Raw genomic sequence first — 72,089 nt, 5'->3', positions numbered from 1 at the left:
AAAATGCTTCAACTGATTTTCAAATGGGAAGAATATGGTAGCTCAAACCACAGCAGGTATAAATTTATTTTGAATGAACCTTTATCTTTTGATCTTCAAACTATTTCAATATAGTTTTAATCAATCATTCATTGACGAAGATGATGAAGGAGACATGCGTGAATACAGTGATTCACACATTTTCGCGGTTTCTCTTGTTCCGTTACGTCTCGTAGATAAATCGAATGGGATACAAAACGTTATCTGGAGTAACGATTGCCCATCCTCAGAGAAACCAAAACTGGCTTTCACAGTCAAAAGGACATAAGTGAATAATAATTCCTTTCAAGAAAAATACAATTCAAGACTTTCTTGTTGGGTAGTTAGTAATTCATTGTTTTCGTTTATGGTTCTATACATTAATAATCAAGAATCCTCATTTTTTTTTTCATTTGTGCCCCTCTGGCTATGTTAGTCTTTCAAAATTTTTACAAAAGGTTATGAATAGGAAACTCTGCTTTTGTAGTGGTAAAAAATTTAGAATTATTGACTAAGGGTGCGAAAGCAAAGAAGAATTCCATGTCGCAGAGCAAAAGTGATATACACTGAGGTTTTTTTTACGCGGTTTTTTTTACACGGTTTTTTTTACGCGGTTTTTTTACGCGGATTTTCCAATTAACGCGGTTTTTTTTTTACGCGGATTTTCGAATTAACGCGGTTTTTTTTTACGCGGATTTTCGAATTAACGCGGTTTTTCAGAGAAAATATTCTAAGACTTTTTCAAAGGAAAACACTTAGAATCTTTTTGTAGTTGGGAAAATCTTAGCTCTGAGACTAAGAACGTGATACATGAGATCTGTGACCTGAGACCTGAGACTTGAGACCAGAGACCTGAGACATGAGACCTGAGATTTGAGACCTGAAATATGAGACTCAAGATCTGAGACACGAGACATGAGACATGAGACCTGAGACCTGAGACATGAGACATGAGACATGAGACATGAGACATGAGACATGAGACATAAGACCTAAGGCTTGAGACCTGAGACATGAGACCTGAGACATGAGACATGAGACCTGAGACATGAGACATGAGACATGAGCCATGAGACCTGAGACATGAGCCATGAGACATGAGACATGAGACCTGAGACATGAGACATGAGACCTGAGACATGAGACCTGAGACCTGAGACATGAGACCTGAGACATGGAGACATGAGACCTGAGACATGGAACATGAGACCTGAGACATGAGACATGAGACGATCTGAATTCCACACTGTCAAATAAGCCTCACTATATTCTACTATTCTATTAATCTAATTGATTTTGTTTTTTTTTCTTGAAAATAAACTATCATTGTACGTAAATTTTTAAATAATCATGATTCTTACGCGTTTTTTTAGTAACGTGCTTTTTTGCTCGAATTTTTTAATTAAAATGGATTTTTTACGTGGATTTTCGAATTTCGGGGTTTTTTACGTGGATTTTCGAATTAACGAGGTTTTTTTACGCGGATTTTCGAATTAACGCGGTTTTTTTTACGCGGATTTTCGAATTAACGCGGTTTTTTTTTACGCGGATTTTCGAATTAACGCGTTTTTTTTAGGCGGTTTTTTTTACGCGGGACGAAATACCGCGTAAAAAAAACCTCAGTGTATTTTGTTATATGAAAAATGGCAATTTTGATCAAGTTCAAATGTAAATAAAAAGCTTTAAACAAAAAACACCTCTCTAGTTTTTTGATATAATGTAGATTTTAACATGTTCTTTCAAACGAATTAAAGTTTGAATTTTTTGGTTTGCTCCATTTGAATAGTTATGGCTCATACAAAACGGCCATTTTTGAACACAAAAATTCATGATAACTGCGAATCAAAAGCAGATATTGGAAATCTGTTTGCTACAAAAGATGCGCATAATGATTTGCTAAATACTTGCCGAACACATAATTTTAATAAGTTGATACCCAACAAAGTTATAACAAAAAAACTTGTTTTTGTAGGACCACCCTAACTTGTACACGAAAAATCATCATAAAACCTAACGTTAATAGATAGACATTCAAAGTCTTCTACAAAGTTTCATCAATTATGTTGTTCTACATAATTGGCTGAACATAAATATAGCACTATCTCCTTACAAGTAAAAAAATAATTTTCGTATCTAAGGATTTTTATGAACCACACCTAAAAATTGTTTCATTCAAAAGTAGCGCCTTGTGATGTTGTAACAACTTTGTCTTGGACACCAAATGTCTTAAACCTAAGGCAAGAGCGCAAATAATTGTTTCCCGCTAAATTTCATTTCTGGACCACTGTGCAATGGAATCAATTAAAAAAATCAATATGAAACTTCGAAAACTCTTTGAATTTTCGCAATAATAAAAATGTGGACTATTGAAAACTCTAAGGAAAAGAAAATGAATTATTTAGATTAAAAAATTGGGATCATTGGTCACCTAAATCATAAAATATGAACTTTTGGAAATGTTGTTTCAGAGTTTTTAAAAATTTGGGTTTGTAGATATTGTTTAGAGCACGTATATTTTGTCTAATAAAATTACTATAACAATGTCAGGCAAAGGTCATTATAAACTCATGCAAAAATTTAGTATCTTTATCAAATGTAATTTCTAAAAAATCAATATTTTTTTATCTTTGTTAGTGAAAAATCAATTAAAACCAATTCTGAATCATATCAATAAATATACATCATCATCATTTCAAGTCATTTTAGGAATTCGAGGTTAAATAGGAATTAAATAAGCAAGCAAGCTTTTTAAAATAACTTAAACATCGTTAAATTCTAAAAAATAGGGATAGTATAATATCTTTTATGTAATAATGTCCATTATCCAATGTCTCCAAAATATAAGATCACACTAGTCAAAAATGTCTCCAGATCATATTCTTCCATCCATTTCCAAACCAAAATGAGTTTTGCTAGGATGCAGGGGTGACCTCGGTCCTAAAGCATGAGTATGAATCTTTCAAACCTTTTAATCCTATTTTCCTTCTATCCATTGACCACTAGGACGTGGCCGGCGCCGTTATTGTCGTTTAAAGAGAGAGCATCAGTTTTGTTCATTGTGAATGTGCTGTCAATCCCAGATACCATTCTTTTGACTTCTGGACAAAATTGATGGCCTCGGTCAATCACGGAGTAGCAACCATTGGCGATGTGGAACTTATTTCCCTGAGCCACGCCTGCGATCATGGAGTTCGAAATGCGTTTGTTTTAAGTAAGATTATAAGAAAGAATATTTAAGAATTACGAAACTTGTAAAGAATAATTGATTTAAAAAATGTTGAATAGTGCATTTCGAGTTCAATGATTAAAGGTGGATGTGAGTAGTCAATCAAGCTAAGCTGAGCTAAGCTAAATTTAAGTTGATTATTTTTCCGATGTTTGTCCGAGTGATCCTTTATAGTCCAACGAAGTCCAATGTTTTGTTGTTTTTTCTGTGTTTTCTATACAATACAGATCATAAAGTTTGACAACTCAGTTCGCTTGAGGCAGAAAATTAGCTTTTCCCAGTGATCCATTTTTCACATTTTTTCATTACACAATTTTCTTACTTATTTACTTATATATAGGTCTGAATGTCTAAAATGGACGCGGAAACTACTGAAAATTGTTCCTACGAAGTTTTAGACCAGTCTTGTATCTCTTTCGGCATTGAAAAACGGACAAATGACATCACTGCTTAGTGCCTAGGTATTGCATGACTACTTATCGTGCAATACTTCACGAGGCACTAGTAGCGATGTCAATTTAATTTATTGTTTTTAAATGCCAATAGACATCCCTCATTAAACTTAACATTACTTTTAACTTTTTTGCCTTACAAGATACGAAGTTAAGGTCTTGGACAAAGTTTACCAGTTCCTTTGGATAATTTATAAATAAGCACAAAGAACATTAAAAGGCTCGGTTTCGCAGAAAAAAAGGAAACAAATTTAATTTTTCCATTGGGGGATTTTTTTTTTATTATCTGACAATTTGCGCCGGGGTCTTCGGATTTTCTCCAAAATTTAAAATTTTGCTCGTTTCAGCACCATTAAAAACATGTATTTTTGCAGATTTCTAAAACTTTTATTTTTCGAGCTAGCTAACGTTTAAGTTTTTTTGAAAAAAAACTTTCTTTTCAAACGCCCATAACTTTGTCAGTTTTCAACGTAGAATATAAAATAGCACATCAAAACGCATAAGAATTTTACCAGCTATTCAAATAAAAAAACCACAAAAAAAATATATATTAATTTTCGGTATAAAATCAAGTAAATATGTTAAAAATAACGTCAAAAAGTACCGCCTGCACAACCCAAATTGTTGAAACATAAAATGAAATATGGTCCTATCAATTTCACAACTTTCATCTGAAGACATCAAAGTGGGCCAAAAACTCCTTGAAGAGTTATGAAAGAATCAGTGACAATAAATCTCTTTTTTAACGTCAAAAACTAACAATTTTCGAACAACTGCACTCACATATAGGGACTTCTTCTCTTATCGTGCGCATGTGCACTGGGGGTTAAAAATCTGCAAATATATAATTTTATATTCGATTCAGTTTTACAACTTTCACCTGAAGACACCAAAATGATCCAATCCCTCCTTCAAGAGTTATGGAAGAAATAAGGGCCATAATGTATTCGCGTTAGGGCTTAACGATTCTCGCACAGTCAGGCGCTTATACGCAGAACACCATGTACACGAACGTTCATTCTTAAGCATACCCTAGAAACTATTATATTCATGAATTGTTCTTTGATCTATTTTTTTCAAAATAGAAGATAAATAATTTGTCAATAAAATAATATCTACGTGGTTTGTTTACAACTTCGCTCCTACACTGGGTACCTCGATTTTAACCATGGTCGCATCGCTAATGTACGTTCAGTCGTACATTCGAGTACGTATTTTTAACAATACGATTGGAATTCCTAAAAAGATTGTTTAATTTTTAGCTGAATGAGATTATTCAAAATTATACATTTCTTATTTGAAGAAGTCATCTGACAGGTATTTATAACAAAAAAGATATTTACTACATTCGGATCCTTAAGCTCGAGCTTCGTCGTGCTATGTGGCTATGTCGATGTCGTGCAATGCAGAGTATTCTGCGGCGTTTATGTTCCATTCATATTTGGGAACGTATGCGTGGAATTTTTTAATTACATGTATAGCTGATAAATTCTTAAATCTGTTGGTAAGATCGATTATAGCCTTGTCATATTCAGCGTTGGTAGCATATATAAACTCCCAGTTGTTTATCAATAACAATTTTTTCTCCAATTCGAAAAAAGCTTTAGGGTCATTTATATTCCCTTTTTTCAATGCTAGCATCTCTCGCCGTTCTTTTTATGTTACTTCCTATGCCATCATAAGAACCTTTTCCATGTGCAGTAGGAAAAAACGACGATTAACGTTAATTAGCCATGCGACCACTGTTAAAATTGAGGTACCCAGTGTAGGAGCGGAGTTGTAAACGAACCACGTAGATATTATTTTATTGACAAGTTATTTATCTTCTCTTTAAAAAAAATTAGATCAAAGAACAATCAATGAATATAATAGTTCCTAGGGTATGCTTAAGAATGAACGTTCGTGTAAATGGTGTTCTGCGTATAAGCGCGTGACTGTGCGAGGATCGTTAAGCCCTAAGGGGAATACATTATGGTCCTTATTTCTTCCATAACTCTTGAAAGAGGGATTGGATCATTTTTGTGTCCTCAGGTGAAAGTTGTAAAACTGAATCGACTATAAAATGGTATTTTTTGCAGATTTTTAACCCCCGGTGCACATGCGTACGATAAGAGAAGAAGTCCCTAACTAACAATTTTCGGACAACTGCACTCACGTTCGAAAATTGTTAGTTTTTGACGTTAAAAAAGAGATTTATTGTCACTGATTCTTTCATAACTCTTCAAGGAGTTTTTGGCCCACTTTAATGTCTTTAGATGAAAGTTGTGAAATAAATAATGAAATATGTTTCAAAAATTTTGGTGGTGCAGACGGTACTTTTTGAGGTAATTTTTAATATATTTACTTGATTTTATACCTATAATTAATATATATTTTTTGGTTATTTTATTTGAATAGCTGGTAAAATTCTAACGCGTTTTGATGTGCTATTTTATATTCTACGTTAAAAACGGACAAAGTTATGGGCGTTTGAAAAGAAGGAAATTTTTTTTTTCAAAAAAACTTAAACGTTAGCCAACTCTAAAAAGTTTCAGAAATCTGCAAAAATACATGTTTTTTAATGGTGCTGAAACGAACAAAATTTTAAATTTTGGAGAAAATCCGAAGACCCCCGGCACAAACCCTTCAGATAATAAAAAAAATTCCCCATACAAACTTAAAAATTCTAAGTTACTCATGATAGGTTTTGAACCAAACAAAATTTTCATCTTGAAGTTGAATTCATTCCATATTTGTAACCTGATCATTACTCTTATCATAATCCTTATTCAGATCCTGAGAGTGATCTTATTCCAGATCCTGAAGATTATTCTGGTTTTGAGCAATATTCCTTACTCTGATCTTGGTTTGAGTTCGCATTTAAATCCGATACTTTTTCACATGATTTTTATCCTCATACTGATCAGACCGACCCTGATTCCAATCCTCATGCCTAATCTGATGCTGATCCTGATTCAAGTTTTGATCCTGATCCAAATCATGATCTTGGTCTAAATCTTTACCCATGTTGCTTGTCCACGATTCTTATTTATTTATATTCAGATCCAGTTCTAGATTTTTATTTCAAAGTTGAACTTATTCCTTATCCGTATCTTGGTTCGTATCTTCACAATAATCATGCCCATTTTTCTAATCCAGAACCTGATTCTAATCCTGATTCCGATTTAGATTTAGATTTTTTTAAATTTTTCATAATAGTCAACAACTGTCAAATAAAATTTTATGAAAGCATTTTCTTATCTGTAAATCGGTAATCTAGCAAAAGTGCAACTTTCAGCGAGGATAAAAGCCATCGGAGCCAAATTAATTCAATCCTAGGTGCTTCATTTCCTAATTGCCTCTCTTTTGCGTGATTCAATCAACGTTTTCCGGACCGGTGGTTCCGCAATAAAACTTTAAACGCTACTTTTACTGGTATCAATATTTGAACTGATTTGAAAACCCCCCTGCTTGAAACCCCTAGTCCAGGAAGAATCGTTCCCTTTTCATCATAGGCCGCTCTGTTCTGAACTGCAATTTCCCATCTTTCCCCGAAACTCTTCTTATGCTAATTAAATTTGATCCACCGGCAACTCATAAACAAACCCCTCGAGAGAACGGAGTAAATTTCACTCGGACCTCATCCCACTGCAGGGAATCTTCAAAACGTAGAGTCAGGAGGTATCTGAACTCAAACACAAGACACAAGCTCAGCCGAGTCGGCAAACTGTTTACTTAATCAGCTCCACCAACAGCATAACAATCCTCACCAGGCGCGTTTCCCCTTTTGGTGTTCCTGATTCAACCAATAGCAGAAAGCCAACACCAAGGATCATACATTATCAATTACGCCGCAGTTACTTTATGCGATTTGGGGGCGCTTTGTGCGTGGGTGTGTGTGTGTGTTTGTTCTGCACTAAACTTCACACAGGACGCAGGACTGTTTTAATAGGCAAGAGGCCAACCGGTCGAACTCTTCATGTAAATAAGTACTTGAACGCTTGTTGGCAAGTTAACTAGTCGGTGGAAGTGAAATTCTGGTGATGGTGGAGGCGAGGATTCAATTGGGCTTTCCAATGACTTCGACGACGACGACGACGACAACAACGAAGAATCTTCACTGTCAAACAATAAATATTGCTTTATGCAAATTAGGCAATCGATTGTTGGCCACAACTTACGATGAAGCTCCTTGTTTGGAAATCTTTATACTTAACATCTTTAGGGGAGGGGAGGTACTTTAATGTTCTGATACTGTACCAGAGTGAACCAAAATCTATTTACTTGAGAAAGAACAACTGAATGTTTCGAAAAATAAACTAAAGAACCAATTGCCAGTCCAAGTAACTTAAATCTAGCTATACTAAGTTTGCTATGGCATTTTTATGTTGCTAAAACTCATACTTTTATGTTTGCTATAAGTTTTTTCAGTATACTTTATTTGAAAAACCGAGTAGGTAAAACTAAGTGATAGTTCCCGATCATATTGTAGAAAAAAATTAAAAATATTACAATAGAAATAATCAACCTTGGAAAAGTATTATAGTAAACTTAAACCAAAGTAAACAGAATGCAGTCAATTTTTTTTTATTTTATTACTATTCTTAGTCGTTTTTAAATTTGTTCTATCTCGTTTTTTCATGTTTTCTTTAAATGAATTTTTCTCGTTTATTTTTTTTTTAATTTTTTTCTGATTGTTGCCTGCTTTGCACACACATATTTCAAATGTTAAAAGCGCCCTTGTTTACTGTTTACCAGCATCCTACTAATTTCAACCTATCGAACCTTTAAATCGTATCTGATGAATGTGCCGCAGTGCCAAATTCAATCGTGTTTTATTTATTTCTTTTAACAGCCTTTTTCAGCGACCGCATTAAAAATAACAATATATAGCAATAGAGGCAACCCCCATATTCGAGGACGGAAATACTGCTAGGAAGGAACGCGTGGCGCGAATTGCAGCAACCCGAGAAAAATTCACGCGTGACTGCACGAGAAGAAAGCGAATCCAATTTGCCACATTGATGATGATGATGGGATGAAGAGAGGCCTCCTCGTTTTTTTCCGCGCCATTCACTCGCTAGTCGATGGAGGAGGAAGCGAAAATTTTCACCGCACAATATAATTTCCCTCCGTGTGGCTGTGTTTTTTTATCATTTATTCGGTTGCCACCACTCACTCAAAGCGGCCTTTTTTCCTCCCCATCGTGACCAGCGAATTCAAATTTGTGGATTTGTGGAAATTTGCTGAATTTTGACGAGAGGGAGTAATTTTTTTCCCCGTTAGGCACGAGTGGTGATTATGACTATCTACTCTAGCGATGCGATGTGAGATGGTAGCGCGCGGCTATGATTTTGATGATTATTATTATTTTCTCACCCCTGCGTGAAGGATCCCCGAGGAAAACCCGGAGAGGATTCGTTTCGGGTTCGATTGTCTATATTTTGCTCCTTTGAAGCGTGCATTGCGGAAATCGGGCCCAGAAACGATAATCTATTTGGTTCCGTTTCGTTGGACGAGTTTGCTTGAATTTGGGCTTGGGGTTAAGCCATTCGGGTAGAAAGAATCTAGAAGCATCGTACTAATCTTCTGGTTCGAGATGTATTGTCCGTAGGAAAAATCTAATTATAAATGAAAGCTCACTTTCACTACTGGTCTTTTGCCAGTTTAGCGGAAATTCGCTGAGCTAAGCAGGCTGTGGTTAGAAGATTTCATGCCTCACTGGGAATGCTGTCCACTTTGATCTATGGATGGCGGATCACAGCAAGCGGCTACCGGATTTGCAATTTCATTGCGTTAAGTAGCAATAATTTTTCGGATGAGAAAATAACTAGAATGAATAGATGTATTATATAATCAGGTAAAAAAGAATTCTGCTCCACTTTTGTTAAAGTTGTTGTTTTTATAGATTTCAAATAGCTGCACTATTTCAATTCAGGAAATTCGGTTTTAAGTTTAATCGACAGTACTAATTTTAATAATGAATTGTTTAAAACTTGAAAAAGTTTATTATACCTACCTTTATTAATAAAACAAATCTGCGAGCTTAAATAATCTTGTTTTTCAATTTCTTCTTTAAAGTCTAAATAATTTCGAATGCTTTGTCCATATTCAAAATGTTGTTAGAGGCTAAAGAAAAATCTCAAACATCAGCAAAACCGGACAAGCCTAAGAAGTGCGAAAAAATTTGAAAAAAATGCTTGCGAATGCATATTTATAGGATTAAAAATTAACGAAAGGCCTTAATTGGATGGCTTTTATTGAAAAAGATTTGTCTCTAAAACAATTCTAAAAATAAAAAAAAAAAAACAAATGATAACAATGACTAAAACTAAAAAAAATCACAGAAGTGATAAAAATTATAAAAATGACAAAAATGACAAAAATGACCAAAATGACAAAAATGACAAAAATGACAAAAATGACAAAAATGACAAAAATGACAAAAATGACAAAAATGACAAAAATGACAAAAATGACAAAAATGACAAAAATGACAAAAATGACAAAAATGACAAAAATGACAAAAATGACAAAAATGACAAAAATGACAAAAATGACAAAAATGACAAAAATGACAAAAATGACAAAAATGACAAAAATGACAAAAATGACAAAAATGACAAAAATGACAAAAATGACAAAAATGACAAAAATGACAAAAATGACAAAAATGACAAAAATGACAAAAATGACAAAAATGACAAAAATGACAAAAATGACAAAAATGACAAAAATGACAAAAATGACAAAAATGACAAAAATGACAAAAATGACAAAAATGACAAAAATGACAAAAATGACAAAAATGACAAAAATGACAAAAATGACAAAAATGACAAAAATGACAAAAATGACAAAAATGACAAAAATGACAAAAATGACAAAAATGACAAAAATGACAAAAATGACAAAAATGACAAAAATGACAAAAATGACAAAAATGACAAAAATGACAAAAATGACAAAAATGACAAAAATGACAAAAATGACAAAAATGACAAAAATGACAAAAATGACAAAAATGACAAAAATGACAAAAATGACAAAAATGACAAAAATGACAAAAATGACAAAAATGACAAAAATGACAAAAATGACAAAAATGACAAAAATGACAAAAATGACAAAAATGACAAAAATGACAAAAATGACAAAAATGACAAAAATGACAAAAATGACAAAAATGACAAAAATGACAAAAATGACAAAAATGACAAAAATGACAAAAATGACAAAAATGACAAAAATGACAAAAATGACAAAAATGACAAAAATGACAAAAATGACAAAAATGACAAAAATGACAAAAATGACAAAAATGACAAAAATGACAAAAATGACAAAAATGACAAAAATGACAAAAATGACAAAAATGACAAAAATGACAAAAATGACAAAAATGACAAAAATGACAAAAATGACAAAAATGACAAAAATGACAAAAATGACAAAAATGACAAAAATGACAAAAATGACAAAAATGACAAAAATGACAAAAATGACAAAAATGACAAAAATGACAAAAATGACAAAAATGACAAAAATGACAAAAATGACAAAAATGACAAAAATGACAAAAATGACAAAAATGACAAAAATGACAAAAATGACAAAAATGACAAAAATGACAAAAATGACAAAAATGACAAAAATGACAAAAATGACAAAAATGACAAAAATGACAAAAATGACAAAAATGACAAAAATGACAAAAATGACAAAAATGACAAAAATGACAAAAATGACAAAAATGACAAAAATGACAAAAATGACAAAAATGACAAAAATGACAAAAATGACAAAAATGACAAAAATGACAAAAATGACAAAAATGACAAAAATGACAAAAATGACAAAAATGACAAAAATGACAAAAATGACAAAAATGACAAAAATGACAAAAATGACAAAAATGACAAAAATGACAAAAATGACAAAAATGACAAAAATGACAAAAATGACAAAAATGACAAAAATGACAAAAATGACAAAAATGACAAAAATGACAAAAATGACAAAAATGACAAAAATGACAAAAATGACAAAAATGACAAAAATGACAAAAATGACAAAAATGACAAAAATGACAAAAATGACAAAAATGACAAAAATGACAAAAATGACAAAAATGACAAAAATGACAAAAATGACAAAAATGACAAAAATGACAAAAATGACAAAAATGACAAAAATGACAAAAATGACAAAAATGACAAAAATGACAAAAATGACAAAAATGACAAAAATGACAAAAATGACAAAAATGACAAAAATGACAAAAATGACAAAAATGACAAAAATGACAAAAATGACAAAAATGACAAAAATGACAAAAATGACAAAAATGACAAAAATGACTGTTTTGTATTGTATAATTGTTGCCATAACGCCGAGCCACCCTAGCTAAATTCCGAAAGAGTGAGTTCTCTCTCTAGAACTCATCTCGACGATACGAAAGGTACACGATCGTGCTGACAGCATCAGCTGTTGATCAAGCAATAAAAATCACTTTAGTCCAACCACCAACCGAACAACATCGCCTCTTTAATTTTACCCCCGTCGGTCGAATAAAGTTTGGGAAAAGTTAAGTTCCCCCGGTAATTTGCTCGAGTTTTTTTTTGTTTCTAGTGGAAGAAATATTGTGTAGTGATTTTATCACTGAAGGTATTGGTCTGTCCCACCAAGTGAAACGGGACTTGTGTGTAGAGCCTTAATTGCTCAAAATTGGACTTTGTTCCTCTGTTCGGATCGTCTAACAAGTGTTACAGTCCACTTCGAACTTTGTGTGCGACGATCCAGAACATTTTGGTCCATTCGAACCGGATAAGGACAGTGCAGCTCTAGTGACCGACGGATGGTTGATGTATTTGGGTTGAGAACTTCCTGGACTCCAAGCGATCAAGCGCCATCGCTATTTTGTGGGTATCAAGCCGCTGCGCCATCGCTGCACGGCCATCGCGCATTCCTGCGCCATTTCGCAGCACCTCAGCGAGACCTACAAAAGGTTGGACGGCGAACAACAGAAACAGAAGTTGGTTTTTTGTTTGTCGGAACATCCTGGACATCATTCGGATAATTTGGAACAAGCAGGAAAGTACAATTGTGCATGTTTTGTGGTGTTGATTGTCGGACAAATAAATTGCGGATTTCGGAATCGATGGAATTATTTCTGGGTAGTATTCGGGGTGATTTGATAAGTGCAATCCTTGATTGAATTAAGGTCTTTTTTCTGCTGTTGTTCTGGTTTACCTTGGCAGTCAACTTTGTTGAATCCCCCAGTCAATCGGGCGCGCTTGGTTTGTGGAACATTGAGTTGAGTCGAGTTATTCAATCATTCGGATTGAATTAGTCAATTAATTAGAGAGCAGAGTGCATTTGATTCAGTTTTGTGTCTGAGGTTTTGTCTGTTTTGGTCAGTGATCGGAATGATCAACCGTTGGTAACAAATAAGCACCCAGAAGTGCAAAGCAAGTGCTAGTGCGTGTCGAAGTGGTGAATTAAGTATTTTGATTAATTTACCAGGTGTTATAGATTTTGGAAGGTGTTTGAGTTTGGTACTAAGAAGTGGCATCGCCAATAGAGAGGCCGTGTCGACGTGATTATTTGGAAAGCTTTACAGTTTTTGGTCAGACTTTTATAATTTGTGATTTGGTATTTGTCAGCGAGTGCAATATAAGGCATGGCCACAATGGAAGACGTTGATTTCAGCGAATTGAAGGAGCAGGACAGGCAATTGAGGAGGACGATTAAATCCATAGCTACTTTTGTCAGCGAGTTCCAACGAGGCCAACATGAAATCGAGGTTGAAGTGCGGTTGGAAACGTTGGAAAATGCCATGCGTAAGTTTTACGAGGTGCAGAGGAGGATGAAAGTGATTCTCGATGATGAAGAAATAGAAAGAAAACCAGATACCAAGGAAACCGAAACTGAACGCAAACGTCGTATCAAAACTCACGCTTCTCGTCGTGAAGCGGAATTCGACGAAACGGCTAACGAAGTCGAAAAATTTTACTATCCTACGAAGGCTGCGTTACTGAATCTTCGACCAAACGGCAAAAACACGATGGAACCAAAAGAGGGATCTGACACGACTATGTCTAGGGTCAAACTTCCTGATATTCAGCTACCGAGCTTCGGAGGAAAGTTACGAGAATGGGTAACGTTCCGCGACATGTTTGTAAGCCTCATTAACAACAACAGCCAACTTTCTCCGATCGACAAGTTCTCGTATTTGCGATCTTCGGTGACGGATGAGGCCCTTCAGGAAATCAGTTCGATCGAAATGACCGCAGCCAACTTCCAAGTCGCATGGAACGCACTCGAGAAAAGATACGAGAACAGAAAACTGATTGTGAAGGCCCACTTAGACGCACTCTTCGCAATTGAGCCGATGCGAAGAGAAAATTGCGAGTCGCTGAATCGTCTTATTAGCGATTTCGATAAAAATTTACAAATGTTGAGTAAAATTGGGGAGCAACCGGAGAATTGGTCAACCTTGCTGGCCCACATGGTTTGTATGCGTTTGGATGCAGTGACTCTCCGCCAATGGGAAACGCACCACAACTCTAAAGAGGTTCCCAAGTACGAGAAAGTTATGGACTTTTTGCGTGATCAGTGCCTGGTTCTACAATCTCTTCTTTCCAACAATGCACCTGAGTCCGAGTTCCGTCGATCCAAAATAACAACGACCCATCTGTCGTCACAACTTCGGGGAAGCTGTGTATTTTGTGGCGAGCCCTTTCACAAAGTGTATCAGTGTCGAAGATTCCAGCATTGGTCAGTAAATGAGCGTTTGTCAGAAGTGAGAAAGCATCGCCTGTGTATAAACTGTTTATCAACTGAACATTTTGTTGATTCTTGTTTAAAAGATTCGTGCCAACTCTGTCGGGATAAACACCACATTCTCTTGCACTTCGACAAGCCTAGCAATTTCGCACGACCTTACTCCTCCTCCGTTCCACAAAGGCGTCGTAGACCAAGTTATGCTAATCAACCACGGGTGAATCAGAGTAGACCGAACTCACAATACCAACCACAGCACCCACCAAATCAGGCACCTCCTCCAGCATCCACTTCCTACCCAGTTGTCCAATCATCCAATCCACAGCCTAACCCACAAGTCGCCACTGATACTCTTATTTCGCACACTTTTGGAACCACTCAAAGGAGTGAAAGCTTTCCTCTTCAAGTTCTGTTGTCGACAGCAGTTGTTCGTGTAGTTGATCGATTCGGAAACCACACTTTTGCCAGAACACTACTTGATTCGTGTTCAGAGTTCTGCTATATCACTAGCAGTTTTGCTAAGAAACTTAACCTCCACGAAGTCGCCGAAACTTTGAAGGTTCAGGGAATTGGTAATGCCTCGGTCACATCCACAAAAGCTGTAGAAGCTATCATTGAGCCACGTTTACCTACACTTTCAAATTATCGAGAAAATATGCGTTTCCACATTTTGCCCAATATCACTCGTACGTTGCCCGTAAAACCTGTGCCAATTCACCACGTAAATTTACTGCCTGATGTTGTTCTAGCTGATCCAGAGTTTTGGAAACCGGTCCCTATCGATATGATTATTGGGGCAGAGTATTTTTATGAGTTGTTGTGTGATGAAAGTCAGAAAATCGCCGATGCTGGTCCAGTTTTACAAAACTCAGTATTCGGTTGGATAGTGTCTGGAAAAGTGTCAGAAAAACAGTCAGATGTATTTGTCAGTCTAGAGGGGCCTGACCAGTGTGGATCAGGTGCGCCTCGAATGTGTCAGAGTAGTACAGCTACATTTGTTAGTTCCACGGCCCAACTTGAGGAATTAGTAGCCAGATTTTGGGAGCTCGAATCTTGCCATTCTAAAAGCACTTTTTCCGTAGAAGAGACAACTTGTGAAGAGTACTTCAAGCGCACGACAATCCGAGATTCAAATGGAAGATTCATTGTCAGTTTGCCCAAGAGACCTGCCATCATACGGCAGCTTGGAGAATCTCGAAAAACAGCTTTGAGAAGATTCATAAGTCTAGAAAAACGGTTGATTGCTAATCCAGAACTGAATTCGATGTACACCGAATTCATACACGAGTACCTCTTGATGGGTCACATGAGAGAAGTGCTTGGTAGTCAGAGTTCAGGTCAGATTTTAGGTCAGAGCCTAGTTCAGGGCACCCGTCAAAACTTAGAAGGTCAGAATCATGATAGCGTTGTATACTATATGCCGCACCACGCAGTTCTGAAACCGGACAGCACAACTACGAAACTACGGGTAGTTTTCGATGCATCGTGCCGCACCTCAACCGGCGTTTCGCTTAACGACGGTTTGATGGTAGGCCCAGTTGTTCAAAATGATCTGATGAGTATCATTCTACGCTTCCGTCTGCATCGGTACGCTATCAGTGCAGACGTTGAGAAGATGTACCGGATGGTACGCGTACAGAGTCCGGATCAGCACCTCCAACGCATTTTATGGAGAGATTCGCCAAATGATCCAGTTAAGGCCTATGAACTTACCACAGTCACCTACGGAACGGCAAGTGCTCCATATTTAGCCACAAGATGTCTCAAAAAGCTCGGTGAAGACAACATTACAACACATCCAATCGGTTCAAGGGTCATTATCGAAGATTTTTATGTCGACGACTGTCTTACAGGTGCTGACAGTATCCAAGAAGCGAGGGCTCTTATCCAAGAAACAACTTCTCTCACCGATTCGGCTGGTTTTAATCTACGAAAATTCAATACGAACTGCTCTAGAATTTTAAAGGGCCTTCCTCGGTTTATGATAGATAATCAATCGGTATTCGAACTCGATAGCTCAAGTTCGACAGTTAAAACCCTCGGAATGAAATGGGACACAAGAGCAGATGAATTCTGCTTCAGTTATCCTCAGCTGAGATTTGAAAAATGTGAGATTACTAAGCGAGTTGTGCATTCCGATGTGGCGTGTTTGTTCGACCCACTCGGGTTAGTTGGACCTGTTGTTGTTCAGGCCAAAATATTCATCCAACATTTGTGGCGCATTAAATTGGATTGGGATGATCCATTGGATGAATATTGTCAGCAGTTCTGGAAAGAATATAGAGAGAATTTGGTTGCATTGGCTCAGTTATCAATTCCTCGTTGGGTCGGATTTAGAAACGATCTTGTGTCAGTTCAATTACACGGATTTTGCGATGCGTCAGAACGTGCATATGGAGCATGTCTGTTCTTACGATGTGTAGATTCAAATGGGTCCATTTTAGTGCGATTGATCACGTCAAAATCACGAGTTGCACCACTCGAGAACCTGAAACGATCTAAACGAAAAACCTCCATTCCACGCTTGGAGCTATCATCTGCTTTAACGCTCAGCCATCTTTACGAAAAATTTACGCACGTAAATCCACACATCAACGAGGCATACTTTTGGACAGATTCGATGATCGTCAAGCATTGGCTTGCGTCTCCACCGTCAAGATGGCAAATGTTTGTCGCAAACAGAGTGTCAGAAATCCAACACATAACGAAGAATGGAAATTGGAATCATGTAGCGGGAATTGAAAACCCTGCAGATCTCATTTCGCGCGGTGCGTCACCGGACCAGTTAATACGTCAGAGTTTATGGTTTGAGGGTCCCAGCTGGTTATCTCAAGAGCAGCAATTATGGCCCAATGTAAACGACCAAAGCTCGTCAGAAATTGAACCGGCCTTATTAGAAGAGAAACCAAGCACTGCTCTTGTCATTCACGAAGCTCCACGAAATGAAATTTTTGATTTACATGATTCCTTTGTCAGCCTTACAAGACTTGTTGCACTGTTTAAACGATTTCGGCACAATGCGCAGAAGGTGAACAGGATAAACAAAATAGTCGGTAACCTCAGTCAGTCTGAATTATCAGAAGCGAAGCTCACGTTGGTTCGTTTATCGCAATCAGAAAGTTTCCTGTCAGAACTTCAAGAGCTTACAAAACACGGAGAAGTGAAATCGACATCACGAATTGCTGGTTTAGGTCCGTATTTAGATGAAGGTGCAATCCGAGCTCGAGGACGATTGAGAAACGCAAACATTTCAACCTCTCGCAAGCATCCGTGGATCCTCGATCACCGCCATTCGCTAACCATATCTATTGTACGAGATTACCACTTGCGACAATTCCACGCTGGTCAGCAACTCCTTATTTCAAGCGTAAGAGAACAGTTTTGGCCTACAAACATGGCGAGTCTGGCACGATCAGTGATCCATTCATGCATTCCGTGCTTCAGGTCGAAACCAAAGGTTGTTGAACAAGTGATGGGTGATCTCCCTGCCGAACGAGTAACCGAATCGTCAGCGTTTTTGAGAGTTGGAGTGGATTATTGTGGTCCCTTTTTAATCAGCTATCCAAATCGTCGAGCAAGTCCCGTCAAGTGCTACGTGGCAATTTTTATTTGTTTGGTCACCAAAGCTGTCCACCTTGAGCTCGTTATGGACCTAACAACACAAGCGTTTATTGGAGCTTTACGAAGATTTGTTGGTCGTCGATCAAAACCACAAATTATCATGTGTGACAATTCCACCACCTTTGTCGGGGCGAGCCGAGAATTAAAAGAACTAATGCTCCAATTTCACTCAAGTCAGTTTCAAGAAAAAGTTGTCAGAGATGCGTCAGATCAAGGGATAGAGTTTAAGTTTATTCCGCCACGTACGCCAAACTTTGGAGGACTCTGGGAGGCACAAGTAAAATCTTTTAAGAGCCATTTTAAAAAATCTGTAGGCTTGCGTACATTGAGCGTCGATGAGATGATAACAGCATTGGCACAGATAGAAGCTGTACTTAATTCGAGACCCCTTACACAGCTTACAAGTGATCCGTCAGATTTTGAAGCGCTAACACCAGGGCATTTCCTTGTTCAACGTCCGATGACATCGATTCCGGATAGAAATGTTACAACAGTACCGACAAATCGACTAACTATGTGGCAAAGAGCTCAGCAACTCACACAGCAATTTTGGAAAAGGTGGAGGACACAATATTTGTCAGAGTTGCAAAATCGTTCAAAGTGGAAAAAGCAAAGTCAGAATATTAAAGTCGGAATGTTAGTGATCATAAAAGATGATAATAGTCCTCCTCAGAAGTGGCAGCTGGGTCGAATTGAGAAAGTGTATCAAGGGCAAGATAATAACGTGCGCGTGGTAACGATCCGTACGCAAAACGGGTCCTTTGACCGTGGCATAAGCAAGATTTGTATTCTTCCCATTCGTGAAAATGAAGTCGGCAATGTAACCGAACCTAATTCAGAATAGAATGAGTCAGAACAAATGTCGTTTGAATAAAATCATAAATGTTTTACAATGGTAATTCGTTAAAAAAAAATATGATAAAGATTGAGTCAGAACCAAATGTCAGTTATCGTCAGAAGATATAATAATGGAAATTCGTCAATAAAAGTTCCAACAGGAACTTCTAAGAAATATTTTGGAAAATGTGTCAGTTGTTAAAGTCTTCATGTATGTCTATTTGTCTGTTTATGTCAGAATAAGTCCAGTCAGTATGTGCAATGGAGCATGTGTTCATTGCAAGTTATGTTTAAAACCACTAAAGTCCTGCGGGACATTTCTATTTTTGGGTATCGAACATCGGAGAGCCATCAATCCACCAACAACTACAGCAAGCACCACTAAGCAAGTCACCGAGGTCCCTTTCATTCTATGCATGACGTCCGGAATCCACACGTCAACAATCCACCACATCAAGCGGAAGTGGCTTGCAACGGACTCATCAGCAGCGCGTCCAGCATTAAATGGCTAATCGAAAGCTTCTGGTAGAAGAACTTCCCACGCAGCGTCAAGTTATGCTGAATGGTTGGTCACCACACCGATTTAGCAAAAGTTTTTTTTTTAATTGAATTAAAAAAAAAACTGTGAAAAAACCATTTGGGAATGAATCGACACGTACTAGTGATCAGCAGCATCAACGGGTGGATTTGTGTCCCAACAGCAGCTGATCCAAACTACGCAACAGCAGCATGAGAAAAAAAAACACCAGGAGGAATTTCCAGCCACCAGCAGCCGTATATCTCGTACGTACAAAGCTGGCAAAAGGGTTGCCTTTGTTGTACGGGATACGTTCGGTGACCACTCGGTGATATATCGGCCGTGGGCAAACGGCAATGGCATTGATCTGATCACCACACAGAGCAGCGAGCGAGAACAATCGAGAATCGAAAATTGTCGATCGGCGATACTATATAGTACGGTTTCACGGTCAAACTATTTGACAAACCGTTAAATGAAAGTTTTGCTTGTTAAATTTTAAAGAATCTGTTTTTTTTTGTACGAAATATTGTTAGTATGTGAGAATTGATTGAATTGTTAGTATTAAGAATAATTTTTGTGAATTGGTGTTGAAACGCGGCTGGTTTCAAGGGGGGCGGCATGTTTTGTATTGTATAATTGTTGCCATAACGCCGAGCCACCCTAGCTAAATTCCGAAAGAGTGAGTTCTCTCTCTAGAACTCATCTCGACGATACGAAAGGTACACGATCGTGCTGACAGCATCAGCTGTTGATCAAGCAATAAAAATCACTTTAGTCCAACCACCAACCGAACAACATCGCCTCTTTAATTTTACCCCCGTCGGTCGAATAAAGTTTGGGAAAAGTTAAGTTCCCCCGGTAATTTGCTCGAGTTTTTTTTTGTTTCTAGTGGAAGAAATATTGTGTAGTGATTTTATCACTGAAGGTATTGGTCTGTCCCACCAAGTGAAACGGGACTTGTGTGTAGAGCCTTAATTGCTCAAAATTGGACTTTGTTCCTCTGTTCGGATCGTCTAACAAGTGTTACAGTCCACTTCGAACTTTGTGTGCGACGATCCAGAACAATGACAAAAATGACAAAAATGACAAAAATGACAAAAATGACAAAAATGACAAAAATGACAAAAATGACAAAAATGACAAAAATGACAAAAATGACAAAAATGACAAAAATGACAAAAATGACAAAAATGACAAAAATGACAAAAATGACAAAAATGACAAAAATGACAAAAATGACAAAAATGACAAAAATGACAAAAATGACAAAAATGACAAAAATGACAAAAATGACAAAAATGACAAAAATGACAAAAATGACAAAAATGACAAAAATGACAAAAATGACAAAAATGACAAAAATGACAAAAATGACAAAAATGACAAAAATGACAAAAATGACAAAAATGACAAAAATGACAAAAATGACAAAAATGACAAAAATGACAAAAATGACAAAAATGACAAAAATGACAAAAATGACAAAAATGACAAAAATGACAAAAATGACAAAAATGACAAAAATGACAAAAATGACAAAAATGACAAAAATGACAAAAATGACAAAAATGACAAAAATGACAAAAATGACAAAAATGACAAAAATGACAAAAATGACAAAAATGACAAAAATGACAAAAATGACAAAAATGACAAAAATGACAAAAATGACAAAAATGACAAAAATGACAAAAATGACAAAAATGACAAAAATGACAAAAATGACAAAAATGACAAAAATGACAAAAATGACAAAAATGACAAAAATGACAAAAATGACAAAAATGACAAAAATGACAAAAATGACAAAAATGACAAAAATGACAAAAATGACAAAAATGACAAAAATGACAAAAATGACAAAAATGACAAAAATGACAAAAATGACAAAAATGACAAAAATGACAAAAATGACAAAAATGACAAAAATGACAAAAATGACAAAAATGACAAAAATGACAAAAATGACAAAAATGACAAAAATGACAAAAATGACAAAAATGACAAAAATGACAAAAATGACAAAAATGACAAAAATGACAAAAATGACAAAAATGACAAAAATGACAAAAATGACAAAAATGACAAAAATGACAAAAATGACAAAAATGACAAAAATGACAAAAATGACAAAAATGACAAAAATGACAAAAATGACAAAAATGACAAAAATGACAAAAATGACAAAAATGACAAAAATGACAAAAATGACAAAAATGACAAAAATGACAAAAATGACAAAAATGACAAAAATGACAAAAATGACAAAAATGACAAAAATGACAAAAATGACAAAAATGACAAAAATGACAAAAATGACAAAAATGACAAAAATGACAAAAATGACAAAAATGACAAAAATGACAAAAATGACAAAAATGACAAAAATGACAAAAATGACAAAAATGACAAAAATGACAAAAATGACAAAAATGACAAAAATGACAAAAATGACAAAAATGACAAAAATGACAAAAATGACAAAAATGACAAAAATGACAAAAATGACAAAAATGACAAAAATGACAAAAATGACAAAAATGACAAAAATGACAAAAATGACAAAAATGACAAAAATGACAAAAATGACAAAAATGACAAAAATGACAAAAATGACAAAAATGACAAAAATGACAAAAATGACAAAAATGACAAAAATGACAAAAATGACAAAAATGACAAAAATGACAAAAATGACAAAAATGACAAAAATGACAAAAATGACAAAAATGACAAAAATGACAAAAATGACAAAAATGACAAAAATGACAAAAATGACAAAAATGACAAAAATGACAAAAATGACAAAAATGACAAAAATGACAAAAATGACAAAAATGACAAAAATGACAAAAATGACAAAAATGACAAAAATGACAAAAATGACAAAAATGACAAAAATGACAAAAATGACAAAAATGACAAAAATGACAAAAATGACAAAAATGACAAAAATGACAAAAATGACAAAAATGACAAAAATGACAAAAATGACAAAAATGACAAAAATGACAAAAATGACAAAAATGACAAAAATGACAAAAATGACAAAAATGACAAAAATGACAAAAATGACAAAAATGACAAAAATGACAAAAATGACAAAAATGACAAAAATGACAAAAATGACAAAAATGACAAAAATGACAAAAATGACAAAAATGACAAAAATGACAAAAATGACAAAAATGACAAAAATGACAAAAATGACAAAAATGACAAAAATGACAAAAATGACAAAAATGACAAAAATGACAAAAATGACAAAAATGACAAAAATGACAAAAATGACAAAAATGACAAAAATGACAAAAATGACAAAAATGACAAAAATGACAAAAATGACAAAAATGACAAAAATGACAAAAATGACAAAAATGACAAAAATTACAAAAATTACAAAAATTACAAAAATTACAAAAATTACAAAAATTACAAAAATTACAAAAATTACAAAAATTACAAAAATTACAAAAATGACAAAAATTACAAAAATGACCAAAATTACAAAAATGACCAAAATTACAAAAAAAAAACAAAAAAATGGTATTTTGAACAGAAATTTTTAATGAACACTTTTTCCGATATTTCCAATTGGGTTTCGTTTGTTTTTTTCAAAAACCTAATTTTTACTTAATAAACAGGTGTCCACTTTTTTCTCGATTAGTCCTCATATTTATCAATTTACTGTTTATTTTAGGTGATATTTTTACGTTAACTTTATTTACAAATGATTTTCCCTAGAACATCTTGAACTGTGGGTTGTTTTAATAAACCCGATGACTAATAGACTTTAGCGTTTTTTTTTTAGTTTCATGGATTATTTTTCAGCGTTATAAAATATCATTAACAATTTATATTTCAATGATTATTATGAAAACGATTCTTCTTTATACATTTACCGATATAGAAAACCAATATAGAAATGTTTTAACGACTAACCTTAAACAAAACTTCAACAAATCAACTCAACATCCATAAAAATCCCTTGAACTCCCATATCTGTTGACCGGAAATCAAACCAATAAAAACTATCCCGTTTATGAGCTCTCTAACTATCTAGTTTACTTCCCAATTGCTTGGCATCCGACAGCATACTTATCTATAGAGAGCTTTGAGCACTTTCAACTCTTCAACTGCTGAACCCACTCTCCAAACTCGTTCGAAAGTCCATCCGTCTCAGCAGCGGAAAACTCCGTAGCACAGTAACATCGTACTTGGAGGGCCACTTAACCTTATGAACGTATGGAAGAGTACGTATGTGTATAATCTTACAACTGGAGTGGGGAAAAACTTTTAATAGCATAATTTTTATATTAAACTTTATGATTATTAGCTATTTTATGTACTTTGCAGTCATAAATAACATCGGCTGGGTTGGGAAAAGCGAACTCACTTAAGGCTGCCATCATCCGTGCAGTACAATGAAGCGGTACGTACATACATATGTAGGGTTCTCTGCTCCTTTGGACCGGTGAGGAGGGACCGGGTCTCTGGCCATCATCATCATCCGTGATGGTTCGGAAGGCCCCACATACGTCGAATGTACCCACAAGTGCGAACATTCCGCCGCAATGCCAAAACCGCAAGCCGAAGGAGCGTGTACGTGAAAGTCATAAGCGGAAAATGCAGTTCTGCGAGAAAAATGGAGTTCCGGCAGCGAACAGGAAAAAAATGTGAACAAATTTTCTAATATAAACACACTTCACGTCTTCGCACAAGTAGCAAGTTTATTACCCAGCTTTCCTCATTCGTTCCTTCGTTGGTCCGTCTATTTGGAGCGGGAATTTTTCCGGCTGTCGTCAGGACTTTCCGGATAGATGGAAGGGACTTTTGCTGTCATCGGTTTTATACTGTTTCGCAATTTTTGCTCGTGGTAAAGTCAATTGCACACGGCTGCTAGAATGTATCCGTATTGTCGTAAAAATTTTGACATTATGAAAAAAAAAATCCTGTCGAAACGGCAGAGACATCATAAAACTATCAGCAAACATTGTCAGAAATATTATCTGGCATCACGGGAGACTTTCGGTCTAAGTAAAAAGTGTGTCCCAAAAGAGTTGTTAGTTGCACGTCCCGAATCACGAATACAAGTGGCATTCAATGACCTGGCTGTTTCTTAATTTGAAGTAAATAACTTGAATGTACATCATGATTTGTTACTTTAAAAAACTCTATTTCCCTCCACCAGAAAAGTCCTCGAAATTTTCATATTTATGTGTTGTTATAAGTCATCACTCGAGGGTTGAGGCATCATAGTAGGCACCACTTTCGACTTCATTTTTTTTTTTCAAAAGAGACATGCATAAGCTGTAATCAGGACAATGATGATGCTTGTATGGAAAAGCTTCTGTTTTTTCCTTCACTCAACTTCTCATCGTTGGAAAAACGTGCAGACAGAAAGGAATGTTTTTGTTGGCACGTAGCCATCTTTTTTTTTCGGCTCGCTTGCTCTGTCAATCAAAAACAGCAACAAGAACAAAGCAACCGTTGGCTTTTCTAGTGACAAATTTGGTAGCCTAAACGATTACCTTCTTACCTACGAGATGCGTTCCCGCTATTAGGATTTGATGGATTTGATTCGTTCATCGGTCTGTGTGGATCATAGTAGGCCTCCATACACGTGTCTCCGGTTGAAATTGTGCGTGGAATGAATTTGTAATGGCGTTTTTTTCTCCTCAGAGGAAAGAAAGGGTGGCCTACTTATGTAGAAGATGTGCTCCACACGCATTCAGACACTAATAAAAATGATAAATTTGTCCAATTTTATTAGGAGCCATCATGAAATGGCCTATAATATTGCGTTTGGCAGTCTGATGTGAGATGTTCTTTTGAGATTAGATTTTCTTGATCTATGACATTTTTAGGCACTGTTGAATGGAAATCGACAACACGTGTTTGGATACGTCAACATTTCGTTGAAAATTGAACATAGAAGCGGGATCATATCAGATAATCCAGAATCTAGTAATTCACAGGAAACCCAACTATAAAAAATATTTTATGAACATAAGTCTGACCTTGATGTTAACTTCGGCTATTATTGAACCCCAGAATTATTGAACTACTAAAAAATACTCAGTTAACCTTTTTTTCTGTATATTTCAGTTGTTTCTGAGATAAACACACTTTTGTACAATCTGAAAAAGTTGTATAGAATATTCTATATGAGCCTGGACGTACCAAAGTGGAGGCAATATACGGACCAAATTTTGCTCAACTTGAAAATATAAAACTTTGTATTGCGTTTTCAACAATTTGATAGCAACTTTGCTTTGCACAAAATCTTAGGATTGTACAACTTACATCTTTCTATAGCCTGTCTTACAATTTGATTACAATTTCCTTTTGCTGGTAGCCTTAGGTTTGTACAACTTTCTTCAACATGTAATACAATTTATTGTTACTGTATCCCAAAGCAATTATATTTTTCCCTTATTACGATTATACTATGAATCGCTTTGAACATAAATACGATAGAATTTAATGTTTACTGCGAAAAAAAACCTAACCATATACAACTTCATCTATACCTTCCCTCAGTCTCGAACTCACAACGTTCCGATCCCTGTCCTTCGATACTTCCTCGGCGCCATTTCATGTTGATACAAACAAGCAAATTTATTCATGTACAGTTGGGAGTTCCGTTTTTAAAATCAGTTGATCGTATAAAATACCACTGACTGCATCATTTCGGACTCCAAATCTATTTATAGATGCCGTTTTTTGATATACAACTTTAACCTATCTCATAGACGATTCTATCACAACCGCGTATTCAGCGCTGTGGGATCTTAGCTAGCTATTTACTGTACTGTTAAATGATTCGACAATCTGCAGATTGTTTAAATTCTATTAAACGATGTACTCACAATTACTGTACGACCTTTCATGGAAATAATATGTCATCATAGATCGCAAGCATGAAATATTGCTTAATTGTACAGTGGGATCAAATATTGAGCTTTACACAACCCTACTGCGAAGCAAAACAACTTTATTGATCTTTCTATACGATTAACAAAATGTTATCGTCTATAATGCACTATACAAACCATAAACGATATAACTTGGTTTAGCTACAACATGATTTTCATACAATTCCAATCTAAACTGGAAAAATCTACAATAAACACTGTGTCACTTTTTTTCATTTTAATAATTCTTTCTTAATTAAAACTGCCTTCATTTTTGCTACAAAATTCGTCAAGGATTTCCAGTTTTTGCAATTGTTGACGTAAGATTATTACGATATTATTTAGCATAGGAATTGAATTATTAACAATTATTTACCGATTAAGTTTATCTAAATATGTGACTTTGAATGACAAGTACGAATAGATTGTTTAAATTCCATTATACGATGTTCTCACAATTATACAATTACCTTTCATGAAAGTAATATGTCATAAAAGATCGCAAGCATGAAAGATTACTTAATTGTACAGTGGGATTAAATATTGAGCTTTACACAATTCTACTGCGATTCATAACAACTTTTTTTATCTTTCTATACGATCAACAAAATATTATCGTATATAATGAGCTATACAAACCATAAACGATAAAATATAACATGGTTTAGTTACAACATGATGTTTATACAATTTCAAACTAAACTGGATGCTTATACAATCTACAATGTTTCGTAATCTGAGGGTTTTCCTTGTCCCAAAGGCCGTCTTCTCGAGGTCGCTTACTCCGCTTGATGTTAACTTCACAAAATTCGATTTAAGAATGATCCGATTATCACGAGTGCCGTTCTATTTATAGGTAAAAGTTACCGCGCAACAATGAACGCAATGAACATTTTTTCCAATCAAAGTAGCCAGATTTTCTCAGATTCCGCTTGTTGTTCACTTGTCCGTCAAATATTAGTGCGTGTTGAGAAACTCTAAGTGATTTAATTACGTTCTTTCCTTCTAACATAAATCATTTGATTTTATATTTTCCATTATCTCATATCTATCCTACAATACTTCCCTTCTGTACTCTCTCAAGTATCATCTCGTCGAAATTAAAATGATTCATAAATTTAAATCATTCGCATCATTTTTTTTTTTTTGCGGAAATATTTTGTTTTTATCAGAATGCTACAAGCATTAAATAAAGTTTTTTTTTGTTAACTTCTCAATCAGAAAGGTTTCTACTTCCAGTCGTCTTCCTTACCATCGGGGAAACATGAATGATCTTTCTACAATTGATTTTTTTATAAGTTCGGCCATTTAGTTTTTCAGAACTCTGATTTCAATCTTCTGTTTCCTCATAGGAGACAGATAACCATTTTCTTTGTTTTCATCATAAAGTTTCAAATCTTTACATCCGAGTTCAACTTTCTGTCTTCCGCCTTCTCAACGGGGCACAAATGCGCCTTTCAATTTCATGTAAGAGTTCAGCCTTCTTCATTAGACTTCTATCTCGGTCTTCTGTCTTATCATCGGAGACAAACATGAGCCTTTCTGCTCCTTATATTTTAGATTCCATGTTAGAGTTTCTGTCTAATCCATCAGAACTCTATCTTGATCTTCCGCCTTCTCATCGGAGACACAATTGAGCCTTTTTCTGCTCTTAATACATTCAATTCAATTTAAGAGTTTCTGCATTCTCTATCAGAACTCTATTGCAGTCTTCTGCCATATCATCGGAGACATAAATGTGGTTTTTATGATTCATCAAAGAGTTTCTGCCTTTTCCATCAGAACTCTGTCTTGGTCTTCCGCCTTCTCATCGGAGACAGAACCCGAAAAAAAATTCAAACTCTTTGTTTTTTTTTAAAGTTGAGATTTCTTCCTAAAAAACTTTTTTTCAAGTCTTCATGCAGAAACCTATCGGATGGTAGATCCGTAGCTGCTGCCGACTGCGCCATTGTCGTAATCTGAGGGTTTTCCTTGTCCCAAAGGCCGTCTTCTCGAGGTCGCTTACTCCGCTTGATGTTAACTTCACAAAATTCGATTTAAGAATGATCCGATTATCACAAGTGCCGTTCTATTTATAGGTAAAAGTTACCGCGCAACAATGAACGCAATGAACACTTTTTCCAATCAAAGTAGGGTAAATGAGCCTGTTTAGTTTCATTTGTTTTGGTCACTCTGTGAGGAACGTCACGAAAGTATATGCATAACCCCCTGTACCGTTACTATTGTGAATGTTGCTGAATGTTGCCAATTTGATTGTTTTAGCCGTTAATTTATTGTACTTTGCGCGGGAAAAGTTGTAATGTAAAATGACGATGGAATAAAAAGTTCTCTTCAGTACCAGTTTTCATAAAGGAAAGTTGTTTTTTATTTCCCTACCCAAAAGTCAGAACATGGTCTGACGAAACATTGGTGCCGTGACCAGGATGCAGGAGGCTTTCGCCAGGAGCTTCTCATTCCTGTCCAGCGTTAAGCAATCCTGCCCTGGGTAAACTTTTTTCCGAACTATATTCGTACCTGTCTGAACATTGACCAACGTTAGGCCCTGAACATCGACGATCTAAGCCGCCCAGTTACCCATCCCGATCTGCAATCAAACCCGTTGAAAGTAGTGTACCATATCAAGCAACAACCCGCCCGCCATGAAGATTTTGCTTCCATCAACAATGACCCTACCCACCCTCCTGAACATTGAGCCTACGGATCGACCATGCAACCCGAATGGGAGTACTGATGTTGACAGCCCAGCATCAGCCATCCGGGATCCTGCGGTACTGACTGCCAGTCAGTGCCCTTCCGTAGCTATTTCCCAGTACTTTGAACCGTCCCGAAACGTCATCCCGAATGAAAAGCAGTGGTATTCAGGTTGAATACCAGCCATCTGGATACCCGCAGTGCTTGCTGTCCGGCTAGCACTCCTGTTGTTCCGATAGTCCAAACTATCATCCATATGTGACCCGAATCCAGAGGCAAGCTGCTGATCGTACAACCTACCTACCTGTGCCGACGTTTCTATAGTCCCTCGTCCAGTTTTGTGACCCAGCCTGTAAGATCCAATTTCGTAGAATATTTTGAAACTTTGAAAACTTTGAAAAAGTTGGTGGAAGAATAGTTTTAAGCTGCGCTTCAAGATCGTGACGTGAGACAAAAACAAACCTAGGACTGCCAGATGTAAAACAATTGTTTTAGGTGGCCGGAATGTTCAGTTTCATTTGTTTTGGTCACTCTGTGAGGAACGTCACGAAAGTATATGCATAACCCCCTGTACCGTTACTATTGTGAATGTTGCTGAATGTTGCCAATTTGATTGTTTTAGCCGTTAATTTATTGTACTTTGCGCGGGAAAAGTTGTAATGTAAAATCACGATGGAATAAAAAGTTCTCTTCAGTACCAGTTTTCATAAAGGAAAGTTGTTTTTTATTTCCCTACCCAAAAGTCAGAACATGGTCTGACGAAACAGAGCCTAATTTCGCTATATTTTGTCAGAGGTTTTTAGATTTGATATTATTGCGCCGAATCTTTAATACTAAGATATACAATTTTTTGGTAACTAAATTCCAAATTTTTCTGAACTCTGTTTTGGTTTGAAATAATCATTTCAAGCCTTAATTTACGAAAAATATCATGTTTTATAAAGTGTGTCGATGTTCCTAATATGGCACTAATTGTTCCTAATGTTAACATATGGGTGTTCCTAATGTTAACATATGAGGAAAAATGGATCCGCGTACCCAAATATTTCACTTTTTGTTCCTGATTTTGCATATGGGTCTGTTTTTTTAATACTTTAAAAAGAAAAATCTTAAAACTCACCTTTTTATAAATATAACAACGTTTTTGGAATATGAATAGGGAAATAAGAACTATTTGAATCCTACATAATAGTCCTTTACGCTTATTTTGAAGAAAATAGTGAATATTGAGCTCATTTAAATTAAAACTTTACCTTTTCCAATGGATACATTTATTATATTTCAAAAAGTAGAAAACTCATTGTAATGGATACAAATAAGTTCAGTTAAACAGAGCATCATGCAACAGCATTGTTAGATACAACATTTGGGTACCACAACACTTGTTTAACATTTATTTTAATGTAATTGATTAAAATTATCATTAAATGATGAAAAAACGATGATGCCATAGTTTCTCACATCGTGAGAGAGTTTTATGAAGTTTTTGAATCTCATAGATAATTCGAAACATCGAAATTTTTACATCTATGATGCCGTAAAAAACTTTACATAATGGGGCGGATTGACTTAGTGATATTACCTACAAACTTTATATGGAACTTATTATCCTACATCAACACTGTTGGTGTATTTTTCGAACAATCATTTAATTTTTTAAAATAAATATTTTTAAAATTCCGTTACCAGTCTGGGCTAAAATGCATCGACATGCAAATCAATGATTCACAGTTTAAATCTTGTTTCCATATGCTAGAATCTGATGTAAGATTTTTGTAGTATTATTTATCCCTAAATGCATCAGCACCCTTTTGCTTTCTTTTAAAAGAAAAAATATAAACTTTAATTCTAACAAAATCTTAAATAACTGCAGATCGTGCTTTATGCGTAACGACATCACAAATATGTTAAAAACTTTTCAAATTTTTTTGTTTGATTTTTTATTAAGAACAAAGGTTTTTGCAACTTAGATACCCCTTTTTCTTAGTAGGGTGAAAATCGCATGTTATGTAAATTTAAAAATAACTGGTGAAACCAATTATTTTCCTGACTACGTTAATTTGATGTCCCATTAACCTTTAAACTTTTTATGTACAAACGGTAGGATTATCAGTGGCCATTAGGGTTTAAGAAGCAATTGAAGTTGAAAAGTGTTGCATGATGCCCCAAAAGACGGTATACAACATAATTTATTGAGATTTTTTTTTAAATTTTTCCTTTCGATTCTGTTCTCGTTAAGAAGCTCTCTGTAACTCGATGGTTTCCTTCTCTGTCGCGAAAGGTGCGTTCCTTACAACCTGGCGAAAATATTTTTTCAACATTTTAAGCTTTGAGATGTACTGAAGTTTTAAAAAATCATGTTTTATTAGCTCAAAACAGTTTATTTCAACAGATCGTTGAAAATTATGTTAAAACACAATTCTTTCAGTCAAATTTATTTCAAATAAATTCTATGACTTTGATATAGTTTGGAAAACTTTGACTATGTCCATAATTAGGAACACATTGAAAATAGTGTGCCTAATTGTGGACATATGCTTTTTTTAGTTTTTACACGAACAACATTATCTCATATCCATCCTTCACAATGCACACTACTTTACGATTCCGGCCCCTGAGAAATGTTATGGAAAATGTCATGCGACTGTTAAGAGTTTGAATTTCATTTGAATGACATTCTCAAACCTGCTTGAGAAAGCTGAAGTTAGAAGCTTTATGTTGCACATATTGAAATATTATTTTTTGATCATGGCCCCAAAAAATGTGAAAAAGTTGTATAAAAACGGTACTTTTTAATAAATCAACTGCCCAAGCTGTTCCAGTTGAAGTTCAAATATTTTGAAAAAAAGAATTAAGTAGGTACATATGTATTAAAAGGTTGCTTTTTCCTGACTTTATTTTCAATCTGCATTTTCTAAGACTATTAAAATACCTAAATAAGGCTTTTCACTGGTCAGTATACATTCGTAACTGTCTCATTTCTAAATAAACTAACTTTTAACAAACTGAGTCGCATCCCGTGGCGTGAAGGATACTCTTTATTTTCTTCTTTCTACTTCTTTATTTTAATCTATTTATTTATTTAAGGATATATGGGCCGAGTCTGTCATCCGAACTACTTGAAAATTATTTTACATAGAGTTGATTTCTTAAATATAGCTCATAGAGCTTCTTGATTGTCAGGCAGGCTTGAAAATGTTCATTCATTTATATGGACGGCGAAATTTATTTTGGATTACTATACCCGAGAAAATATGATCAGTCATGGATCATGTCATGACAGAAATATTCCTATCATGTGAATGAAAATACCATTCATATTCACGTGAGGTAAATAAATGTCACGTATGAGTATATTGCAATGAATGCAATTTGGGAAGCAAAAGAAATCTTTAAAAAAGGCGCAGCAAACACTTATCTCTATTATTATTTTTTTAATACTATTGCTAGTTAGCATTTATCATACTAAAGCATATTGAAAATTAGCTTGGCAGACTAAGCAGCCGAAAATTGCACTGGTGATCTATGTCATGACCAGTTTTAACCATCATGTCATGACCGAAATATCGGAGATCTCAATGATCAATGACATAATGGAAAAATCTTTCTTTACAATAATAATCATTCATAGTAAGCTTTCATTTCGAAAAAATCCAAAACTAACGACATGTGAGGAAAAAAATGTGTCACTTTTCGTATTTTTTGGCTCATGACTATGACATAATCCCGTCCCTGGTCGGGATGCTTAAATTAAGGTCTATTACACTGTTAATATTATTCACCTCCCTCATAAAACGCAATGCTGGTTCGTTGCGGCTGTAATTCGTCCTGCGATGGTCAAGTGCACAACGTCTGCGTCGTCTCAAAGTCAGAGTGCTTGTGTTCGCTGTCAAGCGGGAACATAAAAACGTTGAGTCCACCATGACTCTATCTACCTTAAGAAAATCACAGCAATACACACAAATACACTGACATTATCTGAACTCGTCGAGCTGATTCGATAGGTATCTATAAAGGTATATCTAAGACCCATAATTAATGATCTCCCAAATCGACCGATAACTATAGCTTTCTGAAAGAAACGCAAAAAAGGTTAAATCATTTATGCGGTGCCGACTTTCCAACAGGTCCAAATCTAGTAGGCAACATAAATGTTCATATTTCGGTAAACTCTCTCTCGAGGCGAGATTCCTCACTGCAAATTTGACGAAACGCTTCTGAACAGCTTCCTTTCGGTTTATGTGTGTTTGGTACATGGGCCTCAAAACTGTGCTCGCGAAATTGAATCTCGATCGCACTAAGCTAACGTATAAGCTTTTGATGGTGTACAGGTCCTTCAATTCTCCCGCGAAACGTCTCACGACTCCGAACAAGGCAAGCCAATCTACTACTACACTGCTGATATGATCCCTGAAGCTCAATCCAGAATCCAATTTGATGCCTAAATCCTTAAGACCGAGCCCACCGCAAGTTGCTATTTCGGTCGGTATTTTAGATGTTTTGATTGGTTGCGATTTTATCTACTTACTTATTTTCGCACCCATTGTTGCGATCCAGGTTGGTATTTGTGTTTGTTTATTTTCTGATAGCAACTACCGGCTGCGTTGCTACCGGGTTGCTACATAAACGCATCCTGTAACAACCTACTGCTCGAATGCTATTTCTCGAATCAAGACAGCGACTGTTGGTGCGGTGATGGATTGATAGATACGTTGCTGAATGTACTCGATTCGAGGTTTAGCAACCATTGGTGGGCTTGGTCTAACACAGGTGACTCTTGCAATATTTTCGCCACTTAGGGAAAACGTAAACTGGATCGGTGTACTGCTTCTTGTAAAAGATATTGCTGTGCATTTTGAATTATTTACTTTCAGCTTGGTTCTGATCATAAACTCAGAGAACACATTCAAATCGTTCTGAAGTTTTCTACAATCTTCAATCCTTTTTACTGGCAAAAATAGTTTCACATCATCTGCGTAAATCAGTACGAAAGCATCCGAAAGCGAGTCCGGCCAATCGTTTATCAGAAGAATGAAATGCAAAGGTCCCAAGTGACTGCCTTGAGGCACTCCGGAAGTCGTTTCAAAGGGTGCCGAGCACACAGAATTTACAGACACGTACTGTTGTCTATTCACCAGATAAGACTCGATCCAATGTAGGATGTTTCCTCCAATACCAATTCGCGCTGATGCATCCAAAATTTTGTTTCGTTTCCCTTCAAATTTTCTAAGCCAGCGGGCATGAGATCGAATCCCGGTCACGGCATACATAATACACTTTCTGTGGGTTGGTGGTTTTAGCATTTGTAAGATGCTAGCCATCATATCCTCGAAAGATGTAGGCTTAGAATTAAGTGAAAGGAATCTCTTCGAGGAAACATCAAGTTTCATAGAAATCCAATATGTGTTTGTGTTCGTTTTTTTTAACTACGTTTGACTTAATAATGTTGTGCGGCGATAGATGCAACGCTATCTGTATCTCCTTTTAATAGTAGTTGACCCGTGCTGAATAAAAAATTGGTAGGTATGTGATGATAATGCTTCTAAATAAATTCTACCTGCTCATTTTCACCATTTGAAATAAAATTTCATAATCTTACTAAAAAGGACATCATTTTTCACCGATAAGGCCGATAAATTGAGTAACAATCATAAATTAAGGTGATTAATCTATTATTTTTTTTGCAAAACCGCAAAATACCCTTCACAATCAGTTTTTGAATCTGAAGAAACAGATTATGTTATAATAACAAGTTAATTTTTCCAGTGTATTTCACTTCCCTTTTTGAATGATTGAGGGAAACTTACTTTAATAAGAGACCAATTTTCCTGAAATATGTGGTGCATATGTGGAAAATGGAAATTTGTGCCAATTAAACAAAGAGACGATTAGAAAAATACATACTAAATTCAATGTTTTTAAATATTAAATTTATGCTTATGCTTATGCGTGCCTATGCTTATGATATATACACAGCCAGATCTTGTCAACATCCCGGTGAGTTGTAAAAGTACATTTACTACTCATCTTAACTCGGCCAGGCCCACTGTGCAGTATCGGACGCAGAGTCAACTGCATCCAAGGAAGGAAGAAACGTGGACAACAGTACCATACGTTTCCATGGTTATAAAATGTTTGGAATATTCACGACGAAAGCAAATTTGCTAAAATTTACTCTGCTCCTTGTTGATGGCCCTTGTTAGTTCATCCTTCTGTGGGTGGAAATGAGGTTTTTCTGCACAAAATCCAAAACATTGTGGTTTAAATTGAAACAATTGATAAATTCTAATTGTATTAAATCTGTATTGAACGTCTAATCAAACCACATGTTTCGGATTTTTGTGCACCATCATCTCTAGTCATTTACCTTGGATATTGCGCCTACACTTGCTTTTGAAAATAAATATTGACAGAACAGAGAAAAAAATTAGCACCACCACAAAATATTTTGAAATTAACTCTTCCAAAAGATTTTGCGGAATGAATATGAAAGTTTTCGACATCGATTTAACCAATAAACAGTTGTAACTGTGAATTAAACAACGAGTACATGAACAAAATATCGGACTCCATAGCGCAACATAATTTAAAGAACCGCCTTATTTGTTCGACAATTTTAGACGTTATTCTCATGCGCATTTCACTTCCCTTCCAGCCACTTTTTAAAAACAAAATAGAAATGTCCACACAACTATTTAAAATATACCAAAAAACGTTTCCGTTTAGGTGTTAGGTTGCATTAGAATAAACTCCCCTGCGCTTCTCGCAAAATAAGGAGGATCACTTCATGTCTCTTCATAAATCAATTAACGGTACTCAGACACCCTGAACCTTGAACCTAGAAATATCACAATAACAACAAGCAATATAAAACTTATACAGAAAAAGATTGATTTATGAACATTGTATTAAAAAAATGAAATTTTTATTAAAAAAAAAAAAATAAATTAATACTCTGTTTGCTGAAGCAATGGATCAACACTCTAATATTTCTACCTACTCCATAGAGGATGGGGATATTTTAAATATCTTAACAATGACTTTGCTGAAGGCTTTTAATTTTTAATTTTTTTTGCCAATTGTACAGAACAAGATGTTAAAAATGAGATTTGGAAAGTGGATGAATATAATAGAAATTTCTTATTCAAATAACGTTAAAAACATTGCCGAGTAGTTGATACTACACCTGAGCTCTCATTTCCTTTTTTCAAACGTTTCCAAGTGGCAGCACCCAATGGAAAGTGGTCGAGCAGTGGTACCTTAAGAGCTCTCCTTATTCAACACTCGACACTACAAAAGGTGCAATAAGCCGTATAATCCAATGCAGTTTAATAACGCTTTATCCCTCTCACAAGAATGGCTCCCTGCTGCCAAGGATGGACCAGTTGTGAAAACATTTGTTCTAGATGATAACACGCCAAGAGTTTCTCCGTTTTCTGTTCGGAATTGGCAAATGAGAACCTACCAGAAGCAGCGTGTGCTGGCCGAATGTGTGGGTGTCGGTCTCTCGAAGTCTCATCATCATCGTTTCATAATTCTATGAGTAGGGTGTTTGGTGTGAAAACGACCGACCGCTTGTTGTTACAGGGATCAAAAAGCCGATTCTCGAGCTTTGCACAAATGGGATAATCTTCATTTTGAACAGAGAATCGTTTCCACTGCTGCCAATTGATTGAAAATAAACATTTTGGGCAGAACGACATCCTCTGGTTGGAGGTGGTTTTTATGTGAGTTTTCTTACAATCTGTCCAAGTCCACTTACACGGATCAAGGAAGGGAAGAAATTCTTAATTACACCTTACTTCCCTTCCTCGTCCACCTTAAAGAATGTGACACATTTCCTCTTGGCAGCTGGAGGAAAGTTTTAATCTTGGCTCAAGAAAACTCTGCTGGGTGAGGAAATTATTTAAATTTTATTACCGACAAACAGCAGTTTGCAAGTTTTTTGGAAACTCATTCCACATGTTTAACTCCACGTGACCATCCGAGGGGCCAAATAGTTGCGCTGCTATTTTCACGGAGCTCCGTCTTAAGATTAAGCAAATGTAGTTTTGATCCTTAGGCCTGGCGTGGGGTGGACTTTCCTTGCCAAACTACCGAGAGAAATGACAGTACTTTATAATCCCGGCAAGTATATTAAATTTATAACACCGAACTTTCGTCCCAACAAGAATGTTGTCACCCGGAATGCAGATATAAATTTCGACACTTAATCACCGGTACTTAACGGGGAGCTATTTGAACTTTAACATTTTTCACTAAGAAAATCCCACTAGCACATTTCAGGCCTGGAATGTTCGCCTAAGTTTGGCTTGATGACAATTACTTGGTATTCCGGATGGCAGCCAACAACATCTTTCAGGCATTCTGTCTTTTCATAATCAACCAAACAAGATTAAACCCCAACATTCATCTCCGTTTGGCTTCTCATCAAGACAGTCGAGTGGCTTTCCTAAAAATGAGGGAAACCATAATGTGTGAGCCATCCCTTGAGGCTCATCAGCATCACCTTCATGCCAATCTACGGGTTCTGGAGATATTATCCTTTCTGTTGAGAGCAGAAGATTTGTTGGGATTCAACTACCTCACTAGAGCCAGATCTTCCATATCCACATTTCTCGCATGATGATGATTTTTCCCAATCAAACGTCGTCGTCGACACAGAAACATTAGGCAATGAAACGTTGATATGGTTAACTTTTTGGGAACTCCAGACGTACATCCGGTCGAAACCTTCTGTCTAACATGGCCTGCAGCATCCCTCCAGTAGCCATGTAATAATAGACGAAATCCCATCGGAGCGTAAAGATGAAAGTCAAACTTTTTCCATCATCTGGGTTGTTGGGAATCTGGATGTCCGTCTGTCCGAGTTTTGGTCCGGTTAGCTGGTCATTTTTGGCACCTTTGATTACACATTTGCTCTGGTTGAGCCATTTGCGGACATACCATAAAAGCTGGCCGGGGGAAAGCACACACTGACTCCAGATAGTAGTACGTTTGTTGAAGCTTCCAGGAAGCCTTACAAATATTGAAATTAGCGCACATTGCGAGATGGAAAAATACAGAAAATATAATTTCATTTAACTTGTGTCGTTAGGTGCTTCAAAGCGAGTTAATCCTTTCATCTACCGAAAGCATGGGATTGCGAGTTGAGAAAAGCTATGATTTTAGTAAGTTATTTAATCAAAAAGTTTATTCAGTGATTCGACATGAACAAAAAATACAAAGACATACTGAAAAGATGAAAATTTCTTTTGGAAAGTATTCCTAAAAATGGAAAAAATATACCAATATTAAATGAAAAATACAGATTTCTTATAAATATTGAAAATTTAAGTTGTCATTAGTGAGAATATTGATTGTTAACTTTTTTTTATTAATGTTCTAACCATGCGCGGTCCTACGGGAAGGGGGGGTTATCGGGGTGGTCACCCCCCCCCCCCCTCAAACCCGTTATTAAATACCCGCAGAAGCTTGAATTTTATTAAAAACTGGAACTTTTCCAAGTAGATATGCTTTTATATTTTCCAAATTTAACACTCCGTAGGGGTGTTTATTCAACAAAAAAAGTTAATCTAGCACTTAAAAGGCTCAATATTGAAAAAAAAGTCGGTCCACCGAATTCAACCAGCTGTAACTTGCGATTCTCTGGACTGAATTATACCAAATAACTTTTGTTGATAAGTAACTCGACAAAAGTATGTTTTTAAGTGTTGATTTTGAATTTGATATTATTGAAATGTAGGGAACACTTGTTTTAAATTATCTCTTATCTCCCTCATATGCCTAAATTAACACGAGCAAATCGTATTAAATTTCATATTTGCTTCAAATTCAGAGCTTAAAAATTCTTGATTTTGTTTTGAATTTTAATCAAATTGTCGTGGTCTTCTTATCCGGGTATTTCGTAGGAATACCTTTGATAAGCAAATACACCAAAAAAGACCATTAATCTTCAATAACGTTCCTAATGATCTCACCCGAAGAATAAGTTATTAGCACCTATTGCGTACTCTAAAACACCAAAAATTAGAAGAAATTGATGTGCAGAAGTCGCTGTAAAGCTCGGACTCGATCTCAGGGGAGGTTTCTTACGAAATCGACACAGAAAGAAGATATGTCGCGATAAATAATATTTTTATTGCCAATGTTCACGAAATAATCCACAAATGAAATACCGCCGCTAAAGTAAAATATATCCAGAAACAGTCCAATAGAAAAACTTACCAGAAAATCGAATTCCTTCCGCATACTGGCACTTCCGGCTAAGTTTCCACGGACCGGGGTCGATAGCAGTTCCGTTTCCGGTATTCGGGATTTCTTGATTTCAACGAACGTTCGCGCTAAATAATTCCGGGTTCACGAGGCCGGCAATACAACCGCCAAAATGGTGAATTTTCCCGATATCACAATCCGATTTATTAAAATCCGAACTTCTCGATAGCAAAACCAAAATTCATAAGAAGGTATATTCTGCCTTCTTCCTTCCGGGGAAGTTTACCCCGCCATTTTCCCTTAGAAAAACCGCCATCAGTAACCTGAGCGGCTGACTAAATAACGATAAGTTATTTTATCGCCTATGGAAGGGTTTTCCATTATACAGAAAGTTTTCCATATTTTTCGCTTTCTGGATATTTTTGACACAGAGTCCTATGCGTGTATATTCCTTCCATGAGGGGTTATTTCGTGAACAACTTATTTCGTGAACCGTTACAAAATGACAAATTTGAAAAAGTCACATAGGGGGGTGAATATGGTTATAACGCCGAAAACCTTGAAATATTTATTCTCCTGTCGTTGTACATTTATTGCCTTCAATATGAATTTCCTTTTTTATTTGCTCAAATTAAGAAGGAAGCAATAAAAAAAAATCATTAAACTGTAAACGTACGAATCATGTGATTTTCAATTTTCTATATTATTCTATGTTAAATGGATCAACAAATCTTGGTCGTTCTATGAAGTTTAAATAACCTTTGGCCTTCAAGTGTCAAATTGCCTTTATTGTAAGAAATTTATATTTTAGTCAAATTATCCATATGAGTGATCAGTTTTCCAGTAGGCGTTTAAGAAACGTATGACTTCAATTGACCGTCTTACTTCCTAATCTTTCTTTTTGGCTTTTAGTCACTAATATTTCACAAAAAAAAATTAATCGTAATAAACAACAAATGTTGATGCCGCGTTAAATTAATTTTTGACCAAGTTTTGAGCAGCGAAAAGCTTCCCATTAGGATTTTTTTTTTGTATTTCAAATTATTGTTTACATCGAAGGAAAATTATCAATTCAAAATCAGAGAAAATCTAATAAAACTTTACTTTAAAAATAAAAAGTTTATGCACTGGATTTTATTTTAAACGATCTTATTTTACACGGTTTTATTTATTTTAAACGACTTTTATTAAACGATTTTTTTCGAAATTTGCGATAATTTTGCTCGGTTGTTTTGAACTTTTTTTTAAACGATTGCTTTATTTGCACGCACACAACAATCGTTTAAAAAAAAAAGAATCAAGTGTACATGACTAAAATTCAAATATAAATTTGATATCAAAATTATGTTTTTTTTCTTTTGTTTACAGCTGGTTTATTGAGAATTTTTTAACTTTATGAAGTCATCTCAGAAACAGACATCAGAACCTCATTTTAAAATCCAAAGAAGTTCTATTTTCACTTGCGTTTACAAGGAATTCATGACTTATTGCTAAATAAGAATTCAGGTTCTGAAGCACAGTGAGGATTCTATTTCGCGAGTTTTTTTCACCCTCAATTTTTCACCATTCAAATATGAATTATAAACTTAAAATTGATAACCGATGTTATGAAATTCAAAAAAAAAATTTAAATTGCAGATCTGATTTCATTTAATTTTGTTTGAAATGTATTGATTAAATCATTCATATTATAGATGACCATGTAAAAATACTAGTTTTGCCAAACAGAAATCGAATATAAAATATTTATAGTAAAATTTTAAAATTTTAAAATCTTCTCAAGAGATTTCATCAACAATAAATCTAAAAAAAGAGATAATGTGTTATGACTTTTGCGTTTAGTATGATTTTTTAAAGCCAAAAATTAACAAAAATGTATTTATAAAAGCTGTTTCAAAATGAATGAATTGGTGTGGGCGATAGAGATTCAAATCCATCCCCTGAACCCAAAATCTGCACTCAAAACTATATCATAAGGAAACAAAATTCACATTTTCCGAGGTGCAAAGAATTTGAAAACTGTTTTCGACTTTTCTAGGAGCACTTAATGCAGTTTTGTATATTTTTTTTTTTCAGCCCTTATTTTCGTTATAAATTTTTAAAATACAAGGTTCATTGAAAAAATGCACTTTTTAGTAAATGTGTAAAATATCAAAAAGATTTAGAAAAAATGGTTTTAACTTTATGATCAATTTTCATAAGAATTGTGAGTACTTACCACAAGAAAAAAAATATAAAAGTAAGCATAATTCCCCATCTTTTAAAATACGAAGATTATCTAGACGAAATCTGTATTGTTTTTTTCGGAAATTTGCAACTTTTTGCATTCTTCCCTCTTATCTGTATCGTTAAATGAATAAAGGATATTGAAAAAAAATTAACACATTTTTTGTTGTTGATGTATGTAGGTTAGTTTGTCGAGTTTGGAACAAATAAATCTTCCAAAATAAAATTGCCTCGGTTTTAGTTTTTCCCTTGTGAATTGAAACTATTCCCTTATCATTCCAATATTTTTTCGACAACAAGGCAATTTATCATGCTAAACAGTCAGAAAATCTTCTAGTGATATTTAACCAACACTCCTGGATTTCAAGATCTACACCTATTAAATATGTCACCGAAACTGTTTTCAGCTCATCTTCACAATAATATTGAAATTTAAGTTAAAATTTTGCTTAAGTGTTGATATTCTGAACCTGGAAGCTTGATTATTTCAATTGCCAATGATTGAGACTCTTCATTAAAGAAAAGTATCAACTTTCAGAATTAACCCTTCATTTCATTATGTTTTATTGTAATTCAAAATTATTTGAAAAAAATAGGAATTATGTGTAGGTAACCACATGAACAACAAAAAAGATTAATCACTTTTTTTTTAATTTATTTGTTGTTGCACAAGTAAAATTGAAAATTTTGAATGATAACTATGAATTCAAAAGGAAATCAAATAAAATTAGGTTCCAGAAGCTTCATATTCAGAAACTGATTTTAATAATCATATTTTCTACTAAATTTATATTTAAAGTGTTCATTTTATATATTGATTTTCCAAACTTGAAAATAATAATTGCTACTAAATTTCCAAATCACTATTCAGTTAAATACCCCTATGAAGAATTTAATGCCCGTTAGTTATGTTTGTTAATTAGTTTAATTTGTTTATTTATTATGAGATGTAAAATACTTACAAAAAATTATAAAATATCAGAGCGCTAATATTAAAAAAAAAAATTTAAGATAGCATGCAATTTTTTTCTCTACATTTTCATCTTTCAACAACTTGTGTATTATTTTCTTTGCAAAAATTACATTTATAACAAGAAATTCTTTAAAGTGAACAAGTTTAAAAATACCAGATATACCTACAAATTAAAAAAAAATATCAACAATTTTTTCGCAGTAAATATTATAGATTCACTCGTTGTTTTATTTAAGGATGTGTAAGTTGTGTATAAGGATATTGAAATGAGTATATAGAGAAACTTTGATAAAGTTTTCATTATTCATCTCTTGTATTCAAAATATATGTTGTTCAGTGAAATTCATGAGGGAAGGAGGAGCAGTGTGCAGCTTATATTGTAGACTCTTTTGCAGCTGACCGTCCCCCGGAACCCCTCCCCCTTCCTTTTGCTCACTCGAATGATCATTATTTCACCAGATATTAACAATCCTCCATATTGACTGATTTTTGAAAATTGGAAAATCATCCCCCCAAGAACCAGCTATAGGACCGCCCCTTGTTCTAATATTCAAACAAAATCATTGATTAAATGTTTCATTTTTTTTCGTATTGGTTGCTCACATGGGTAACCTCGAGAATAATGATATTTTCATATTTTTATTCATGATGAAGAGTACGAAGCTATTTTGATGATATGATAAGAATGACATTTTTTTCATGCAAAATGTGGGAAAATAGCATGTTAGTCCCCAAAATTATTCAAATCTGCTTTTTTTCAAAGTGGTATGAAAATTGTAAAGATCCTAGGAAACACTTCTAAAAAAATATCGTTGAAAAACAGAATGTTTGAATCAGAAACATTTGGTACAACTACCCAGCTGATAATCGCTCTACTGTCGGTATTGTGCAGAAATGGAATAACCTCTCACCAATGGATTCGGTCATATTCGGTCGAAAGAACGCAATACGTTAAGCTGGTGAGCTTGAGGTCCAGTACATGCTCGGTCTTTAGTGGTGTACCACAAGGGAGTCACTTAAGACTCCTTCTCTTCACTACTGTTATGAACGAATTTCCTGAAGTGCTGTGTTATGTGATCGTGCTGGTTTATGCTGATGATTTGAAAATGTTTCTGCCTATTCGTCACTCAAAGGATTATGTTACTCTGTAAAATGCCTTACACAGGTTCACAGAGTATTATAGTAGATTCTCGGAAAATTAAGAAATAACACTCATGAATACCGCTTAGATGTGTTCAAAAGCAGTGTGAGTTATTAATTAGAGCTAAATTGATTTATTACGTAGGATACATTTGAATCTAAAATCAGTTACTCGATAGATAAACGAAGCACGCATGTAAACTTTCGATTGCTCCATACAAAGTTTTAAGTGCTGCCATTCTTTGGCAATCGAATCAAGCCCCAGAATGAACTTTATCGGAATGATTAATTGTCGGTTCTGTAAACGGGGTAAAAGTAAATTGCTTACATGCGTTTTTTTCCTCTTGCTCCTGTTGAGGTGTTTTTCTAGCTGAAGTGCCTGCCGTGAAACTGTTTGGCGCGTTATTTGATACCTTCATAAAAGCGAATCGTTTGCTATGAGGTGGTAACGATCACTAAACACATAAATTTGCTAGGAAAAACTGATTCTTTCTGGCTGTTCTGGTAGTGTTCCGGAGCTTTCCGTCGTAATCACACCATGTGAGAGGGTGGGTGGAGGTGGAAAACCCGAAAATTTTCCTCACCCAAATGAAATGTGCGAGGGTGGATGGTTTTCGTCCTCGTCCTCGTCGCACAGTCACAGCCCGGTAATGAATGAATAAAATTTCCCTCTATTTCACCCCTTTTCTGTTGTCCCCGATTAGAAGTGTGAGAGACAGGAAAGGAGGAGAAAACGATGGGGTGCAAAAAACCGCATACGGTATAAATTGGTGGCGGAGCAGTAAAATGCCATAAACTAAAACGGAGGCAAACCAAAACAATGTGTAATATGTAAGGGTTGCTTCTTCGCCCGAAAAGTGCAGCATAAACTCGCACGTGGGGTCCTACCAAACAAAACACCGCAGTATGCTGTGAGAAATGTTGTAACGTGTAGAAAGACTTTCTTCGTTCTTGGATGGTTACCTTAAACAAGTCATCTGGCAGCCAGCTGAAGAAAAGCAACAAAGCAATCCAATTGCTGCATCGTCGTAGGTAGTAGGCGAGCAATTTCTTGGATACATTCATTCGCATATGAGGGAAAGTTCCTTCTACATACACACGTATTACGATTACGGTTTTTCCTGGTTGACGGGGGAAAGAAGCATTTCGCCTTTTTAACGGGCGCAAAAATAATTTTCCTTTGTCTTGTTGGCCCCCCAAAATGCATGAGGGAAAATGAAAACGTTTGCTCTCGAGATGATTTTCGTCGAATGAATTGTGAAAAGATGTTTTTCCAAAGCGAAGGTGATGGTGGTTTGGGTTGTGGGTGAAACGAGATATTGCCGGGTTGGAGAATGAAATGAAATTTCGCGTGTTGAGCTTAAGCAACGCAGAGGGAGAAATAAGGAAAGGGGATGGAGTGTTTATTTATTACCAGCAACAAAAAGCGATTGCAGAAACCAAGCCAAGAAGGTGGTTTCTCTGGTTTACGAACGATAAGGAGCTCACTTTGGAAAAGACAACGCTTTCAACGCATCTGATGTGCTTCCCCTTTGTCCCTGGTGACTTTTATGAACCGATGAATGAATTGCTTTTTCATTCGTATAATTGAGAAGTTATCCTTTGCTGGGGTTTTTAAATATCTTCTATACGGAAGAATTCTACCTTCTGAATGTTTTTATATTCAAATGAAATTTGACATCAGTGACAATTTATTCAAAGTTTTATGTGTTTTGCTAAATTTCAGCTGATTGTTTTTTGAATATTGCCTAGAGATTAATCAATTATTCATTCGACCAAAATTCAAATGGTAAAGGGGGGGGGATAGGGAAGTGAAGGGGATCAAATAATGATCTAAAGTTTGAATAAAAATGAAGATGATTGATTTCATAAAGTTAAGGAATGTGAGAGGTTTGTTCAAGCTCAATTCGGAAATATCAACAGAGGAAGTTATAAAAATGATATATTTTTCTGATTGGTTTCTCTAGCTGACTTATAAACAGGCCTGACTTCAGTTCTACAAGGTTGAAAAGCTCCCCACAGGTAGAATAACCAAAATACGGTGGTCAAATCGTTTGCAAAATATTTGCACTGCTAGTGGGGAGATATTTGGAAAAAAATAATCGTAAAGAATTGCAAAACGATCCAAAAACTTTTCGTTGGCTAGATTTATAACGGCTAGATTTATGAGGGTTAGTTGCCCTACTTTGGACCATTTCAGCGGTGATTTATATAATCCAATGCGTTTCTCATAAATCGACGGATCTTTTGTTTTTTTTCGAAAACCAATGCATCGTTAACGGTCAGATCTACAAGTTTCAATGATATTTTTTCCTTGGTTTTGCCGTTTTTGATAGATTCACAAGGATAAAGATAATCAAAATTTCCTATTTTGAACCTCCCGTCCTGTTTTGGTACTGGATTGGTACCCTTTATTGAATCCAGATCTTAAATGCCAGTAAAAAGCTAGATTTTTCGGAAAAAAAACATCAACAAACTTATAAAATATTTTATTTCAAATTTAAAAAAATACCATGAACAAGCATTATGCATTTTTGAAGATTCAAAAAAGAATCTAAATTTTTGTTATTAATATCAGCAAATCAGCTAATTTCTCAGCAGCATAACAGTTAGAAGGTGTCTTGTGTGAACTTACAGCTTATTTACCTAAAGCTGACAAAAATGTGGGAAATGCTAAATATAGGTTCTCAATTAAGCCTATATGAAAATTGATTGATAGATTTTTTACATCACGTTACGAATAATGTTTGTGTGTGTATGGATAGAACCGAGACTTGATCCTCCGACACGAGCGTGTACGCGGGCCAGCCAGTCAGTGAACGAGTGTGAGCGGGAAAGCGAGCCAAGCGGGACATTGCGTACACACAAAATTTCTTAGGCCGGAATTTAGCAAAATTTTGCTCAAATTTGACCAGCTAGAAATTTAGCAATCAATTTAGCAATATTTTTCTGCTAGAATTTTAGCAAACAAGTATTCTTTCTAAATGTACCCATCACTTAACAACACTTTGTCACTTCTATTTTTAAAATTTTTCTACTGTGGGTGGACCGGGTTAAACCAGACGTGAAATTCTAACGTCAATTGCCGGATTTTCCTATTGGCCGCGAAAGTTCCATTCCGCCAGGACTTGACAATCGTCTCAGACATTTTGTGGCATTGATGTTTTTCCATACTGGCAGCTGCAACCTGGTAGAAAAAATAAATAATTTTACATATTAAAACCGTAAAATCTGTATACTTCCAGATTTATTCTTACCTGCTTGCTTTCATTGTCGATTCGGTCACCATTCCGTTGTCCACTTCATCAAAGGCTCCGTCGGAATTGAATTTTTTAAGAACACTGGTTGTTTTTCTAGCAGCGGCAAATACGACTGCCGCCAAAAAAGAAAGCGGCCAATAAACTTAGTTTTTACTAAAATCAAGCAAAATACGCTTTTCCTATCGTGTTAGTAAAACGAACTCAATTACTAATCGAAAGTAATCGACTATTTTTGCTAAGTTGAGAAATTTTGTGTGTAGTTTCCCAGGCTGGTGCAGTAAAGTGGACCGACTGCGTTGCTGCGCTTGGTCAGTCTGCACATTTGGCGACCGTTACAGGTAATTTCTCGAGAACTAGATTATGCGAGAAATTATAATAGAGTCGAATCAGGAAAAGTAAACAAAAACGATTCACGTTGAACAACTTTCCAGAACTGTTGCTTAAAAATCAGACACTTTCTGAATTACCCATTGCGAAATAACTGCGGAAAAATGGGCAGTTCGTAGTTTTATTAAAAAAGTAACACATTCGGATAATTTTCAGGAGCTATTTCGTGCAAAGTGAAAAAAAAGAAAACATTGTGCATTATGTGATGTTTTTGCAAATGAGCAAAAAGTGTTTTATGAAATAGTGCGGAAATAAGAATGATAATGAAATAGTAAGCGAGTCGTAAGGATAGCATGATTATGTTCACAATTTCAAGCGGGTTGAGAGGACAACTTGAAATTGGCAGGCGAGTTGAAAGGACAGCCTTGAAATACATTTCAAAATAGCATCAATAAGCGAGTTGAGAGGACAGCTTGGTGATCAAGCGGGTTGAGAGGACAGCTTGAAATAAATTTAAAAATACACCTATAAGCGAGTTGAGAGGACAGCTTGGTGATCAAGCGGGTTGAGAGGACAGCTTGAAATAAATTTAAAAATACACCTATAAGCGAGTTGAGAGGACAGCTTGGTGATCAAGCGGGTTGAGAGGACTGCTTGAAATAAATTTAAAAACACCAATAAGCGAGTTAAGAGGACAGCTTGGTGATCAAGCGGGTTGAGAAGACAGCTTGAAATAATTTAAATATAACACCAATAAGCGATTTGAGAGGACAGCTTGGCGGTCAAACGGGTTGAGAGGACAGCTTGAAATAAACTGAAAACACCAAAAAGCGAGTTGAGAGGACAGCCTAAACGTATTGATAAAATAAAGATCAAACGTGTTGAGAGGACTGCTTGAAATACCTTAAAAAAAGATAAAACCAATAAGCGAGTTGATAGGACAGATTGGTGATCAAGCGGGTAGAGAGGACAGCTTGAAATAAATAAAAAAAAACACCAATAAAAGGGCTGAAAAGACAGCTTGAAAGAATTAAAAAATCATCTTAGAATGATTCGTGAAAAAAAATTGAACAAAAAACTCGTGAAATTATTTCAGAAGACATCTAGGACAGGATGGAAACTCAAGGGAATTGTATTTATTTTGATACAAGGCAAAAAATCTATCGAAAAGAGTTGAAGAGACAGCTTGGGATGAATGTGTACACAGCAATTTTTTTTTGCTGGAAACCAGTAAAATTTTGCTGGTTTTTGTCCCGCTGACTTTCCAGCAAAATTTCCAGCAATTTAAATTGCTGGAAAAAACAGCCAACGTTAATGCTGGTTTTCAGCAATTCAAATTTCTGGAAAATCAGCAATCCAGATTGCTGGAATCCAGTAAGTTCTTTCAAAACAACCGGCTGCATTTAGTAACATATTTATATTTCAATTCTAAATTAATTGATTACTGCCTGTGCATATAATGAGCAATTAAAAAGAATTTGTTTTTATTTGTTTCTTTCATTTTTAAATTATGTTTGAACTTATTTTTTTAATTTTTTAACACCGGCCCCGGAGTGGCAGCTTTATGCCAAAGTGTTGATCATTCGCCACCTGAGAAAAGAGTTCTTATGTCTGGTTGCTAGAATTTAGTGGAAAATAAAAATAATTATATTAATCTAAACAAAATTCGTAAAATAGAGTCTCACCTTGCTTCGGCGTACGAAAACAAACAAACTCCAATGTGACAACTCGATTGCTGATTTTCCAGTAAACTAGATCAATTGCTGGAAAAACCAGCAATTTGAAAACCGATTGCTGATTTTTCAGCAAAAATGACAAGAACACAACCGATTGCTGAAAAATCCAACAGTTCGAAAACCGATTGCTGGTTTCCAGCATACATTTGTATTGCTGAACGATTCCAGCAATTTTTTTTGCTGGAAACCGAGGCAAAAATTTACTGTGTATAATGATACAAGTTGAGAAAATTTCTTGGATACAATGTTTTGGATTCCAGTTGAATTGAAAGGACAACTTGAAAATTTAAAAATAAAATAGAGAGGATTGCAGAAGCAGTGTGACGAATTTAAGTCAAACGAATTGTTAAAATAGCTTGGAAGCTTCAACGACTTGAAATTGAAAAGCAAGTTAAGAATGTTATTTAAGATGATCAATACAATATGTCTTGAGAGCGAGTCAAGTTATTGTTCATGCGAAGAAAGTGAGAATTCGGAACGAAAAATCCATTATAAATTTCATAAAATGCTTGAATATCTAATAACATAAGCTTAATTTTCCAAAAATAGTAAAAGAAGTCGCAGATGATTTGATAATTGATAATTTTTCACTCTCGGAGTTTCTTGAACACGCAATTACAAAAAAAAATCAAGTTTATCAAAATCAGTTTTTTAAAAATAAATTCTTGCTCATCTTTCTTGTGCTTAAATGTTCTTTATGGTCCAGTTGTTGTATATCGAAAAACTTTTTTTGGTAAATTTTTTTTTTTTACATTTTGATAGGACAGGAGGGGGATGTGTGTATGGATAGAACCGAGACTTCCGATCATCCGACACGAGCGTGTACGCGGGCCAGCCAGTCAGTGAGCGAGTGTGAGCGGGAAAGCGAGCCGAGCGGGACATTGCGTAGTTTCCCCGGCTGGGGCAGTAAAGTGACCGGGCTTGGCCAGTCTGCACAGCTTGTTTGCTGAAATCACTACTGTTGTTCGTAGCTATGGCTCATAAAAATAAGTAAATTGCATATTTTGGTATCAATTTTTTTTAAATTTTTTACCATGGATTTACAACCTTTTTTTTATTCAATTGCCAATTGAATGATTTCCACCCCTGATAAGACAGCATGATAAGCCTCCTCTTAAATTTCATATCAAATTTAATACCTACAAAATGAAAAAAAAATCCTCGGAGTGATAATTTATGAACGCAAGACGCTTCACTTGCTACTGATTTAAAATCGATGTTCGATTCCGACGTTTTTCGGAATCGGATTCCCTCAAGGGGTGATTTAAAAAGTGTCACCCACTAAGCATATGGGTCTGATGATACAGGATCTAGTGCCAGCGTCCGCATGTGAAAAAATGCCAGCAAAAGAAGAAGATTTATCTGGTGGATTTACCGAGTTTGACTTTCGATTGACTTTCACCTTCCTTCTTCGGATGAAACCAATACTTCGGGTTCGATTTTTTTACTTGCGGAAAACACGACACCATCCGATGAGTCCTTATTTTCTTTCAAGTCACACTTATGCGCCTTGATTTATGCTAACGATGCCTGTTTGGGCGTTATGCTTAGAGTGGTTCCGACTACAACAGGTTGGCACCTTAACTAAACCATAAAAGTATCTGTTGAGCCATAAACATTTATTCAAGAATCAATTAAATCAAACCATCAACTTATATCGTTGATTGGTGATGACAAAATATTATTTGAATCACCCTAATGAAAAACCATAAAACCCATAAAACGATTACTTCAGCCTCCCAAGTGTAAAAATCGAGATTCGAATGAAATTTGGGCTGATTCCATCGAATGTGGATTAAATGGTATCCTTTAATTGGCTGCAGCTCGCTTAGCCATGGGCTGAGGTGAACCACTTATTCATTCCCTACCACTTTTTCGACTGAAAACCATTAACTGACATGTGTCACAAAATGATTCTACCAGGCAGCGTGATTGTTGCTGGAGGATCTCCATTTAAGGCTCTTAATTTCTCTAGATATCACAAGCATTCTCGGTTGTTGAGTGTGACAGAAAAATCACCAGCATTGGCCTTGCTCATCGCCTTTTCCCTTTCACTTTGGATTCAAGCAAAAGTGACAGGTCGCAACCCCTTTTGACATCTGGTAATTCCGGAACCGGAACAAAAAAGCCGAGCAGCTCCCATAGATTTATGTCTTCCATAAAGAATGCTGCTGATAACATGAAACAACAACCTTGATGGTGGATGTAAAATGTGGAATTCAGAACAAAACAGCCTCACTGACGATAACCTTAAAACATGTCTTTTATCAAACCCGAAATTGTCAAATTAACGATGAAGTCATAAATTTTTGGGCCCCCCAATTAGAAAGTTCTTACGGTTTTCTGGTTTTTAGCTGGATGTTCTCTCGATAACGTGGTTTGTTTCAAAGGATAAATAAATTTTGACACGGATAAAGAATTGCTTGGCTGGTTCTTTTGTGTTGGCTTATTTGACACAATTTTTTAAAAATTTTACTTACGTAAATGTACAAAATTGTTGAACTATAACAAAATTATGAAGGTGTTTTAAAACCCTATTTTTGTATTGTGTAAAGTCAACTGCAAAACCCTTCTTGTCGTAACAAGCTGAAAGCAAACGTTTAACAAGCTCGATTAACATATTACGAACAACAATTCCAGTTCGAGTGAGTTGGTCCATTTTTATGCAATTTTCGTTTGCCAAAATCACACTGCCATAAACGTCCGTCGCTCGGGCCAGGCGCTTCGAATCGTTTTCCATCGGGTGGGTTCCGATTTTGCGGATTGGTTCTGCTGCTTTTGGTTGTGCAAATACCTACTCGGCGCACACAAAACGACACGACACGATTTGCGCTGGCTTTTTACACCTATTTTGGCACAGCAGCTACATATGTAAAGGAAAACATATCCACTTGCTTCGAAAAGTTTTGTCGGTCCCTCACAGAAGCGGAAACTTTCCGTTTCGGCGTGAAAAATGGCGTTAGGAGCAAAAAAATATCCGAACGAGAACGGGTTATGTGAAAGTTGCTCCACCAGAACACCCCGTGCTGCCATATTTGAACCATTTCAAATTCCATTCACACACACATCAAATGCAAAACGTGAACACGATTTGCTTTGTTGACGTTCCTTTCAAATGGGGTAATGTTTTCGCTTGTTTGTTGTACGTGCGACGACGTCAACGATGGCTTAAAGATGTTTTCATGTTATGCCAAATAGTGGCGACAACTATTCGATAAACATTGTGGAAAAATATGTTTTCTATTTCCATCAAAGTAGCTTCTGAGAACTCACTGTCTCTTGAAATTTTGACCCAATCAAAGGAGTCAGAGTCAGAGTCAGTCTTATTTTTGATTTGTTATTCCAAAGGATACTTCGTTTAGCTGAAACAGTAACAAGAGAAATTTTGTTATGGGTCGTCTTTGAAAGAAAGTTGAAAATTAAAGCAATCAATTTCTTGCTCCACAAGGTAGTAATATTGAACTTTTTAAGAGTGACCTCCTTCCAAGGGATCTGAACTAGGTCTTACGCTATTGAATTTATTGTATTACTAAGGAGAGGTTTAATTAAAATAGGTTTAAAAATATGACCGTAAAGTGGGAAGCTTTTCCTTCCTTGTACCTATTCCAAGCCACGCTACTCTCCACTGGTAGGTAATTCTATTTGCAATTATTCTAAATCCCCAGCTCAACAAGGAGGTGGCTATATCGCCAGGGGACGGCTTTTCGATTTTTGCCCCGAAAATAGACCATTAAAGGTAACATTGAAAACGGTTACATGGGAAACAACGCCTAATAAGCAGTCACTAATCCCTGGGAAAGCTTTCGGGGGACGACAGAAAAAAATCCAAGCCGGGCATTTTTGTCATAGTTTATATGCCCTTCCAGTACCAAGGTCCATGGCCAAGTTGTACCGAAAACTGTCCCCGAAATTCCTCACCGGAAAGACTCTGTCCCCCAACCTCGAACCTATACGGCACTTTCAGCAAATTTCAAAATAAACTACATAAAGTACGGTATGCGAACCTCGGTATCACGAGACCGAGACAAGGAGAGAGAAAGTGAAAATCGGTAAACCGAGTGTTTAAATGTTTTAAATTCAACATTTAATTTTATAGTTTTTTTTCCCTCCCCGGGATGGGTAAAGGACTTCGGATGACGACGTTTGTCTACGCTCTCGGAAACACACTTCAAACGGTTTTCTCAAATCCCTTCCCCCGATACAAGTCGCTACATTCAGCTCAGCTGAAGCCGAACCAAATGGCATGGCAAGTGGAGGGTTGAGGAAAAGTGGCGAAACCTCAACGTTTATTGTGTAGAACACGGATACGGTTTAATTTAATAAAATTTAATTTTATAAAGTTTTCGCCATGGTGAAAATTGTTACCAACGAGGTGTGTTTTTTTTATCTCCTGTCTGTGTGTGTTCGTTTTCGTTCTTTGGCTTTTTGAATGAATGGATCTGCTGATGCTGCTTCCTACTGAACGAGAACGAAAGTTTCGGGAGATAACAGCTATACAGCATTCAATTAAACGTTGGTTTCAGAGCAGGAAATCGATTTGGTAGAATTGATTTAGGAACAGAACAGGATCTGAAATGTATGAATTGTGCAAGAAATGTTAAAGCACCAGTCTAGTATTTTTCAAAAATAAATCAATTCGTCTGAGTTTTACTGTATTTTTGTGAATACATCAATAGAGTGAAGTAGGTGAGAAGCAAGCTATATGCGCCTAATAGGTATTCTTAAAAAAATCATATCAACTTTTCTTTTTCCCGTGTGATTAAATCTTTTCATTCTGAAAGTGGATTTACATATAATTTATAATATTGCTATTTTTACCTTACATGCAGATTGTTTATTCGCGGCAAAAACATGTACGATAGCTCATATCATTTCAGGGACATAATTTTTTTTTGTTTCGATTATAGTCGTTTTACCATCTTTATGGCATTCGCGACTTTATCAACGTTGCAGTTGGCGGATCGTTATTGAAAAACTATCCGGTACAACTGTATTCGATGTTTACTCTTGGGCTCGAACTCGCAGACATCGGCTCAGGAGACAACAGACTTGCCAACTGAGCTATATCACAAGCCCAAGGGATATAATACTTACATTTATATAGGGTAAACATGTCTATGGTCGGACAACATTGATTTTTCGAAAACGCATTAACCTAATAATGTTTTTACCTCACGGAAATAAAGTATAAAGCAGCCTAATATGGTGTCCCAGACAACCATTTGGTAGGTATTTCGAATTTGCAACACAAATATACGTGCAAATATACGTGTAAACATATCGTATATAATGCAGCAAAACCAGTATAAACGTATCATTTTGGAGGCCATGTAGGTACATGAGCACACATATTCTTGATTCGGACTGTATTGTCGTAATAAAATCATGCAATGTATTTAAATACGATAGAGAATGTGCAGATATACGGATTGTCGTAATCAAATCGTGCAATGCATTTAAATATGAATATTCATGGACCGCACATTGTAAGTGCCTGTTTACGAAAATGAGTTTTAATAACATTCTATGAGATATACAGTGAGGGGCAAAATAAAGTGTCCAAATTATTTTTTTTCAATTTCTTTTATTTTTCTGGTTAAAATTCAACGAAAACACATCGTAATCATTTTTAAAATATTGTTTATTATGTTCTTTTCAATTTTTGTTAATGTTGCGCTGGAAAAAAAAGAAAGTTTTTCTGATAGATAAAAAACAGTTAATATTCCAAAAAAAAACAGGGGCAAAATAAAGTGTCCAGATCAGTACAGCTTCAAATAATTCAAACTGAAGGCAAACAAGAACGATTTAATAATGAGTATGGCCTCCTTCAGCCTTCAACACCTCCTGCAAGCGCTTCGGCACACTTTCAACAAGGTTGTGCAAGTGTTGTGGGTCGAGTTCCTCCCACGCAGTCTTATCAATCAGAGCATCGAGGATGGCCCACAGATTTTCGATGGGGTTCAGATCAGGACTTTGTGAAGGCCATTCAAGGGGTTTGATGTGGCAGGAACGGGAAAATGACGTCATCAGATTGGCCGTATGCTTCGGATCGTTATTCTGCTGTAAAACGAAGCGCTCTCCGAGGGCCGTCTTGATGAGGGATACCTCGAGGTTTTCCGGCAAGACATTGCAATATGACTCAGCTGTCATGATTCCATCAATTTTTACCAAATTTTTACCACCCCACCCCAAGAAAAGCACCCCCACACCATCACGTTACTTCCTCCGTGCTTGACTGTTCTTTGGATATGGCGGTCTTGGAGCTCATCACCCGACTTGCGCCACATATGATCCCGCTTCTTTCGGTTGAATAGCTCAAATTTGGATTCGTCGGCCCACAACAATGTTTTCCTCTGAATCAAAGCAATCGAAAGATTCCTTTTAATTCAACCACGGTAAATGAAAAGTTCAGATACCGGTATTTCGATAGCAACTTACTATCTTCTTCAGTAAGCGTTTTCGATTGGTATCGAGCACGGAGCAACGGAGGAAGTAACGTGATGGTGTGGGGGTGCTTTTCTTGGGGTGGGGTGGTAAAAATTTGGTAAAAATTGATGGAATCATGACAGCTGAGTCATATTGCAATGTCCTGCCGGAAAACCTCGAGGTATCCCTCATCAAGACGGGCCTCGGAGAGCGCTTCGTTTTACAGCAGAATAACGATCCGAAGCATACGGCCAATCTGATGACGTCATTTTCCCGTTCCTGCCACATCAAACCCCTTGAATGGCCTTCACAAGTCCTGATCTGAACCCCATCGAAAATCTGTGGGCCATCCTCGATGCTCTGATTGATAAGACTGGTGTGACAAATTAAAAATACTTATTTTGATGCCATGGAGCATGCGTGGGAGGAACTCGACCCACAACACTTGCACAACCTTGTTGAAAGTGTGCCGAAGCGCTTGCAGGAGGTGTTGAAGGCTGAAGGAGGCCATACTCATTATTGAATCGTTCTTGTTTGCCTTCAGTTTGAATTATTTGAAGCTGTACTGATCTGGACACTTTATTTTGCCCCTGTTTTTTTTTTGGAATATTAACTGTTTTTTATCTATCAGAAAAACTTTCTTTTTTTTCCAGCGCAACATTAACAAAAATTGAAAAGAACATAATAAACAATATTTTAAAAATGATTACGATGTGTTTTCGTTGAATTTTAACTAGAAAAATAAAAGAAATTGAAAAAAAAAATAATTTGGACACTTTATTTTGCCCCTCACTGTAATCTGTAAAATAAAATACGACTTCTGGTTGTCTGGGGTCTGAAGTATGGTAATCCAATCTGTTAAGGTTTAAGGTAAACCAATGATAGGCATCGAAAGAGTCTTACGAAATTCTTTCAGTATTCATACGAAGTTCTTATGAAAAATAGAAGAAGCTACATTGTAAAAAAATAATGAACATATTTATTCAATCACTCAATTTCTCATCGTCTCAGCACTAACCAGTTGTGGAGCCATTAGTTTTTCTGAAATTTGAAAGTGGTTTTGTTATTCTACAATGTACATGGTAAGTTTATTTTTTGTGAACGTTTAAATTATTTGTTAACTTAAACACATATTTTTATGTTTACTTTTAAGCATTTTGATTGGTATTTATCTGAGTTTAGTAGTACGGAGAGGATGTAGCATTTCAAGTTCACTTCGAATTGGGCACTACTGAAATCATCAAAAGTTAAAAAAAAAGGAAAAAACACTTGATCGGAAAACCTCAATCGACAGCTACGAACAGCACGGGTAAAAAAGCTAATAACAATTTCGTTTCTGGGCCTCCCGATCAGTCGAAAGTTCGACCAAGTGATATTGTGATGAGCTGTGCTGTGCCGAACCAAGTGGTGCCTAGCTGTTGTCGTACCATCAATCGGGGTTCACTATCTTCGCTATCTCCAAACATCACTCCACCACTGTGCGACGGAATGAAGTGCCGCGAGAGCGATCCGGATTTTCAGTCCCTTCTTTTGGAAACCGCTTTTCGCGGGATCGGCAATTTTTATTGCCAACAAAACTTGTCATTGAAAAAGAAGAAGCGATCGCTCTCGTAATCCGGAGCAATGAACGAGAAAGGGCCGAGTAAGTCACTTTCAGTTTTTTGCTTAACGTGTGACTAGCACGACCTTGGTTTACACTTGGACTACAACGGCCTTTTGGATTTCTCTTGGATTACATGCGATCTTGTTCGGATCAGCCGTCAGAAGCCGAGCTGGTCTTCAAGCGGTGTCCAGTAAAAGCACATGAGTGTTGTGATTTTTTTTTTGGACAAGCAATAAAATTTAAATATTGATCAATACAAATTGTAACTTTGTAAAAGGTGCCTAAATCTGATTTAAACTTATGTCCTTCAGACAAGCTACGGATTCACGACATCCCGCTAGCTCCCGGGCAAAAAACTAACGTGCTTGTTGGCATATTTCCTAGGAAGTTTGGTGCTTAAATCAACATTTGATAAGACTTTGTAAATCTTACTTCATTTAGCCACACCAAAACGTTACAAGGATCGCCCAAACTTTACTTTTGTACTGTGGTCTTTTTTTTAGGCTTGTAGAATGTGATTTGTACCTAAACGTCATCGTTAGTTGGTTATTTTTTAATACAGCAGACATAAGATAACAAAACGTAAGTTCAAAGAAATATTAGGAAAATTTAAAAAAAAAGTGCGATTTGTCTATGATCGGACATGGAAATATTCAAAATTAAACATGATTTCATCATGAAACTTTCATTTTTTCATCTCTATAGCACCCTCAAATAATAAGCAGAAGATAAGGATTCAAAAACGAAAATATTCTAGTCTTATGAGAAACTTCAAATTTTGCTGTCGGATCATAAACAATTTTTCTCTATTTTTTTTTTCGAAATTAATGTTTCAATTTTGGTTGTCAAAAAAACTTTTATGAAACGCTTCAAGAACGTTCAGTATTAAATAAAAAACCCGTACTCACAAGACCTGTGCTAGAGATTTCAGCCATTTTGTTACATGCTACTCTTCTCAAAAAGTTATAAATCTATGAAATTGAAAAAAAAATTCATACTTTCAAATCAAATTGGTTAAAATAATTGGAATATTAATGAATAGGTATAGACTTTTTGCTTTATGTTATTTCGATGCCTTTTGGGTTACCAAGCATCAGTGTAAAATATGAGATGATTTGGTTTTTTCCTGAACTTGCGCTGCGCCTTTCAATCTTGCATGGAAGAAACTTTTGCATATAAATTCATCTAGAAAATTCAAATAAGCATGAAATAAAGTTTGTCCTAAATTATTGATTTAGCTTACTCTTAAGCTTAATTTTTTGCTAACTTTAAAAGAAGCTAAGTAATTCATGAAAAAAGTTAAAACCGTTTCAAAAAAAGTATGAATCCATTGAAAAGTGTTCAAAAATGGCTGTCTTTGCTTTCTAAGGCTTTCAATAATTTCATAAAATATTTTTGCAACGGTCATAAAAATCAACAAACTTATTGGCAGTGTTAAGCAGTTTTATGTGGTTTTTTTTATTTTCGTCCCGCAGTAAATTAGCTTTCAAATAAGCAGTACTTACTTACTTACTTAATGATCCCGCGCCGATCCTCCGGTGCATAGGGCCGTGGTAAAAGACCTCCACTGTTGACGATCCGGAGCCAGCGTCTTCACCTGGTCCCAGTCAAGATTCTCGTCGACAGTTCGGATTTCAGCGGCTAGGCTTCGCCGCCACGAATTTCTGGGTCTGCCTCTTCTTCGATGACCTTCTGGATTCCAATCTAGCGCCTCTCTGCAAATCTCGTTTTCATCTCTTCGCAGCGTGTGCCCAATCCATCTCCACTTACGTTCCCGAATCTCGATTTCTAGCGCCTTTTGATGACACCGGCGATGTAGTTCCTCATTCGAGATCCAGTTGCCAGGCCACCAAGCGCGGATGATATTCCGCAGGCAGCGGTTTACAAATACTTGCAGTTTTCGCGTCGTTACCGCATATGAGCACCAAGTTTCGCACCCGTACAGCAATACAGATTTGACGTTTGAGTTGAAGATTCGGATTTTTCTTCATAGAGAGATCTGGCGTGACCGCCAGATGTTTCGGAGACTCGCAAACGCAAATCGGGCCTTTCTGATCCGTGTTTCGATGTCTTTTCTGGTACCACCATCAGGCATTATCTGGCTACCAAGATACTGGAAGCACTCCACTTTCTCAACTTGTTGCCCAGCTACCATGAAACTGGAGGGATTTCCTGTGTTGATCTCCATCGACTTGGTCTTTCCGACATTGACTTTGAGACCTGCTGCCTTGGAACTTTCGGTGAGGTCGTCGAGTTTGCTCTGCATATCTGGTTGTGTTTGGGCGAGCAAAACAATATCGTCAGCCAGGTCAAGGTCGTTCAGTTGCTCCATTGTTGAAGGATTCCACGGCAATCCTCGGTTCGGTGCACAGTCAATCGATCCAATCAGAATCTCATCCATTACGATTATAAAAAGTAGCGGTGATAGAATACATCCTTGTCTCACTCCAGCAGTTACCGGGATTGGTTCGGACAAGACACCGTCGTGCAAGACCTTGCACGAAAATGCCTCATACTGTGCTTCGATGAGATGGACTAGTTTCTCTGGGACCCCTCGTCGCCTTAGAGCCGCCCAGATGTTTTCATGGTTAAGTCGGTCGAATGCTTTTTCGAAATCAACGAACACCAGCAGAAGAGAGTCCTGGAATTCGTTGATTTGTTCCTGTATGATTCGTAGCGTTGTGATGTGGTCCACACATGATCGTCGAGATCGGAATCCAGCTTGTTGCCGTCGGAGTGTAGCGTCTATTTTCTCCTGGATCCTGTTCAGAATTACTTTGCAGAGTACTTTGAAGGTTGTACAGATCAACGTTATGCCTCGCCAGTTACCGCACTCTGTCAGGTCTCCTTTCTTCGGGACCTTTACGAGGATACCCTGCATCCAGCCGGCCGGGAATGTTGCAGTATCCCAGATGTCAGCGAAAAGACGGTGCAACATTTGTGCTGATAGGGCAGGGTCGACTTTCAGCATTTCAGCAGGGATGCAATCGATCCCAGGTGCTTTGTTAGATTTCATGTTTTTGATTGCCGCTTCTATTTCAGCCAGCGAAGGCGCTTCCGAGTTGACGCCATTAATGCGACTTACTGTTGGCGCTTCGAGCTGCGGGTTTCGTTGGCCATTGCTATTCGTGACTCGGAAGAGTTGTTCGAAGTGCTCAGTCCATCGTTTGAGCTGATCTGTTCGATCGGTCAATAACTGACCTGCTCGGTCTTTCAGCGGCATTCTTGCATTAGTCCTTGCACCACTAAGGAGGCGAGAAATATCATATAATAATCGGATATCTCCAATGGCGGCGGCTCTTTCTCCCTCTTCGGCTAGGGATTTTGTCCAGGCTCTCTTGTCTCGTCTACAAGCTCGTTTAACTGCCTTTTCCAGCTCCGCATATCGTAAGCGGACGGCTGCTTTGGCTGACCCGGTACATGCCTGCTCAATTCCGACTTTGCCTTTCTCCGATCATCGACCATCCTCCAAGTTTCATCCGACATCCATTCACTTCTTCTTCCACAAACTTTACCGAGAGTACCATGGCTCGTCGTGATAAAGGCATTCTTGATTCCACACCACTGTTCTTCGACTGTTCCGTCTGTCGGCAGCTCCGAGGCTCGGGATTCTAGCTGTTCAACGTATGCCCTTTTCACCTCTGGATTCTCCAACCGGCGGACGTCGTATCGACACCCGACTTTCTCCTCGCGCCGTTGGACACGCGCAACTCTCAGTCGTATCTGGCCAAGGACGAGGTGATGGTCAGATGCAATGTCTGCGCTTCGTTTGTTGCGGACATTAAGAAGGCTCCTTCTCCATTTTCGGCTGATGCAGATGTGGTCAATTTGATTTTCTGTTCGGCCATCTCGGGATACCCAAGTGACCTTATGTGCTGGTCGATGGGGAAGAACGATCCACCGATCACCATGTTGTTGTTGCCACAAAATTCTACAAACAGCTCTCCGTTTTCGCTCATCTGTCCTAGGCCAAGGCGCCCCATGATGCGCTCAAGGTCTTGATTGTCGGAGCCAATCTTTGCGTTGAAGTCGCCCAAATGGATTTGAATGTCACCCTTCGGAATTTTCTCTACCACGCTGTTCAGTTGACTGTAAAACCGCTCTTTCTCCTGCAAGTCGGCAACGTCAGTTGGCGCATAACACTGGACCATTGTAAGGTTTCTAACCCGTGTTCTAAATCTGGCTACGATTATTCTTTCGTTTATCGGTTCCCATCTAATGAGGGCCGCGTAGGCCTGCGGGCTTAACCGGAAACCAACTCCTCGTTCCCGAGTAGCATGTTCTCCTTTAATTTTCTTTTAATTTAATTTTTAATTATCTTTGCATCTTACCTTATTATTGACACTTGAAATTTCCATATGTGGCATAAAATAATCTAAACAAAATACTTTGTTTTGGGTGCGCTAAAGGCACCAAAGGAAACCGATTAGCAAGAACAATAACACCAACAATGTTTTCAGGATTCCTAAACTAATTTATATTTCTGAGCATCAATTTTATGATCAGCGGAACAACAAGATTTTTCCGTACATTTTGCGAATATTTTGATAAAGATTTCCATATTTTTCAATCGATATACAAGCTCAGGCCTCTCGCGAGCACCAAATGCCTTTCAAAATACCTATTTCGAGAAATCCACCTCAAACTTTTCTTTAAAACGACCGCCTCAGTTATCTTTTTACATAACTCTTCACTTTAAAAAAAATATTTTCAAACACTAATACGAAAAATAAAGGACGAAACACTTACGTATGATAACCAAATTTCTGCAAACCTAGCACGAGCCCATAAAAATCGCGTCTCCAATGAATTTGGAAAAAATCCGTTTCCTTTTAGCATTTCTGCAAAAAAACAAAAACTTTCGAAAACACTGGAGTTCACTTCAACAATAAACGAATTTATAATTTTATTTTCCCCCGGAAACTTAAACGCAAAAAAAAAGTCACGAGCGGAAAAAACACCATAGCACTCGACCATGGCTTGCTTAGCTCTCAAGAGCAAATCGCATTAAACTAATCTATCAGCAATAATATCTTTAAAAAAATTGTGGAGAAAAGTGGAGAAATAGCTGACGATTTGTCTAATGGGATGACCAAAACAAATCTGAAATTGTGATTTTTTGTTCGCGAATTTTGTTCGATGACTATATCATTGAACGTCACACTGTCACACGTCACATAAGCTGCTTAATTGATACTCAATACGGTGAATTTGATTTATACGGCAATACGGCCGAATCTGCTGCAATCTCTTTTGTAAACGACAAAATCAGACTGCTTTTTACTGAATCAACTGAACTTTTATTGTTCTTGAATTTGTTTTAAGAAACCTGTTTATTTTAACATCTGCTCGAACTGTTTATGGAGAAAATAGTCCAATGAATTGCCTGATGCATATGAAGTTATAATGGAAAATACCAACTTATGGATTTTACTATGCCTAAACAGCAGCTAAAAGGTGCTTATAATGGCAACAGGAAACGAAGAAACTAAATTTAGTAAAATGTAGAATATAATATTAGCAAATATTAAGATCCTAACCCCTTGCATTAAGATACCATTTTGTAGCCTACACTGTTTGGCAAAAAAGATAAATAAATGAAATAGCACCTGAAATGTGTTTTGAAGATTTGAGGATAGGAGCTTTTGTTAGTTAGGAATTGAAGGCATGTAGTCGTGCATGGCATGGAGTCTCATGGTCTTCGATTGATCTATCGAAAACGTTCGCTGTAGAAGAAAGGAAGTTGCTTTCAAAATACCGGTATCTGAATTTACTTATACCGTGGTTGAATTAAATGGAATCATTCAATTGCTTCGATTCTGAAGAATTATTCTACCAGGTTAGCTCACAACACATATTAGAAAGAAAAGAATTGTTATTCAGAATGGACATTTTCTAGATCCTAGCTTTTTGAAAGTAAGAACATTGGATTCCCTTATTGCTCTATTAAACCTACTTGGCCTTTCTAAAATATATTAGTCAGTCTTTGACCAAAGTTTAAAAAACTCCTGTTTTTTTCAACGTATAGTGAAGACATTTTCCATTGTGTCCAGTTTTTTTTTTCGTTCTCTCCATTAACCACAGGGGGGTAATCAACAATTGGACCAACAGCATCAGCCATCAGGTTGAGTTTGGTTTTTCGTGAACCGGAGGAGGTCCACTCCCTGATCTGTCAGTCAGTCCGAGCCGGAAATATTCAAATCTCCCTCGGGATTCTCTCGATTGGTTGTGGTTGTTCGTGGCTCGATGTCTATATATTGTTCGGAATTGTTCATTTTCCTCCGTTGATGATGAAGAAGGGTCCGAGGGGTCAGACTCAGTTTCGGTAAGCCAATCATCATCATTATCATCAATCGATTTGATTGGCTTCTGGCCTTCTGGCGGTTGTTGTGTTATGAGGAACTTTAATCCCGCAATCGACCAGGGATGAGCTACTGTTGCTGTGGAAGAATCAAAGGCTGTAGATTGGTTTATGGTTGGAATGGGAATATGATAATTTATATGGAAAATTGTTGCGTTTTGAAACCAAATAAACCGAGGTTCTATTTATTCAAGAATTTATTTGAAATTGAACTACTTTTTAAGAATTTCTAAATCCATCAAAATATAAATTCAATCACCTAACATCAGTGAAATCTTAAGGAAATCAATCTGTTTCCATACGTTGATTGTTCAACAAAAGAAAAATGTTTAGTTTGTTTCAGCAAGTGAGTAGAAGTGGTCGATTTGATAAAATCGTCCGAAGCATTTAAAGCCATGGGTAGTGCAAAGTGTGAACAGCAAGACTTCAACCGGCAGCAAAATTCGCTTCTGAGAGGTGCATGGATGCATATTATCGCCGGCTGTATAATCATATTGCTACTGTTCTTAATCTTGAGATTAGTTCTGAACCTTATCGTAAAAAAGTTGGAAAGCAAGGCGAAGAAGACTGGAGAGACCTTTACCATCTAGTGAGGGTGCAGTGCTTTTGGAACGATATGAAGTTGAAATCATTTCTTAAACTATATTGAATAAATTTCATAAAATAGATAGCACCTAATCTATATCAACCATTGTGTTCTAATAGTGTTCTAATAAAAATCCTTTTTAACAAAAAAAAAAATCAATTCAGATAACAATTCATTTTTTTATGTCTTTTACAGGTAAACAACGTAGCAAGAATATAAAATCAGGTTTTCGTCAGTGACCTTCGTAAGTCAAATATATTTTTCCATATTGAAATTATGCTAAACGTCCGACCTAACAGAATAACTGATCAAGGAAAAAAGCAAAACATTTCCTTAATTATTTTCCAAAATTTCTATTTTCCTTCGCTGAGAAGGGTGAAAAAAGTCTTTGAAATTCAATATTGCAAATGACGATATAGAAAAAAAATCCGCCCTTTGATGCTGGAAAAGTTTTTCAATAACAATAACACCAACAAAAACAGCAGCAACAACTGGTAACATATTCGATACTATTTTTATTCCATTTGAGATTAACAACTGGTGAATTCGTTCATAGCTAGGGAAGGTTCATCGTCCCTATAATATGGGTTTTTTTCGGCTGCAAAAAAAAGTTGTCGACAAAAAAAGGAGAGCCAAAATTAGGGGTTGCATCTTGTCAAAACTTGGAACAAATCAGAGAAACAGGGAAAGTATGTGCGTTTTCAAGGATGAAAAATAAATGAAAATAAGGATAGGGGATTTATTTTATTGCGTCTGACGGCAGCGTGCCTATTCAAAACTATTTAGAATCACTCTGACGATACGACGGAACGCGTCGGAGAGTGTTTCCAGATTTGATGCGTATATCTGTTGAATCGGTCGTCCTTATCTTGGACAATTTCAACAGGGTGTTTTGAAAAAATGGATCTAATTCCAATCTTTTAGCCATTAAAGCGAAATGTTAATTCCAACTCTTTAGATTGTTCTTTAAAAACTTTTTCCCCAAAAATTTTCCAAAATAAAACTATTATAATGTGGATTTAAAAAAAATATTTTCATATCACACCATCAATATAATAAGCTGGCCATGACCAAGACAGCATTAACACTCATACTATTTTTATGCGTCGCCTACTGTTCAAGTGAATTTTTATCAATTGAGTTCAATGATATTTTTTTATGGTGGTGTGAGATGAGACTGAAAGCGAAAGAGAGGACACTTTCCAATAGGACTGTTGTGTGTTCATTCGTCTAAAAAACGAGGAAACCAGGAACAGATTCTAATGTAGGTATGGTTAGATATGGAAAAACCAAAAGGGAGAGATTTGAAACGGAGTCAGTTAATTTGAAATTTTCTCCTCCCTGTTCGGCTGGTTGGTAGAATTCAATTTTATAATAGGACTAGTTTGATCCCTGCCAACATTGCACACGCAAAACAGCTTTACATTTAAGGTTTGTTTTTTTTTTCCTCTATTCTATCTTGTCAGCATTATCGGGTTCCATTGAATTTACCCTCTTTCGAGAGATTTCGGAATTCCCCATATAAAGGATTAGCAGATTAAAGGGATTTGTAGGAAATCTCGTTTTTGAAGCCTTTATTGGTCTTCTCCTTTGACGTAATTTAGCTGTCATCCAAGGGTGAAATTGGTGTGAATGTGGTTATTTTGGGAATGGGTATTCTTTGAAGTAATTGGGAATTAATAGAAGCACAAATAACAAATAAAACATTTGTTTAAGAAAATGTTTTGTTGTTTAAATTTTTTTCTGAATTTAATAATAATTTTGTATTGGTAAAACATATGTTCGTCATTTGCAATTCAAGAATAATGAATATGTCTTGATGAGCAGGAATGATATTCTCTTACTTCTTAAAAACTGTTAAGAAAAACAAAAAGACTTATTCAATTGTCTATGGTGATTTATCACTCAGTAATGAGATTGTAAATCGTAATAAAAAATTGCAGTTTCATTGTGTTTGTGAGTTTTTGCCATAGAATCTTATAAGCTTGTAAACATTTTAAAAATCAAAATTCGGGGTGATTGTATCGAGTTTGAATCTATAGCTCTGATTCATGAAATTGATAAGTTATCAAAATCCGATACTGATTGATTTTTGTTAAATTTGAATGAAAGATGAACATGAACATGAAGATGAACATGAAAGATGACTAAACAATGTTAAACAAACTTTTAAGGCAATTGGTAGTTTTTGGTAAATGATCTGTATTCATTTTTGCGAGCCTAATTTGACTGAATGGATTTTGTCACACTTTTAGATCAGATATATTTAGATAAAATTACCATCATTTTTTTAAATAAGTTTTATTGATTGTGAATTGATAGGCTCCGACTGAAAAAATTGAAGCGAATTTTAGATGTGAAATGAATTATTTTATCTTTTGATCAAATTCCAGTTTCAAATAACTAAAACATGATCTTGAGCTGGTTATCGCTGCTCACTTATGCTAATGCTCATGATACATACACAGCCAGATCTCGTCAGCATCCCGGTGAGTAGTAAAAGTACATTTACTACCCATCTTAACTCGGCCGGGCCCACTGTGCAGTATTGGACGCAGAGTCGACTGGAACTAAGGGAAAGAAAAGTGGACTACAGTACCTTACATTTCCATAGTTATAAAATGTTGGAAGCACGTTTGCTAAAATTTACTGTGCTCCCTGATGGTGGCTCTTGATAGTTTGTCCTTCTGTGGATGAAAATGAAGTTTTTCTGCACATTTCTGTAATTCTATCATATCTGAATTAAACGTTTCATCAAAACACATGTTTCATATTTTTGTGCACCATTATCTTTGGTCATTGACCTTTGATATAGTGTCTGTACTCGCTCTTGAAAATAAATATAAGAAGATAAAAAATAGTACCACCATAAAATCTCTTCCAAAAGATTTTGCGGGAGAAAAATTTGAACGTCGCACACAAAAGAACGTAGAAGAAAAAGATGGCCAAAAATATTTTTTTAGGTTTGAAGTCAATTGAAGTGTTCATTTTGACTCATCTAATGTTTATTAGATCATTCAATAATTTTTTTACCGTTTTCGTAATTTTTCATATTTTCCTTTTAGAATTTTTCTTTCATTTATATGACATGATTGGTAACCCACATTAAAAAAGATATAAAATTAAAAAAAAAGCTTGGATTTTACGTAACGTATTCGAAAAAGATCATTTTTACTGAGCTTTAAACTAAAATAAACGAAGCCCTAGGTGACTTTTTGTGAAAAAAAAACTTTCAATATTTTTTTACTTCAAACTTGAAAATATCACAATTGCGCAAGTTTGCACAATTTTTGTTCTTTTGCACATGATTTTTGACATTATCAATTTTCAAATTATATTACACATTTTGTCGGGACTTGCTGAGAACATTTATGTATGTAAAAAAATTGTAAAAAAAGCAACGTTTAAAACCAAAAATTAATAACATAATTTTCAAAGCACTGTATACTGTCTCTATAATCATAGATTTCTATCTATTAAACTTAAAATTATCCAACATCCTTCCAATAAAGTTCTCCATTTCAAATTTTCATTTTTAGTCATTTTAAGTTAACTTAGTCGCGCTGATTCAACGATTTGCAGAAAAAATCTATCTCATTAAAATACCAAAATTTCGAAAGCTGCTACAGCTTAAAAGCAAATCAAAAGTTAAAAAAAATGCCCGGTACATGGTGCAAAATTAATTCAGGAATCAAATAAACGTTGACATTAAAGTAACCAATAAAAATTAAAATTTTGAGTTTTTGCCAGATTTTTGGGTGAAATACTCCTGCGTCGATATGATCAATTAACGATTTGTGACTTTAATCACGCATCCATGACTTACACAGTAACCCGAATAGTTCAAATGTGTCGTCATAGTAACTAATCATAACAATGAAAGAAATTCCATATTATTCATAAACCTTTACCTGATTTTCCTTTAGCAAAGAAAACTTTGGTGAATATCGTAAATTTAAAACCAGGAAAATGATTTCTAAAATGAGCATACGAACAAACTGTCAGGTTCCAAGGCGCAACAAAATTTGAAGAGTCCTTTTATTTGTACGACGTTTTTATACAAATTTTTATGCACATTTCACTTCCCTTCGGCCACTTGTTTTTAAAACACAACAGTAATTGCTACACCTCATTATAAATTGAACCCTTAATTTTTTCCGAAATTGTACTTCTTTAGATGAAAAAGTATGTTGCAATAGAAAAAAAACCTCCCCTGCGCTCCCCAAAAAAATGCGGTAGATCACCTCACGTCTCTTTATAAATCAATGAACGATATTTCAGAATTTTCCAATTTTGAAAATTCTCAGGTAACAACTCTCGAATCGGAACATCAGATCAGAATAAATGTATAAGAAGGATCATGGAACAAACTCACCAAATGTTGAAGTCTTCTTGCAGCGGATTATTCAACGATATCAACTACTGGAGGTGGATGAAAGCAACGGAGGATCAGGTCAGGCACACACAATGAAACATGCTGTTATTGATCACTATGCATTATTCAATATACACTAATTCAATAAAAATCACAATTTTACCATAAGAAACAACTTAAAATTCGAAAATTCGATCGCGATAGAGCGAAAAAAAACATGTGCGATACCAACAAATCATTGCCTACTTCTCCTTGAGCTGGTTTTTGTTTCAGATCAAAATTTTCAACAAGTTTGTCAATTGTGTGCGATTAAAAAAAAAGAAACCTCGAATTCAACTATGCTTTCAAATTGAAAATTAACTTAAACCATAAATTATCTTAAAGATTTAAATCTTTAAAATTTTAGTGTGATTTTTAAGCGAATTCAGCTACTTTTTTGCGTCCAACTTTAGATCAAAGTTTTAAATTTTATTCTTTTTTTTTTACATTCAAACTATCCCAAGACGAAGTGTTGAAAACAAGCAACAGAAATAAACAAAAATATTTATGTTTTAAATCATATGAATACTTTTTTAAGCCTTGAACCCAATTTATTGACTTTTGAAAATTGACGTCACATAAAATTACAACATTTAAAAAAAAAAATTCTTCGTTAATTTCACTTCAGAAACATGCAAATCACATCGCAAATTTTTTTTTGGCAAGTCTGTTGCCTCCTGAGCCGATGTCCGCGAGTTCAAGCCCAAGAGTAAACATCGAACGCAGTTGTACCGGATAGTTTTTCAATAACGATCCGCCAACTGCAACGTTGATAAAGTCGCGAATGCCATAATGATGGTATAACCGAAAAAAAAAAACATCGCAAATTTATATCAGCCATATACCTAAATATTTATTCTGCATATCGACCGATTTCCGTCTTTTCTGTAAATGAAATCCATCGATTCATTTATCCATCTGGGCTCGAGTGCAGTCGCGTTTGTTTTCGACGGTCGCGTTTTGCTTCGTTATTCCACGATTTTTTTTCCTTTCCTGAAATAAGAGGTTTCTCGAGAACGGCGTTCGTCTATAATATGCATTTTTTCCACGATGCTCATTGTTAAGTTGTGAAAAATGCCTTTAAATGGAGATGGAGTTGGATATGATATAATGTGAAATGCAGAAACGGAAAGTTGAAAGTGCAAAAAATGGACGCAAAATGGAAAGTGAAAAAATGGATGTTTGGTAGAACGGGTGTAAATTTGTTCATTCTTGCTGATCATTATGGTGTAACGCAAATCAAAATTTGATATTTAGAATCGATTAAGCAACCTGCAGTTTAAAAAGTGTTTATATTGAATGGTTAGTTCAATTTGTTCATTTTTGGTGCTGGGCGGAGGGGGGAAGAGTGTGGGTGGAATTGAATAAGTAGCGGCGGCCAGATGTGAGTTTGATATGCTCCAGGAGGAGATTCAACAAGAAAAACGCTGAATGCAAACCATGGAGGCCTACTAGCATGCCGCAAAACCATGAACAACAGCACCACAGCTAAGTTAATTTTGTATATCAACTTTTTCTCTCAACTTATGATCTTTATAATCTATTTATTCTTAAGGCACGATTCTGTCAGTAGGTTTCATCGTAAAGCGGGAGGAAAGTACCTATGTTTCGAATGAAAAAACCTGTATGTGTGGTGTGGGCTAGCTTTCTGCGAAATCGTTCAGCGGCTACTTTGATTGCTGTCTAGTTCTTACTGTTACGCCGGGAAAGGTTTTTTTTTTAATTTTTTTTTTTAATTGAATTATTGGTTCTGGGTGAAAAGCTTATTTTATTTTTGCTTTTTCTAAACTTAGGAAATTTAAATAATACGTTTGATAATTTCGTAAACTTATTACATCACAAGACTTTCATTTCGATGTGTGAAGAATCCAAAACGTGAAAAAGCATGTAACAATGAAAGTTCCAAGTGATTGAGCTGAAACAAATGTCAATTTCTTCTTTTGTCGACCCCCCCTTCGAAATTTCCAAAAAACCCTGAAGGGGGAAATGAATAAATAAAGTGTGAAGTTTCTTATGTAAATTTCGAGAAGAAAATTAGATATCCAAAAGATTACAAGACCAAAATACAATTTTTTGAAAATTGAAGTTTTTTCACCTTTTGGATTTTTGATTTTTTTAGTTATTCGATAAAAAATTACTTGATTTATAGGTTTTGTGCAATGATATAGTATTCAATTTTGTTGCATACAAGATTTCATGCAATTTATTCCAATTTATTTGTTTTTCGCATTATTTTTAATCGTCCCCCCCCCCCCCCCCCCCCCCCCAATGTTCCAAATCCGAGTGACAAAAGAAGGATTTGAAATTTGTTCCGGCCTAATTCGTGATCAATGATTTGACCATTTTTAATTATTCTCTAATAATAATAAGAGAAAAAAGCAACATTTAAAATCAACACCTATCCAGATACCAAGTTAACTTACCAGAAACGAAAATTCCCTCTATTTTTTTTACAAAAATTCAAATTCATGCTTATCGTTAGAATTATTTACACTATACGCAAATTTCTCAATTGGACTTGAAAGGTTAATAAGGTATTTCGGCAATTTTGTCCAAGAATAAGAAAAAGTAGTTATTCGATAAAATTAGATTAGGCTTTTAGATTCACGGAGTAGTAACCATTGGCGATGTGGAATTCTTTCTACTGAGCCACGCCAGCGATCAAGGAATTTTAAATGCATGTTATTAATCCCATAATTGAGGTATAAAGCTTTAAAAAAAAAGTTTGACTACTTTGTTTTAGAATAATAATTGTTTTTGAACATTGTTGCATTTTAGATTCATTGATTTAAGGTGGATGTGAGTAGTCAATCAAGCTAAGCTAAGCTAAAATTAGATTAGGCTTTCAGATCCAGCAGTTGAAATCCTCTATTAGTTCATGAAAATGTTGCCACAATCACATACGTTTAAAACAAAATAAACTGTTTGTTATTGATCTTGCTAACCGATAGCCTTTTTTATTCATCCTGCTGCTTTACAAGAGATGAAGATATCAAATGCGAAATCGCTCTCCCGAAAAACACGGCTCAAATTGCCCTTCTCCAAAGGACGACTTGGAATATTGTAATTTAATGAAAAATCTTTTTAATTAAAATTTTACAAATGATTTTTAAAAATAGACATTCTATAGTCTCTTCAGTTTTTTGTTAGGAACACTTTTTATCATACGTCACATTGAAATTTTTTGACAATTTTAATATCTTTTGATATTTCTTTTAAACGAGGCCAAGATTAGTTAGAACAGCATATTGCAAACCAATTCCAATAAAATAATCGTAAAACTAATGAATTATTTTGAGCATGGTAAATGAATAATGAATCAGTATTTGGATATGGTTCTGATTAAGATTGATTTATGAAATATTATTCTTTCCTTGAATTGTAAAAGAAAGAATACATTGCATTTAAATTCATTTTTCAAGATAACCAGACTATTGATTTTGTATATTGAACTTTATGAATTTTGAATTCGTTTCCTCTGATTTAGTGTTTTTTTTATAATAATTTAATTTTGGCTTTTTCGGTCTTGGATGTAGATCAAAAAAAGATGGTTTTTGAAATACCCTTTTTTTATTGTTATAAATTAGGTGGCATTTAATGGATTAGACCGTAATTGTTCCAAAGAAAGATGTGCGGATTATAATGATAAATTATAGTTCCATAGGATTCTAAATTGATACAAATCAATAAAATAAATTGCATTAAAGTGTTATCTTATCAACGTTGTATTTATTAATCGTTTTTAACTTTCCTATATCTGTTACTAAAAGGAGGTT

General features: G+C 35.7%; 1 protein-coding gene across 1 annotated transcript; it reads left to right on the top strand.

Moving 5' to 3' along the window:
- The first annotated feature begins 13,366 nt into the window (after positions 1–13,366).
- Positions 13,367–29,047, top strand: LOC129743554 (uncharacterized). Its single transcript, XM_055735591.1, has 2 exons — positions 13,367–16,786; positions 28,895–29,047. The coding sequence occupies exons 1-2, from the start codon at positions 13,367–13,369 to the stop codon at positions 29,045–29,047; spliced, it is 3,573 nt and encodes a 1,190-aa protein (XP_055591566.1).
- The last annotated feature ends 43,042 nt before the right edge of the window (positions 29,048–72,089 follow it).

Source organism: Uranotaenia lowii, chromosome 2 (assembly GCF_029784155.1).
Source record: "Uranotaenia lowii strain MFRU-FL chromosome 2, ASM2978415v1, whole genome shotgun sequence".
NCBI classification, from domain to species: Eukaryota; Metazoa; Arthropoda; class Insecta; order Diptera; family Culicidae; genus Uranotaenia; species Uranotaenia lowii.
Note: the sequence above shows the minus strand (reverse complement) of the source record. Positions and strands in the feature narration are given on the sequence as shown.

Excerpts from the sequence above, each read along its gene's own strand:
- LOC129743554 (XM_055735591.1), top strand. The coding sequence starts at position 13,367 with ATGGAAGACGTTGATTTCAGCGAATTGAAGGAGCAGGACAGGCAATTG. Across the intron at positions 16,787-28,894 it reads AGTTATCAATTCCTCGTTGG|GCCCTGAACATCGACGATCT; the intron begins GTCGGATTTAGA and ends GACCAACGTTAG.